This window comes from Jaculus jaculus, chromosome 7, assembly GCF_020740685.1.
Source record: "Jaculus jaculus isolate mJacJac1 chromosome 7, mJacJac1.mat.Y.cur, whole genome shotgun sequence".
Lineage (NCBI taxonomy): Eukaryota > Metazoa > Chordata > Mammalia > Rodentia > Dipodidae > Jaculus > Jaculus jaculus.
In genome coordinates, this window is record NC_059108.1 from 114,844,595 (window position 1) to 114,916,683 (window position 72,089).

A 72,089-nucleotide genomic window follows, 5' to 3' on the forward strand; every position below is an offset into this window, starting at 1 on the left:
TCCAGGAGGATACAGCGACAGGACCCCACCTTGTAGGCAGAGCTCACCCTCCAGAGCCCAACCCTACTGCTGCCTTGACCTTGGACTTCCCAGCCTCCGGAACTGAAACACACTTCGGTTGTTCATAAATGAACTAGTCTTTGGCATCTTGTTTAGAAGCATAGGTAGAATGGATGACATCAGATAGATTTCAATCCTGGGGCTACGTTTCTATTAATCTAGACCTTATGCACGCTTCATTGTTTTTAAATGTTATTTTATCTGATTGTTATTTTATTATTCACATATTCTTACAAGATACAAGGCAGTGTTTTACTTATTATTCATTACACACTGAATAGAAAGTTGTATCAAAAAGTAAAGTCATAACATATCCATGGCTGGTCTTCTGGGCACAGCGTTACTGTAGTGATGCTTTCCATTTCTCTCACCGGTATCAAAAACTCCAAGTGTTCGTTCACTCATGTTTAGTCTTCCACTTACTAAAATACAAATCTGCATCCTGCAAAAGAGTGACAGTAGCATGAACCATCCTCTCCCTATTTACCCTAGTGTTTGACAAGTCACCTAAAAAAAATAACTGCATCATCATTCACTGTGAAGAATCCCCCATACACTTAAGTCTATCTCGCTATAACCCAGGCTGACCTGGAATTCACTGTGTAGTCTCAGGCTGGCCTTGAACTTACAGTTATCCATCTACCTCTGCCTCCCAAGTGCTAGAACTGAAGGCATGTGCCATCACGCTCGGCCACTGTGAAGAAGTCTTATACTTCCTAAGCAAATACTTAAATTCAAACTTAACATCACAGCCAAAATTCTAGAGCTACACACAAGTACTGCCCTTGGGCCTAGTGCCTTTATATACTTTGTGAGGCAGAAATACCACTAATTAATTCATATTTAGTCATTTTTAAATGGTGAATTGTATTGTTGCTCTTCGACATCAGTATTTCATACCTGTATTGGCTGTCCCAAGAATACACGAAGTAAATCAAAATATGGAGACATAAATACTTGAGTGACAGATCTAAAATTATTTATGAACTTTTAGCACACTGTTTAAAGCATAAGACAAAGTCACTTGCTAATGATTTGCAGTAAGAAAGACATTAATAATAATGATTATAGAAGCTGCAGTGTGGCTACTGTTTTGTGTAAATAATGAGGCATTGCCACTTAGAAGTGGTACTGGGATATAAGAGATTGCCCAGCTTATAAAAAAAAAAATCATGAAAGAGTAAGATCATGTCATAAGCAGCAGATTAAAGTTGACCCCCATAAAATGTACATTTTTAATATTTTATTAAGTTATTTGCAAAGCAGAGAGAGAAGAGAGACAGAGAGAATGGGCCCACCAGGGCATCTAGCCACTGCAAACAAACTCCAGATACATGTGCCACTTTGTGCATCTGGCTTTACATGGGTACTGGGGACTCAAACCTGGGGCGTTAGGCTTTGCACACAAGTGCCTTAATCACTGAGCAATCTGTCCAGCCCAAAATGTATGTTTTTTAATAGTGGTTACTATACATAATGTTATGCATAGCACAATCCTATTTTATAATTCCCATTTTATAGATACATCTGCATTGGCTAGGTTCTAAAAGGGGATGATAACAAGCTATACAAAAGGAATGACTCTTTGGAGACAGAGTCTCTCCCCATAGTAAAAGCTGGATTCTGAACCCATATGTTGAGATCACACTAGGGTGCCACGTTGTCCAATTTCTGTTATTAGAACAAAATACCTCATGCCCCAAAGAAACCATCTCAACAGCAAAAACTACCCATACAAATAGCCTTTCTTTTCATGATCAAAGATTTTCAGCTTATTGTATTTGCTGTGGTATGCATACATTACACTCTTTTGAGGATCACAATTTATTTCAGAAATGGCACTAATAGTCCCCATTCATTACTATAGGAATGATGCTCAAAGCATGAGTCACTGGCTTTTTTTCTTACACAAGGTCATGGGCATAGCCCACCTGTGCACAGTGAGGCAGAGAAAAGTGAGGACCACCAGTGTGTGGGCATTTGTCTTAACAGGGCAGCAGGGGCTTTGCCCGGGAAGAGCACCCACCCTAGGAGAAGTGAGCAGAAAGCTTGGTGTCACTTCAGGGAGGTGATACCTTGAGTAGCCTGGCCTCATGGATAGGAGGCGGTAGAAGCAAAGAGTATAGAAGAGGAACGGGCAGCCTTCATGTTGATTTTACCTTGTAAAAACCTTATTCCTCTAGACTAGTAATCATTTACAGTAAATCATCAGCTATGCTGTGAGCACACACAATACCTTTTGCATGTGTGGTATTTATATAATGATACTGGGGATGGTTAATAAAAAAATCACACACTTAGGGCTGGAGAGATGGCTTAGCGGTTAAGCGCTTGCCTGTGAAGCCTAAGGACCCCGGTTCGAGGCTCGGTTCCCCAGGTCCCACATTAGCCAGATGCACAAGGGGGCGCACGCGTCTGGCAGTCGTTTGCAGAGGCTGGAAACCCTGGTGCGCCCATTCTCTCTCTCTCCCTCTATCTGTCATTCTCTCTGTGTCTGTCACTCTCAAATAAATAAATTTTTAAAAAATTATTTAAAAAAAATCACACACTTAGAAACATTTTTGTGCAAGACTCTTACATACTATGAAGAAATTCACAAATTGGTCTTACCATACCACTCTTAAAGTTTTTAATTCTTTTCTTCCCTAACTTGCAGGTTAGCCATAAGGCCCAGGTTGGCATATATTGCCACACATATGCTACCGACAAGAAAGGCTGGTCAGAGATCCAAACGTCTTTCAAATCATTGGCCATGGCGATTAGCATCAACTGGACACAGCGATCAGCTGCCATCTTGTAATGTTGGTCTCCACTGTTGATTAAAGGCTAAAAGAAGCGTAAATGGAAGTGAGTGCTAAATGTCTTACCAACTATTTCATACAAATTGTAGTTGGACAAGACCTAAAGGCCATCTAGTAGTGAGGCTCATTTAGTATGGGGCCTCATATCAATTGGAAGACCTCACGGGTGCTAAGAAGGGTTGATAAATTGTTCCAATATTTTAAATTGCCTTCAAGGAATCACACACTTAACATGATTGTATAGGATCACTAAAAGATAGAAGGTAAAGATCTTTACTTTTAGTTATAATTACATTATAACAGTGATTGTTAATTTAATTATCATATTATTCAGAATTATAATATTACTAAAAATTCCATCTAGGGTCTACAGATGCACTCCAGAATGGTTGTCTAGCATGTCTGAGGTCCTAGGTTCAATCCTAGGGATGAAATGAAGAAGATAAAAGGGGCTTCTTTATAATCATCGTAGACATCAATGCTAAGTGATAACTTAACAACTGATTAGCTTTATTAAAACAGGCCACCATAGCACTGGGAGCTGATGAACAATTTGCATAATGCTGCCACTTAAGTTTTGTGATTAATTCATAACAAGTTCTGAATGAAAACCTGACGTAGAGATATGTTCTCATCACTCATGAAGCTTTGAAATTATTTCCAGCTATAAATGTTTACCTTTGCGATGTCTTCTGTTAGGGCATTCTTCACGATGTCTGACTGTACCGGTCCTGGGTAAATGTTACAAATTGTTATGCCTGGATACTCTGTAAGTTCAGTTTGGAGACTATTAAAAAAACCCTGAGGACCACAAAAGAAAATAAAGGAAGGATAAGAAAGCAAAGTAAATTTAAAAAGAGTATCCAAATAGGTCATGTACTAGGCGTGGTGGCGCATGCCTTTAATCCCAGCACTTGGGAGGCTGAGGCAGGAGGATCACTGTGAGTTCGAGGGCAGCCTGAGACTAACTAAATAGTAAATTCCAGGTCAGCGTGGGTTACAGGGAGACTCTACCTTGAAAAGTTAAAAAGAAAATAATGATAGATAAATAGATAGATAGGTAAAGCTAGAGATATATGATGTAGTGTAAGTCTATTAGACACGTTTTCTTTTTCAGGACCTCGGGTATGCTTGGCCAAAGCTCTACCATATAGCAAGAACTGTATCTCCAGTATTTTTTCATATTTTATTTTGAGACAAGGTCTGAGTTCAGGTTGACCTTTAACTTACTCTGTAGCTCAGACAGACTTTGAACTCTCTATCTTCCTGCCTCAGCCTCCCAAGTAGTTGGGATTATATGCCTGTGCCACAAAACTCAGCTCCATCAGGCACTTTTAACTGCAAGATTGGAGACCATCTATGACAGCCATCTCAGCTCTTGCCAGTTGGTAGCGGTGGCTGCTGCCATCCATGTTCTGACAGGCAAGCACTGGGCAGGAGGCACGCTACCCCTGGCCCTTCTGATACCTGCTCCTCTCACTGACCCTCATGTCCCCACTCCAAAAAGACAGTGTATTCTCCAGAGAATTCCTAAGGGATGCTTTATTCCAATAAGAGGTCAAAGGTGCAGATATTTGGGCGGGGGTAAAGCAGTGTTGGAACATCACAATTAGCATCAGACAGAAATTCAGATTTTGAGTTTATAGTACCATTTTAACCAGGTAAATGAGTTTCAGTAAGAATCAGTTTTGGGGGGTGATGACTAGTATATAGCTAGCTAAAAGTATGATATGAGGGCTGGAGAGATGGCTTAGTGGTTAAGCGCTTGCCTGTTAAGCCTAAGGACCCTGGTTCGAGGCTCGATTCCCCAGGACCCACATTAGCCAGATGCGCAAGGGGGCACACACATCTGAAGTTCGTTTGCAGTGGCTGGGGGCCCTAGTGCACTCATTGTCTCTCTCTCTCTGTCTCTTTCTTTCTCTCTCTGTGTTTGCCACTCTCAAATAAATAAATAAAAATAAAGAAAAAGTACAATATGATTGCTGTTGAATGACCTTTGAAAAGATAAGCTGGGATTTCTGGACTTAGAAGATGCTGGCCACCTCTGAACCATAGAAGCAAACAGAAATTCACTTGCGCTCCTCTTTTTTCCTTACTTAGGAAATGTTCCTATATTCTTTTAATACTGGATGCTAGGTATGGTAGTTCACGTCTATAATCCCAACACTTGGGAGGTGGAATCATGAGCATCAAGGGTTTGAGATCATTCTGGCTATTGAGCAAGTTGGGAGAAGCTGACCTGAACCATAAGACTTTGTCTCATAAATAAATACATATATGTGTGTACATATTTTCATATACATGAAAAACAAGACTAGAATAACTACTGAAAAGTCTAAAAGGCTTCCCATGGTACATCTTCATACAGCCTGACAACATAAAACATTTATCAGGTCCTAAATACTGATTCCTAACAAGCACAGAGGTGATGAGGGTTCCTGCCTCAGAGATGGGCCAAAATGCTTGGTGAAGAAATGAAGAACTGCTTTACCTTTAACCTCTGTTCTTTTGTTGAAAAGGAGAGCTGACACCAAGTAGCCAACAAAAATATTAACCCCTTTCTTGCATGAAATCCCAACCAAGTAAGGTGCATAAACGTTAATGATAAGGCCAGGCACGGTGGCACTCGCCTTTAATCCCAGCACTCACTTGTAAGGCAGAGTTAGGAGGATTACTGTGAGTTTGAGGCCAGCCTGGGGCTACAGAGTGAGCTCCAAGTCAGCATGGGCTAGAATGAAACCCTACCTAGAAAACAACAACAACAACAAAACCCCAAGGATAAATAAGTTCACTCTAAACTTCCAGCAAATATGTTCTTCACAAAGAGTCTTCTGGGACCTGGGGGCATGGCCCTGTGATCCCAGCACTTTGGTGGTAAACACAGGAGGATCTGGAGTTCAAGACCAATCAGGACTAAATGAGATACTAGCTCAAAAAATAAAATAAAGGCTGAGCGTGGTGGTGCACACCTTTAATCCCAGCACTCAGGAGGCAGAGGTAGGAGGATCGTTGTGAGTTCAAGGCCACCCTGAGACTACATAGTGAATTCCAGGTCAGCCTGAGCTACAGTGAGGCCCTACCTCCAAAAACCAAAAAACAAACCCAAATAAATAAAATAAATAAAATAAACAGATAAAACAAAAGCCTTCTGGTCAGGGCAGTCAACTTCTAAACCACTTCTATAATTAACAGTAGCCTCAAATTGGGCACATTTTGTCAGAGGATTAAACTGAATTTTAAAACAAAGTCTTGGAGAGCAGGCCAAACAATTGTCCTGCTTTTATAAAAAGTATCCTACATGTCTTGTGAGATTAAGTGCCAAGAGGCCAAAAATGGCACATGCACAAGGTTGTTCTCTGGTTTCCACATCCACACATATACATGTGCATGCATACACATGCACATTAAAAACAAAAAAAGATATATAATCCAGTCAAGTTTTTTTCCTAGTCTTTGTCTTGGTCAGAATTTCTTCCTCTAAAGAAACCAGAGTGGACTAAGTCAATGCTTTTTTTAAAATTAATTATTTGTCTATTTATTTAGTTGACAGAGAAAGAGGGAGAGAGAGAGAATGGGCACGCCAGGGCCTCCAGCCACTGCAAATAAACTCCAGACGCGTGTGCTCCTTTGTGCATCTGGCTAACATGGGTTGTGGGGAATCAAACCTGGGTCCTTTGGCTTTGCAGACAAATGCCTTAACCATTAAGCCATCCCTCCATCCCTGAGTTAATGCTTTTATCAGTAAAGCCAGGCGTCCCAGGACTCATCATCTGGTTGGCAGTACCTATCTCTGGCATGCATGTGTAAATGGGCCAGGGAGGATAAACATCAAGTAAAGGGGAGGGAAAAGCAGACTTGGAAATGGGATGAAACATATACATCCTGAAACTCACGTAAGTGGATGGCAAGGTGATCCACACATTGACCAGGAGGATGTGGTGGGGATACAGTGAAAGGGTCTCAAGTATCCCAAGCTGGCTCTGAACTCACCGTGTGTAGAGGAGACCTTGGACTTTGGATCCTCTTGTCTCTGTCTCCCAAGAACTTGGATTATAAGCATGTACAACCATGTCCAGTTTATGTGGTTGCTACATATCAAACCCAGGGCTTCATGCAAGCTAGGCAAGTCCTCTATCAACTAAGCTACCCCAGCCCACTTCTTAAGGGGGCAACTTTTAGTTCATCTTTATGTGCTCAGCATTTGAGACAGTGCATATCAATTACAATGCAGGCGCTCCAAACACATCTGTAGAATGTTACAGGAAACTGAGCTTTCGGTTGTATTTTTCTGTTTAAATCATCTATGGGGGGTGTTCTCTATCCAAGTTCTCTTCCATCTCCCACACTAAGGCCCAGTTTCAATCACCTCACCCATGGACGGTCATGTGTCCATCACATACTGAAGCAGAGTTGAGACTGAGCATCCTTACCCGGAGGGCATGTTTGCTGGCACAGTATCCACTGGAAAGGGGTACAGATGCAATTCCCGAAAGGCTGTTGATGACAACGATCTTTCCTTGCTTCCTCTCCATCATGTGAGGCAGAACAGACTTTGTCAAGGACACTGTCCCCAAGTAGTTCAGCTCTATGAGTTCCTTAAACACATCCATGTTGGCATCCTGAGCCAAGGAACGCTGGGATCTTCCACCATTGTTGACTAGAATGTCAATCTATTTAAAAAAAAAAAAAATCAGGGACTTCCGGTTAAGATGGCGGCGTAGGTACCACGCCAAAACAGCGTGGGGGGAAAAAAGACCAAAAAAACTCAGCAAAATACACACTTTTACTAAAAAGTGAGGTGTATAGGAAACTGAAGCGGCAGCGGAGAAGTAGGAGAGATCCAGAGCATCCAGAGCCCGCACAGGCCAGCAAAAGTGGCCCCGGCAGCTCCGCTAACGGCAGCGGGGTGCACCAGAAAGCCGCCAGGCTCGGCTCCAGCCACAGGAAAAGCCAGATGCGGGAGCTTCCCCTCACACCGCGCTCTCTGCAAACTCTAGAAACGTGAAGGGAGAGCGGCAGTGAGCAGCGCAGGAGCAGACCGCGAGGCAGAAGAACACGTGGAACAGCGAGAGAACCAGAGCAGCTGCGGCTCCCTCCCCTCCCCCACCGCCTGGGCCCAGCTCCAGCGCACAGAGCAGTGTCCCGGGACCCGGCCACGCCAACTTGAGCCGACAGCGGGACCCAAGCAGGAGCAGAGTTCGGCAGCAACATCAGCAGCTCCGGAACCAGTACCAGTGGCCCCAGCAGCAGCAGACCCAGGAGTGGCAGCAGTGGCAGACCCAGGAGCGGCAACAACAGCAGACCCAGCAGCAGCAGCTTCAGCAACAGCAGTGGCTCCAGAAGTGGCAGCTACAGCAGCAGCAGCAGCAGCAGAGGCAACAGCAGCAGTGGGCCCAGCAGCAGCAGCTTGAGCTGCTGACAGACCCAGCAGAGGCAGCTTTTGCAGCAGCAGTTCCAGCAGTGGGGGTGCTGAACTGCAGTGCCACAGTTGCCAGGCTTGGTTTGCCCCACAGGAAAAGCCAGTGCCCAGCTCCAGAAATCAGAACAGCAGCCCGACGACCCAGGCAGTAACTTGACTGAGACCAAACTCATCCAAGGTAACTGGGATTGCACCAGGGAAGGGTCTCCCTTGGTCACAAGCTGACTGGGATCCCTCAACAGACCAGAAATCTTAACTTCTATGTTGATAGAGGATCTGGTTGTTATAATAACTACTCTGGCATACATACTTGGGGCTGTTTTTGACTGAATGGGTACAGTGTTTAGTTAACTTTTAGAATCTACCTGTGCTTTATTCCACTCAGCCTACTTGAATACTCCCATAGCAGGGAAATTCAACCCCTAGGAGCACCTTTGTAGATACTCTCAGAGTCTTAAGAGCCACACATAACACCTTAAGCTCCTACCCTGAAAATATATAACATCAAATCAATTGATACAGCTAAGAATACCCAGCTAGCTAGAAAATCCAAGCATTAATTTAATCCAAGATGCAAAAATATATACATTATAACACAAGAAACACTAAAAAGCAAGACGATATAAATCCACCTAAAAGTATTAATGCACCAGAAATGACCTCCAGTGAGAACGAGTTAGAGGAAATGCCTGGAAAAGATTTCAAAAGAATGATTGTCAATATGTTCAAAGAAGTCAGAGAACAAATCAAAGGAGTCAAACAGGAACTTAAAGAGGAAATCAAAGGAATCAAAGAAGATGCAGGACACCAATTTCATGAAATAAAGAAGGCAATACAAAACATAAATGAGGAAATAGAAATAATAAAGAAAAACCAGTCAGAATTACTAGCAATGAAGAACACAGTTAATGAAATAAAAAACTCTGTAGAAAATCTCACCAGTAGAATAGATGAAGGAGAGGACAGAATATCTAAGCTAGAAGACCAGGTGGCAGATCTAATATGGGCCAACAAAGAGAAAGACAAACTTATAGAAAAGTATGAGTGGGAATTTCAAGACATTCGGGACACTATGAAAAGATCAAATATTAGAATTCAGGACATAGTAGAAGGAGAAGAATTTCACTCAAAAGGCATAGTAGGTGTCTTCAACAAAATCATAGAAGAAAATTTCCCCCAAATTGGGAAAGAGGTGCCAATACAGATACAGGAAGCCTTTAGAACCCCAGGCAGACAAAACCTGGAAAGAACCTCTCCTCGCCATATTATAATCAAACTTCCAAACACACACACCAAAGAAAAAATATTGAAAGCAGTTAGAGATTAAAAATCAAGTTACCTACAAAAGTAAACCCCTCAGGATTACAGCAGATTATTCAACACAAACTTTTAAAGCCAGAAGGGCTTGGGGTGATATATTCCAAGTTCTGAAAGATAACAACTGCCAACCAAGGTTACTTTATCCTGCAAAGTTATCCATTCAAATAGACGGAGAAATAAGGACATTCCATGACAAAAGCAGGTTAAAGGAGTATTTGAAGACAAAACCAGCTCTACAGAAAATACTTGATAGAATCCTCCATGCTGAAGAAAAGGAAAAGCACACATATAAGGAACCTAGAAAAAACAAGCAATACTCAGATACTAGTTAACAGAAGAGAGCACAGGTAGAACCAGAACCACAAAAAAAAAAAAAAAAAAAAGGCAAACATAAATACACACCTTTCAATGATATCTCTTAATATCAACGGCCTCAATGCCCCAATGAAAAGACATAGATTTGCAGACTGGGTTAAAAAGCAGGATCCTACAATTTGTTGTCTACAAGAAACTCACCTTTCTACCAAGGATAGACATTATCTTAGGGTGAAAGGTTGGAAGACAGTGTTTCAAGCAAATGGGCCTAGAAAACAAGGAGGGGTGGCTATCCTAATATCGGACAGGGTAGACTTTAGTCCAACTTTAGTCAAGAAAGATAAGGAAGGTCACTTTATATTGATTAAGGGCACACTCCAACAGGAGGACATTACAATCCTAAACATATATGCACCTAACATGGGGGCTCCCATATTCATCAACAAACACTATTAGAACTAAGGTCACAGATAACACCAAACACAGTGGTGGTGGGTGACTTTAACACCCCACTCTCATCAATTGACAGGTCATCCCGGGAAAAAATAAACAGAGAGTCATCTGGACTAAATGAGGTCATAGAAGGAATGGACTTAACAGATATATACAGGACATTTCATCCAAAGGCTGCAGAATATACATTCTTTCCACAGCACATGGAACATTCTCTAAAATAGACCATATATTAGGACACAAAGCAAATCTTAATGAATTCAGGAAAATTGAAATAATTCCTTGCATTCTATCTGACCACAATGGAATTAAACTACAAATCAGTAGCAAGAAAGGCTATAGAGCATATACAAAATCATGGAAACTAAACAATACACTACTAAATGATGAATGGGTCAATGAAGAAATCAAGAAGGAAATCAAAAAATTTATAGAGTCAAATGATAATGAGAACACAACATACCAAAATCTCAGGGACACAATGAAGGCAGTTCTAAGAGGCAAATTTATAGCCTTAAGTGCCTATATTAAGAAATTAGAAAGGTCGCAAGTAAACGACCTAATGCTTTGCCTTAAAGCCTTGGAAAAAGAAGAACAAGGCAAACCAAAAATCAGTAGGCGGGAAGAAATAATAAAGATTAGGGCAGAAATTAATGAAATAGGTACCAAAAAAATCCAAAGAATTAATAAAACAAAGAGTTGGTACTTTGAAAGGATAAACAAGACTGATAAACCCTTTGCAAATCTGACCAAAAGAAAGAGAGAAGAGACACAAATTAATAAAATCAGAGATGAACAAGGTAACATCACAACAGATTCCAGAGAAATTCAAAAAATCATAGGGACATACTATAAAAGCATATACTCCACAAAGTATGAAAATCTGAAAGAAATGGATCATTTCCTTGATCTATATGACCTACCTAAATTAAATCAAAATGAGATTAATCACTTAAATAGACCTATAACAAACATGGAGATCCGAACAGTTATCAATAATCTCCCAACTAAAAAAAGCCCAGGCCCGGATGGATTCACGGCTGAATTTTACCAGACTTTTAAGGAAGAGCTAACACCATTGCTTCTTAAGCTTTTCCAGGAAATAGAAAAAGAAGGAATTCTACCAAACTCCTTCTATGAGGCCAGCGTCACCCTGATACCAAAACCAGGCAAAGATAGAACAAAATAAGAAAATTACAGACCAATCTCCCTCATGAACATAGATGCAAAAATGCTCAACAAAATATTGGCAAACAGAATACAAGAGTATATCAAAAAGATCATTCATCCTGACCAAGTAGGCTTTATCCCAGATATGCAGGGATATGCAACATACGCAAATCTATAAATGTAATACATTACATAAACGAGTTGAAGGACAAAAATCACATGATCATCTCATTAGACGCAGAGAAAGCATTTGACAAAATCCAACATCCCTTCATGATAAAAGTCCTACAGAGACTGGGAATAGAAGGAACATATCTCAATATAATAAAGGCTATTTATGACAAGCCTACAGCCAACATATTACTAAATGGGGAAAAACTGGAAGCTTTCCCACTAAAATCAGGAACAAGACAAGGGTGTCCACTGTCCCCACTTTTATTTAATATAGTTTGGGAAGTCTTAGCCATAGCAATAAGGCAAGAGACACACATAAAAGGGATATAAATTGGAAAGGAAGAGATCAAGTTATCATTATTTGCAGATGACATGATTCTATACATAAAGGACTCTAAAGACTCTACTAGCAAACTGTTAGAGCTGATCAAAACCTACAGCAATGTAGCAGGATACAAAATAAATACACAGAAATCAGTAGCCTTCATATATACTAACAACAAACACACAGAGGATGAAATCAGAGAATCACTCTCGTTCACAATTGCATCAAAAAAAAAATAAAGTACCTTGGAATAAACCTAACCAAGGAAGTAAAGAATCTCTACAATGAGAACTTTAAAACACCCAAGTGAGAAATTGCAGAAGACACTAGAAAGTGGAGAAACATCCCTTGTTCCTGGATTGGAAGAATCAATATTGTGAAAATGGCAATCTTACCTAAAGCAATCTACATATTTAATGCAATCCCTATCAAAATTCCAAAGGCTTTCTTCATGGAAATAGAAAAAACAATCTAAAAATTCATTTGGAATCACAAAAAAACTCGAATATCTAAAATAATACTGAGCAACAAAAAAGAGGCTGGTGGTATCACCATACCTGATTTTAACCTATACTACAGAGCCATAGTAACAAAAACAGCATGGTACTGGCACAAAAACAGACATGTAGATCAGTGGAACAGAATAGAGGACCCAGATGTAAGCCCAAGTAGCTATAGCCACCTGATATTCAATAAAAATGCCAAAAATACTCATTGGAGAAGAGACAGCCTCTTCAGCAAATGGTGTTTTGAAAACTGGATATATATCTGCAAAAGGATGAAAATAGATTCTTCTCTCTCGCCATGCACAAGAATTAAGTCCAAATGGATTAAAGACCTTAACATCAGACCTGAAACTCTGAAACTGCTAGAGGAAAAAGTAGGGGAAACCCTTCAACATATTGGTCTTGGCAAAGACTTTCTGAATACAACCCCAATTGCTCAGGCAATAAAACCACAGATTAACCACTGGGACCTCATGAAATTACAAAGATTTTGTATTGCAAAGGACACAGTGAAAAAAGCAAAGAGGCAACCTACAGAATGGGAAAAAATCTTCGCCAGCTATATATCTGATAGAGGATTAATATCTAGGATATACAAAGAACTCAAAAAGTTAAATAATAAGGAATCAAACAAGCCAATCAAAAAATGGGCCATGGAGCTAAATAGAGAGTTCTCAAAGGAAGAAATACGAATGGCATATAAACATCTAAAAAAATGTTCTAAGTCACTAGTCATCAGGGAAATGCAGATTAAAACTACATTGGGATTCCATCTCACTCCTGTCAGATTGGCCACCATCATGAAAACAAATGATCATAAATGTTGGCAGGGATGTGGAAAAAAAGGAACCCTTCTTCACTGCTGGTGGGAATGCAATCTGGTCCAGCCATTGTGGAAAACAGTGTGGAGGTTCCTAAAACAGCTAAAGATTGATCTACCATATGACCCAGCTATAGCACTCCTAGGCATATATCCAAAGGACTCATCTCATTTCCTTAGAAGTACGTGCTCAACCATGTTTATTGCTGCTCAATTTATAATAGCTGGGAAATGGAACCAGCCTAGATGTCCCTCAACAGATGAGTGGATAATGAAGATGTGGCACATTTATACAATGGAGTTCTACTCAGCGGTAAAGAAAAATGAAGTTATGAAATTTGCAGAAAAATGGATGGACCTGGAAGGTATTATACTAAGTCAGGTAACCCAGGCCCAGAAAGCCAAGCGCCACATGTTCTCTCTCATATGTGGATCCTAGCTACAGATGATTGGGCTTCTGCATGAGAATGAAAATACTTAGTAGCAGAGGCCAGTAAGGTAAAAAGGAGACATAAAGGGTAGAGAAAGGAAGGGAGGAGGATACTTAATAGGTTGATATTGTATATATGTAAGTACAATGATTGTAATGGGGAGGTAATATAATGGAGAATGGAATTTCAAATGGGAAAGTGTGGGCGTGGGGAGGGAGGGAATTACCATGGGATATATTTTATAATCATGGAAAATGTTAATAAAAATTTTTAAAAAAAGGAAAAAAAGTCAGAAAATGGGCACTTAGGGGGTACACCAAAGAAATGGTTGCTTATATTATGAGCTTTAAAAAAAATGCATAGGTAATGGCATAGTTCTAGAAGGCAGAAATTAAAAATGAAATAGCCAGAATTCCCTAATGAGATTTCCCATTTAAAAGAAACTTTTTTGTGGACAGTAACAAATGTCATAAAAATAAAAGTGTAGGACATTTTAGCTTTTTTCATTCTACATGAAGAAATTAGTGCTTATGAAGGTATGAATATGTAAAAATTAACTAAAGCCAAAGCCCCAGAGACCAAGAAGTCCAAGGCATATGGCTGACCTTACCACGTGTAATACATCTTCCTAAATCCCTTTAAATGAGACACCACAGACGGGAATCTCTTTAGCACTTTCCTAAGAGCCAGACAAAAGCAACATAATTCAATCTCTATCAATATAAAATGCTACTTACTTTACCAAACTCCTGGAGAACCGTTTTAGTAGCCACCTCATGGGAACTTCGGTCTGTCAGGTCAAGAGGCAAAACCAATATATCTTTTTCTTTTAAATTGCCATTCTCTAAAAAAAAAAAAAAAAAAAAAAAAAAAGGAAATGAATTTATTTCTAAGTAAAGATTTCTCTCAGAGACCAAAGAAAGGCAGGCCTAATCATGCTATGGTAACATCTCAGACCTTAAAATCTGGCTGTCTGCAGAGGGAATATAATGGCACTCTTCACTTTGAATATATACAGGGGATCTTTAAAATGGATATATATATATATACACACACACATACATACTCAGGAGGTAGAAAAGGGGGAGCATCTCAAGTCCAAGGCCAGCCTGCTCTCCATAGAGAGTTACAAACCAGTAAGAGCTACACAGCAAGAACTTGTCTCAAAACAAACAACAGCAACAAAAAGACTATATAAGAAGATAAAGGGATGTGTGTGTGTGTGTGGGGAGGGGTAATTCAAGCAAGCAGTCCACAACCATCATCCCTGTACCCTGTACCCTGGAAAGGCAGACTGGGAGTTTAAGACTGCCATGAGCTACATATCCAGAGCGTTGCACAGTAAACAAAGAAGCAAACAACACTAACTGAAAAGGGGAAAAATTAAACAATGTTTCTAGCACTAGGGTTATCTATTTTTGCAATAGATTCACAAAGTTCCGCTGTGCTTTTATACACATTTGAAAAACAGCAGCTTACACTTGACATTACTGAGACACCCAGAAGCCCTACAGATCAAAGGCAAGTGGAGACTTCTTTCCACGGGCCAAGGACTCTGGGAAACAAGTATGGAAAAAGACACCATCCTACACAATTTCCACTTGGAAATACATGTTGCGCCATGACTGGCTCTTTCAATTTCTGTTCACCAAAGAAACAACTGGAACTAATTTTCCTGGGCTCTAACCATAACAAGAAATGCCAATGAGAAAAACAAGGGAAGACAGAAAATTTAAGAGGAACAAAAGCTTTTGTGGGCAAAAGAGGAAATGGTAAAACATCTGATGCATTGAAAACGAGGAAAAGCCTTGCACCACTGACCTCAGAGAACAGGAAAGCAAGCCTCTGCCTATTGTGTTTATCTTCTCAGCCAGGGCAGGACTTCAAGCCACAGAAGGAGAGGAACAGTAACCATTTTAAAAAAAAAAAAAACAAAAAACCAAAAAACCAAAAAAAGGGCTGGAGAGATGGCTTAGCGGTTAAGCGCTTGCCTGTGAAGCCTAAGGACCCCGGTTCGAGGCTCGGTTCCCCAGGACCCACGTTAGCCAGATGCACAAGGGGGCGCCTGCGTCTGGAGTTCGTTTGCAGAGGCTGGAAGCCCTGGCGCGCCCATTCTCTCTCTCTCCCTCTGTCTTTCTCTCTGTGTCTGTTGCTCTCAAATAAATAAATAAAAATTAAAAAAAAAAAAAACAGTATAAAGGAGATGAGGAGGTGGTTCAGTGATTAAAGACACACACTTGCAAATCCTACAGCAAAACCTGCCACAGGCTCATGTATGTTTGAATACTTTGATTCCCCAGCACCCATGTAAAGCTGGACACAAAGTGGATCATGCATGGAGAGTTCATGTGCCATAGCAAGAGACCCCGCCCACACACACAACAATAATAATTAATCATAATAATAACAATAAAAGAAGAGGCTTCTGATGGTAACATCATGAGAGACATTCTTGGCCTTATTGAGTGCTAATGGGATAGTGAACGCTCACTACTAGGGATTAAAATGGAGCAAAAGTAAAAGGACTTCTAAAAAGAATGACAGGGAGAGAGAGCAGAAAAAGCAATCTGATACAAAGTATAAAGGTCTGTTTAGGTACTAAATACCTCCTGAACAATAATGATTTTTTTACTTACAGTTGCATTTACAGTATACATCACTACATAAAAATATAAAAGAAATATAGAAATCATAACACTGTCCCCTTTATATAAACATGAAAAGATCAGTTTGCATTTCTCAAGCCTAATTTTATTCCTTTCTTTGTATCCTATATGATAGAAATCACATACAATTGCCCATGATTCTAACATATGACATTAAGCAAAATGATATAAGGATCCTTCCAGATTAATTTCAATGATTACATATATGAACATCATGAGTAAGAACCAAACTGTTCTTCCCTTAGGCCAAAGAGATGTGTCACTTGATACTAAAAATCCACCAGCATTTGAGAGAATTAGTAGTCACTCCCAAGAGCGGGTGTAAAAACAAGAATTTGGAGTTGGCAATAAAAAAGCAAAAGAAAGGAAGATAGAAGGAAGAAAGGAGGAGGAGGAGGGGAAGAGGAGAGAAGGAAAAGGAGGAGGAAGAGCAAGGACAGCTACTTAAGATGACAAAAGAAGAAACCTGGGCCAAAGCACTGAGAGCTCTGCGGCCAGGGTGAGCTGGCCAGTACAATCCACTGTGACGATCTGAATCAAATGTCTCTTGTAGGCTCGTGTATTTTGAATACTCGTCTCCAGCTGGTGACAATTTGGGAAAGTGATGGGGCCTGTGGGAGTTAGATCCTTGCTGGAGGAGAACAGGAATTTGATTTTATAACCCAGCCTAGCTTTCCAGTGCTAGTAACTCACCCTTAGTCCTTCCTCCCAGCTGATATGACACAATGTGACACTCAGCTATCTGTTCTTGCCATGCTTTCCTCACCACAGTGAGATTTCTCCTCAAAACTATAAGTTGAGGGCTGGAGAGATGGCTTAGTGGTTAAGCGCTTGCCTGTGAAGCCTAAGGACCCCGGTTTGAGGCTCGGTTCCCCAGGTCCCACGTTAGCCAGATGCACAAGGGGGCGCACGCACGCGTCTGGAGTTCGTTTGCAGAGGCTGGAAGCCCTGGCGCGCCCATTCTCGTTCCCTCTATCTGTCTTTCTCTCTGTGTCTGTTGCTCTCAAATAAATAAATAAAATAAAATAAAAAAACAAAACTATAAGCTGAAATTCAACTCTTCTCTTCCATAAATTGCTCTGTCCTAGCAACAAGACGGTAACTACTACAGAAAAATAGCAACGAGGAGCTAACTGCTGTATACCCACCTTCCCTTCAATTCCCAAAGCTGCACTTGAGTCTGGAATCTGACTCACTTCTAGGAAGCACAGGTGCTGTTTGGGATTTACTCACCCAGGCACCTTCTCTTCACCCGCTCCAGCTCGGGCACTCTTCTGGCCGAAAGCACCAGAGAAACTCCTAGTTTAGACAATTGGAAAGCCAGCTCCTCGCCAATGCCACTTGATGCTCCAGTCACCCACACCACCATGTCAGTCAGCTCCCATTCTGGATGGAAGGAAGAGGGACACATAGAGAAAGTACATGAAGGACAGGTGACACCCACAACCAGATGGCAGCAAAGTCAATGAACTTTAAACAACACTACTGACTAGAAAGGCCTGATATATGGAGCATAAAACTACAAGTACCTTAAGAAAACATTGCCTTCCCAAGGTTCTTGAAAGAGCATAAATACAAACTATATTACCAACAGTTGCCCAATGTGATGGTGAGAACAAAAAATGTTTCCCATCACCTCAAGAGTTTGTAATTAAGCCTCCTACTTAGTGCGCAGCTGGCAGAGCCTTGCCGGAGGAGGGGGGTTGCTGGGGTTGGTCAGTCCTGCGTAGTGGGTGTTCAGTGCCAGTGTATGCTTGCTGCTCCTGCCCTGCTGCTGATACATGGAGATGTGACACCCCAGCTGCCTGTTCTGCCATGCTTTCTCCACCCTGTGAAGCTTCCACTCAAAACTGTGAACCTGAAATAAAGCCTCTCCTCTCATAGGCATTTCTGGATGAATGTTCTGTCCCACTACATCCACACAGTATTTTGTGGATGTCAGAATCTTGGTGGATTTTTCTACACTTTAGTTCTAAGTAAGCCTAACTTCCCAATTTCTCTGAAAGACTCAATTTACTTGTGTGTTTTTATGAAGAAAAGTAAAGCTAAGTAAGTAGACACTCATTGTCAAGACTAAATTTCCTTATCCATTAAGTAGGAGATTCAGATTAAATGACTGCTAAAGGTCCCACCCACTTTTCAGTTTTAGAATTCCAATTTTCTGCAGCGGAAATATTTCTTGGAACTCTAGCCCACGCTGACCCGGAACTCACTATTTAGTCTCAGGGTGGCCTCAAACTCATGTCAATACTCCTACCTCTGCCTCTCAAGTGCTAGGATTAAAGGTGTGGGCCACCACACCTGCCTTGCAGTAGAAATAGTGATGAGGTATTGGAATATGCCACACTCTACTCAATGGTACAGTGTAATCTGTAATCGCCCTGATTTTTTTTTTTTTTTTTTTTTTTTGGAGTCAGAGTCTTGCTATGTAGCCTAGGTTAGCCTAGAACATGCACAAATCCCTCCTGTCTTGGCCTTCCAAGTCATGGAATTTCAAGAAAAAACAACCACACTCCATTCTTCCTTCTGCAATTTAAAAATTGTGTTTTCTCCATTCCCAGTTGTATCTGATGTCAATCAAATAACACCATCTTGTTAAGGTGCTCCCTATGACAGGTGAGCTCACACCATAGGGAAGCTGGGATTTCCTCTATGATGAAACAGAGAACTGAGTGGAATTTGTCTGTTTTATTGTGTTCCTGAAAGCAATGATAAGTGGCTTATTTCCATTGCAGGAGGTAAGAGCTCTACCCATCTGGATCTGGACAGTCACTGTGGTATAAAGTTCCTACTTGTCATAAGTATGCAAATGAGTGTGACTGACCAAAACAGCAAGCCAGTCAGTCATCACACAGCCACACACTTCTGCATCAGGTAAGTTCAAAAACATCAAGATTCTCACTGTGGTGGTTTCTACTGAATGTCAACTTGACAAAGCCTGTGAGGAATTACCTAGATGGGGTCAGTCTTTGGACACGCATGTGAGGGACTGTCCTGATTAAGTTAACTGAGTGAGAAGACCTTCCTTACTGTGGGGGACCACCATGCCATGGGCTTGGGTCCTGGACTAAAAGGAGAGAGAGCTAGCTGAGCACCAGCCATTGTCAGTCTCTCTTCACCTTCCTGCTGATGTGACAATGTGACCTGGCTTTCTGTTCCGGCCATGTTCTCCCTACTGTGATGAACTCAGTCCTCTGGAACTGTGAGCCAAATTAAACCCTTTTCCCTCCATATGCTGCTTCTGGCAGGGTATTTTGTCCCAGAAATAAGAAAGTAACTAAGGTACTGATGCCCTGGGGTTTTTTGTTTGTTTGCTTGATTTATTTATTTATTTATTGAGGTAGGGTCTTGCTCTAGCCCAGGCTGACATGTAATTTACTGTGTAGTCCCAGGCTGGCCTCGAACTCACAGCAGTCCTCCAACCTCTGCCTACTGAGTGCTGGAATTAAAAGGCACGTGCCATCATGTGCAGCTTATGCACTGTTTTAAACCCTTTTCAAATCCTTTCTCCTTAGCAGATCTAGCCTGGAAGTCATGAGTATTCAAGTTTCAGTTACACCAGGCAACACAACACTGTACAGGCTCGATGCCTTCATTTCCCACAACTGGAAAAGTAAGAAAAGTAAGTAATACTAAAATGCTCTTTACAGGAGTGTTGAGAGAAATGAATTAAAACCAGAGAAGTATTCACAGCCATATCTGGCACATATTCAATACTTAAGTATCAACTATAATTATCACTAAAACTTTTAACAGATGTACTTTACAGCAAATGAATGCAAGTTAATAACTTAGTATCTTGTGGGCTCTAATTTCTCCCAACAAGGGCAGTGGGGCTGCTGGTCCTAATGGCTTTACATTTCTTCATTAGTCCCCATGAGCTTAATACATCACCTTATTTAAAAAAAAAAAAAGGCATGAAAACAGTGTCACCTCACCTCAAGAGAAAGGTCAACTGAGGTCTGTAGGGATTTAGGCACTCCCAATAGTCTGTAAAGTCCAGCAAGCCTAGGTCCCTGCCCATCTTCACTTGCAGCCTAAATGCCTAGTAGTCTAGGACTTAGAAAGGACTCCATAAATAACTGAAAAAACACTTGAGAACCCTGGCAGAAAAAAAAAACAACAACAACAACACTGTCCACATTTGAATATGATAAATTTTCCCCCCAGTGCCAGGGACTGAATCCAGCACGTGGTGCATGTTAGGCAGGCACACTGCCACTGAACTACAGTTGAGGGTCTAAGTGGAGTCAAAATTTAAACACAACCATTTTCTTAGTCATTCAAGAAAATACAACTTGTCCTGGGGGAAAAGGTCTCTTGTAAATAAATATGTGAACTAAGACGGAAACATTGCAAATCCTGTGAAACTTTCCTATCAGGTACTAACTAGACTTTTATGAAAAGCAAAATTGGCCAAGAAGGACTGAACAAAAGATGTGTGTTCAGACAACTGTTACCCATTTATTGAGTACTCACTCGCTGGGAGTTTTACAATATATTACCCTACAGTGAGTACAGTTTGCTTTGACATATTTATTGGCCAGCTTAGAGATAACACAGATTCCATTGTTTTACAAAAATAAGTAGCTATTATGTAAAGCCAAACTTTGATACAATCACAGATATGACACTTCTCTTCCCACCCTGAAACCGAAACCATTTTATATTTAGCATTCACTTTTGTTTGCCAGACATTCCACGGAATGGGGCATTCACAAGGGTCCTCTGTAAAGAGCCTCTGAAAGCAGACTCAGAATTGAAAAGAAATCCAGAGTTCTATGCCAACCCCAGACTCAAAACTCTCCTCAGGCCACTGACTATTTTGACTCTCCACTACATGCCATGGTGGGACATCAAAGCTGGTTAACTCAAACTGAGACAGCTGCCATGCCGTCCCTAACTCCTGTCATCTCCGGCTTCTTGAAGGCTAAACACATCCGGTCTCTGCTCCCGTCCTCACATGACATGGCATCAGGTTTCGTCACTCCTCTCATACTCCTCGGCCCCGCTCCAGTTGGCCATCGCTCCTCCAGAAGAAAACAGGCCAGAGCAGGGCACAGGATGCCAGTGGGATTTGGACTGAGTAGAGCAAGACGAGGTGCCTCACCCACATCCCCTGTCACTCAGACGGTGCCGTTCTTGAGGACCCAAACTGTGCTAAGCCTTGGCTGACTGGGGCATCATTTCTAGATGCTGCTTTCGACACACAACAGCCACAGACCCCCTAGTTACTTTCTGGCAGCCACTTCACACCAGGTTCACACTGAGGTTACAGCCAACTGAATCCTTATTTTCCTTACACTGCACTGCTCTTGTGTTTTTGTTTTTTTTTTAAACATACTCTAGACTTGAACCTTAGATTTTTCTGGACCAAATGCAATGTCTATAATCATTCGCCTTTAAAATTCACTGTATGAGATATATGAGATAATTTCTCTAAAAGGGCACAGAAGTTGAAATAGTGATTGTCTCCAAAGAATGAATGAAAAAAAATATATATATATATTGAATTATGACCCTGACAATCTTTCTTGCCTGAGCTGTTTTGGGATTCTGAATCTATTTCCATGTTCCTTTAATTATTTTTTTATTATCTCCACACCTCAAAACTTTTGGCACTGGGGATACAGCTCAGCTAGTAGGGTATCTGCCTGGCAGGTGCAATGACCTGGGCTCAGCTCCCAGTATCCAAGGGGAAAAAAAAACAAACTTTTTTGGTTGTTGTCGTTTTTGCCTGAAAGTCTCTGCAACTGGGTTGGAGAGATGGCTTAACAGTTAAGATTCTTGTGGGCAAAGCCAATGAATCCAGGTTCGGTTCCCCAGCACCCATGTAAGCCAGATGCACAAGGTGGTGCAGGCATATGGAGTTCGTTTCTAGTGGCTGGAGGCCCTAGCATGTCCATAATTTCTCTTTCTCTGTCTCTCCCTCAAATAAATAAATAAAATATATTTTTAAAATTTCCCTGCAGTTGTTATGTTTAAAACACATGTTAGAATTTGAATGGTGAGGTCCAGTATGCTAGGAACAAGATCTAAGCAGGCCTGCTGCTGGGGTGTGAGAGAGAAGAGGAAGGAAGGACAGGGCTCTGGGGAAAACAGCAAAGCTGGTCTAGGCAGTTTCCAGCTGGACCTCATGAAGCTCCTCCCCCAGGAGCATGTGCAAGGTGCCAGTGCCCTTGTCCCTAGTGAACTTCACAACATTATGGTTAGTTACGTTATTATACATATTCCTGCAGCTAATGGTAACAGACTGAATTCTGGGTTAGCATAGCTTCTAAGAAAACCTCAGCCTAGCTGGGCATGGTGGCCACACCTTTAATCCCAGCAATCAGGAGGCAGAGGTGGGAGGAGGATCGCTGTCAGAGGCCAGTTTGGAGATACAGAGTGAATTGCAGGTCCAAGGAGGGGGACAGAAAGGAAGAGAAATGGCAGACCAAAGCTTATGATACCAGATAGGAGAGGCAACCATTGCCTGTGGCCCCTCCGTCGGGTCCACCCTTCACTCTTGAAGGTGTGCTCACTTTCCACTTCTACTTCCTCACCTGCCAAAACCAATCCTGACCACTGGCTTGCTCTCCCTGTGGCCCAGTGTGAGTTCTACCGGAGCCCAAGAGCCGCAGTTGGGATTGGAGAGAATGTGGGGAGGAGGCATATTCCCCCATCCGCACAACTCAATTAAATATCAACTGCACAGACACACCACACATTTACTTATGTGCTCTCCACATATCTGTGTTTTACACATAAAACGAGTTTTGTAAAGCTTATTCTTCAATGACTGCAACGCTAAGTGACTAATTTTTTTAATTAAAAGTTAAAATTCATTAACATTTGTGTTAGCTTTCTGTCACCTTGCCAAAACACCTGAGAATATCCACTTAAAAGTAGGGAAGATGTGTTCTGAATCAAGGTTTCAGGGCTTTCTGTCGTGGTCTCTTGGCAGATTTTAGCCCTGCTGCGAGAGACTACAGGGCAGGCGTACAAGGCAGAGGAAAGCTGATGGTCTCGGGACTGCGAGAGGCACAGAGCGAGGGAGAAAGGGGCTGGAATCCATATACACACACCTCAAACTACCGCCTTTCTCAAAGTAGGTAGGCCCTTTTGAATTTCCACTACTTCCCACTAATACTACCAAGAGGGAACCAAGCCTTCAATACCAGAGCCTTAGAACATTCCAGATCCAAAACTATAGCACTTTTGTCAGTGTATGTGATAGACAACCTTTCTTCTTTTCTTTTTTTTTTTTGGTTTTTCAAGGTAGGGTCTCACTCTAGCCCAGGCTGACCTGGAATTCACTATGGAGTCTCAGGGTGGCCTCGAACTTATGGCAATCTTCCTACCTCTGCCTCCCAAGTGCTGGGATTAAAGGCGTGCGCCACCACGCCCAGCTTTTTTCTTTTCTTGTTTTGAGAGAGTCCAAGGGCACAGTAGGGTAGGGCCTTTCAACCATGGTGAATGAACTCCAGACACGTGTGCCATCAATCTTGTGTCACTGCACACTTGCATCACTGCATCCGGCTACATCAGACCTGGAGATTTGAACATGAGTTCCTAGGCTTCGCAAGCAAACATCTTACCCACTAAATCATCTCTCCAGCCCACAATTTATTTTTAGAGAGAGACACACAGAGAGAATTGGTGCGCCAGGGCCTCTAGATGTTTACACACCTAGAAGGCATGTGTGATTTTGTCCTTGCCTCACCTTTGTGCATCTGGCTAATGTGGGATCTAGAAAGTTGGGCATGGGTCCTTGAGCTTCACAGGCAAGCACCTTAACCACTAGGCAATCTCTCTAGCCTCAGCCCACAACTTTTAATAGAACTATTAAAATGAGGTAAATGGCAATATAGTATATTATATGTGCAAATTTGCGTATTATCTAACTATATAACAGCAATTTAATTAAATTTTAAAATACTTCAAAACTTATTTTTCCAGGAAAAACTTAAACAACTAAGTGAATTTCTTTAAAATGAGTTTTAGTATCACATGCCTGAACTCTCAATACTCAGGAAGTTCAAGGTCATCCTCCCATAGCAACTTCAAGTCCAGCCTGAGTTACATGAGACCCTGTCTCAACAAACAGGATTATTCTGAGTGGTCTTAACTTTTAAGTTTTGGTCAGTATAAGAAAATAACTTTTACTTGTGGCTAGGCTTTTTAAATTTTTTATTTATTTATTTGAGAGAGATACAGAGAGAATGGGCACGCCAGGGCCTCCAGCCACGGAAGCAAACTACAGACGCATGTGCCACCTTGTGCATCTGGCTTACATGGATCCTGGGGAATCGAACTTGGGTCCTTTGGCTTTGCAGGAAACTGCCTTAACAACTAAGCCATCCCTCCAGCCTGGTAGCTAGATTTTTATTCAGATATTGTCAGCATTTTTCTGTTTCAGACATGATTTGACAGGGTGATAATTTTATACAATTATATACAAACTAATTTCATTTAATTCTCATATTAAATCAAAGCACTAAGGCCGGGAACAGGAACACTCAATGTAGCCATCAACAAAGAGAAAGTTCTACAATTGAGGCACAAGCAATGCACAAGGAAATGCAACCACAGAACAAGAAACTCGAGGGCTTAGATGTTTGTCCAGCAATTTGTAGAGGCACAAAATATTGAATTATCTGTTTTTTTTCCTTTCCAAGGGATCAGTTTTCACTCACCTAACCCCTGCTGACTTCGAAAACTCATTTACCATGACTCCCCCAGCAAACTTCATCACATGCTTCAAATACTTTCACACTCCCACTTACTTCTCTTCAGGATCAAAAGCCTGCCCCAAAGGCAGGCGAGAGGGCTCAGTGGTTAAAGACATTTGCTTTCTAAGCCTGATGTCTGGTTCAATTCCCCAGTACCCACAAAGCCAGATGCACAAAGTGGCACATATGTCTGGAGTTGTTTGCAGTGGCAGGAGGCCCTGGTGAGCCCATATTTACTGTCTCTCTCAAATTAATAAAAAATATTATTTTAAAGACTGTCTTGGTCCTGTCATTTAACTTCTCTGAATGTCAGTCTCCCTGCCAATAAAACAACACTAGCAATGGTCACTTTTTAAGTTCTTAAAGCTCGGAGGGTGTGTGTATGAAGTGATAAACACGGCCTACCTGGTATATCGCACATGTCTGGTAATCAAATATGAAGAAGACCAAAATGAGATAGATAGGCATAAGCCGGATTAATTCCAGGCCTCGGGAGGCAGAAGTAGAGGGATCACTGTGAGTTAGAAGCCAGCCTGAGACAACAGAGTCAGGTCAGCCTGGGTTAGAGGGAGACCCTACTTGGTTGGGGTGGGAGGGGCTGGGAAGGAGGGGGATATCAGAATGGCCCTGAGCACATCAAGGCTCTTCACCCTCTAGGCAAAATGCCAATTCCGGGCTAATTTTACACTTTTATCCAAGTGATTAGATAGGAGGCTGGCTCAGATTTTACTCCAAAACCACAGCAAAGCTCGGTGTCCCCTCCGGACCAGGACAGATGACCTCGGGTCACAAAGGCCTCTTTGGCCCAGGCTTTCCCCGACCACCCCTCCCACCCCCCCCCCCCCCCCCCCCCCCGCCACCAGCCTCTGGGAAGGGGCTCACAGCCTGTCCCAGGCTCGGAGGCTCCTCACTCTCCCGGAGGGACCCAGGGCGCACCGAGGCAGCTCCCAGCCGGGTCTCCCTCGGGGAGCAGGGCCCACGGCAGGTGCTCACCTGGCCGACGCCCCTGCCACTCGGCCCACAGCAGCGTCAGGTCGCCGTCGGCACGCACGAACCGTACCAGCTGCACCACGGGCAGGAGCAGCGCGCACAGCGCCAGCAGCCAGAGCAGCAGCTCCCAGGTCATCGCGGCCCCGGGGGCCCGGGGTCAGCAGCGAGCGGAAGACTGGGACTCTCGGCGGCCCAGCGCCCCACCTCGTCCCTCGGGGCTCCGCCCACACAGCCGGGGGCGTGGCCTCAGCCGGCCCGGGAGCTGGGAGGCTCGCTTTGCACCTCCTTGGCACGGATGGGGGACGCCCGCCCGCGCGCGCTTGCGCCCTGACTGCCAAATGTTGCAAAAGAAAACAAGAGGCGAGAGCGACCTGACTTAGCGACGCTGCTGTTGGCAGAGTAGCCAACAGGATTCGTGATCGCTTGAACGATCCTTTTTTAATAGTTTCTTTTCAGGACAAGTACTTTTCAAGGCTCTTTTTATGTCTTGGAGAGAAGCAAACATTCTACCTTTGGCCTGGGCCCTGGCGCCTTCCACTCCCACCTTCCCACCCGCTGCCTGGGATTGAGTCCAACTGCTTAGAAAACAGGATCCCTGAGGATTAAGTGAGAAAGAGCCTGTGCAGGGTCCACGCCTCTGTGCACGGTCAATGTTCATTCTTTTAGAGGACTGGTATCATTTTTGGTGAATTGTTACTTGTTCTTTCCACTGTACTGATCGTTTGTTGAATTCCAAACTAAAAGGTGGATGATGATCGTCTGTATTTTGTAACTTGTACTGGAAATAAGTGAAGTTTAATGAATCCGAAGCTGCTGTGACCTGGTTCCCGGTGACCCGAGGAGTTAATGAAACTAGCTAAACTTTGACCTCGTGCAATTGCTTACCTCCATGGCTGCTTGGGAAAATGTTCAAGTTTTATCCTCAGCTTGTCACCTTTGCCATGTGAGCTTTATTTTCCTTGAGATACATGACTTTTATAATATGATGTCTTAAAATACCACTGCGAGTCTTGAGTTGAACAAACATTGCTCCTAAGTTTCCTTTGAGGGCTGGAGAGATGGTTCAGTGGTTAAGGCACTATTACTTGCAAAGCCCAAGACCCAGGGTTCAATTTCCCTGGACTCATGTAAAGCCAGATACATGAGATGTTCACAGTGGCTAGAAGCTCCGATGCACACATTCTCTCTATATATCTCCTCTTTCTCTGCCTCTTCCTCTCTCTCATAAATAAATAAATTTCAAAGTTTCCTCTGAACCTGTTTCCCCTTCTATAAAATGAGCGGAATGATTTAGATTCAGTGTTCCAAGTCAAGCCATACCATGGCTGGAGAAATTGTATTCTCCATCACAAACTCCAGCTGTGAGGAAGAAGCATTGGGGGATGGGACACTGGACTTGGAAAATTGGCAGGAAAGGTATGTAAATGGAAAAGGAATTGTAAATGAAGAATGTTACAAAATGGTATATCCTATAACTGTATATCAGGAAGGACTCTTCAACACAAAATAGGATATGAAAAATCGGTACCCCTTGGAGAACATGCCACTTGTAGTGGTTTGAATAGATGGCCCCCAATATATTCAGTTGTTTATTTGTTTGTAGATTGCATCTGCAGTTACCTGGCTGGAGGCAATGTCACTGGGTGGCTCTTAAGGTGTGGTGGTGGGTTTCAGATTTCAATCTAAAGATATGCAAAGTGTGCCTAGCTGGAGTTCCTGAAGTGTGTTGTGGCTTTTGACCTTTAAGCTTGTACTTCTCTCTCTCTGCTTGGAACTGTGAAGGCAGGCCAGTTTCTTCTGCCATTATGAAACTTCCCCTGGGTCTGTAAGCTTCAGTAAATATCCCTTCCTCCATTACTGTGCCTGGTCTGGAAGTTCATCTCAGTGAACCTGAAGCTGTCTGTTACACCACTTTCAAGTGGGCACAGGACTGTTGGATACCTATCACTAGAGATGTCATTAAAAGGATAAGTTTGGGGCTAGAGAGATGGCTTAGTGGTTAAAGTCCTTGTCCAACGAAGCCTGGGGACCAGGTTCGATTCCCCAGTACCCACATAAAGCCAGATGCACAAGGTGGCACGTGCATCTGGAGTTCATTCGCAGTGGCTAGAGACATTGGCACACCCATTCTCTCTGGCAGCACGGTACAGGCCCAGGACTCCATAACCCCTTCAATCCTGCACCTTTCATGCCAATACTACTTATATGAAGCTGCCAAGTTCTACCGCCAGCTTGGGATGGAGTCTGGCCCCTTATACCACAGTTGCATCTGCTTCCGTAGGACTTCCAGGCTGCTTCTGGCATAACACTTTCCTAGATGGTTATTTTTAAGCAAGGGATCCCTTTAAATGTGGCATATTCCACTTAGGCGCTCGTTTTCCTTTTTCTTTTTTTTTTGGTTTTTTGAGGTAGGATCTCACTCTAGCCCTGGCTGACCTGGAATTCACTATGGAGTCTCAGGGTGGCCTTGAACTCACAGTGATCCTCCTACCTCTGCCTCCCGAGTGCTGGGATTAAAGGCGTGTGCCAACACACCTGGCTGGCTCTCTCTTTTAAAATGAATTAATATATTCATGAGATGGAGCCTTTAGTGGGGATTGTCTTACCCTTTGGACATGCTGCCTATTACCCCAGTTCAGATTGCTCCTCAGCTGTTTTTATTTTTATTTTTCTGTAACTTTAAACTTGCTCCCTTTTTTCCTTGTCAAACTGCACATTTTTGTTTTCATATCTTTCTGTTCTATGTGTTTCTTTTTCTCCCTGTGTAGAACTGGATCAGAGTAGTGAGCAATAACCATGACAGGCAGTCTGAGTGCTTTCCTGACTTGAATCTCCTCTACCAAAGAAATTCTAGTTGAATTGTGACTAAATCGCCTTTCTTTAGTCACCAGCACTTTACTGAAGACATGGGGGGAGGGGAACACCCGAGGCAGGCCTGAGGGCGTGAAGGGAGCTGAGGGTAGGAAGGTGGGGAAAGGAGGGGGAGAAGGCACATTAAGCCCCTTGTAAAAAAAAAAAAAAAAAAATTCTGCCAAGTAGCTAATATAAAAACTTACAATAGGGCTGGAGAGATGGCTTAGGGGTTAAGCGCTTGCCTGTGAAGCCTAAGGACCCCGGTGGTTCAAGGTTCGATTCCCCGGGACCCACCTTAGCCAGATGCATAAGGGGGCGCACGCATCTAGAGTTCGTTGGAGGCCTTGGAGCGCCCATTCTCTCTCTCTCTCTCTCTGCATCTTTATCTCTCTGTCTGTCTCTCTCAAATAAATTTTTTAAAAAAAACTTAAAATAGACTGAAGTATATAGTAAAAGTTTTTCAAAAAACTAAAAGTGAAGCCAGGCGTGGTGGTGCATGCCTTTAATCCCAGCACTCGGGAGGCAGAGGTAGGAGGGTTGCCATGAGTTCGAGGCCACCCTGAGACTACATAGTGAATTCCAGGTCAGTCTGGGCTAGAGGGAGACCCTACCTCAAAAAAATCAAAAAAATAAATAAATAAACAAATAAAAACTAAAAGTGAAAATTCAAAAATTTTTTTAAAAATTAAAACAAAAACATGACCAGGTGTGGTGGGTCTGTGCCTCCGGAGGCTGAGACAGGAGGATAGAGTTCAAGGCCAGCCTGGGCGTCACAGTGAGACTGTGAGCTACATAGTGAGAAGTCTGGGATGTTCCAGGACCAAAGCCGATTATCCTGAACTATCTTTAGCACCCATGCTAGTCATTCATTGCCCACCTGCATGTCTGACCTAACAACTTGTGACTGCTATGTAAACTCTGGCAATGTGTTTCATTGTTGCTGGGTTCTGGAGGTAGGATCTCACTCTTCTAGCCCAGGCTGACATGGAATCTACTGTGTAGTCTCAGGGTGGCCTCAAACTCACGGTGATCCTCCTACCCTGCCTCCTGAGTGCTGGGATTAAATGTTTTAACTTGACAGATCTATAGCTTCCACCAACCCCAAGGCTAAGAATACTGTGAGAGATCATCTGAAATCTAAGGTAGAGACTTGAATTTTGCTGTAAATTGCCTAGCTAATGTTTCCATCATTAAAGTTGCCATCACTGCACTTGCCAAGGGCCTTGATTTATGAGTTTCTTTTGTTCTGAAATTATAAAAACTTCATGAAACCATTTCTACATTTTTGGGACAACCTTAATCTATGTTCCCAGGCCACAGTCACTCATATTTGGCTCAAAAAATAAACTCTTACTCCCTTGGAGGGAAGATCTAGGTTCACAACCATATAACAACACCTCTCCTTTTGAGGTTTTCAAAAATAGTTTGGATAAAATCTTTATCACTTGAAACCAGGAGACCTAAATGATGTTGAGATTTCTAATGCTGCTGTATAGTGATCATGGTTGCAGCTCTATTATCACAATCTGTCTTCATTGTAGTAAGAAATTTACTCTCATCTATTTCTTCTCTTTCTCCCATCTTAGATATTTTTAGTATTTTATTTTTATTTATTTATTAGAGAAAGAGAGAATGGGTATGCCAGGGTCTCCTGCCTCTGCAAATGAACGCTATACTCATGTGCCACCTTGTGCATCTGGTTTATGTGGGTTCTGGGGTGTCAAACCTAGGTTGTCAGGCTTTATTGGCAAGCTCCTTAACTGCTAAGCCATCTGTCCAGCCAAGATTTTTTTTTTTTAATCCTATGGTGGCATCAGCACTAAAAATGTGTGTTTTGCTGGGCATAGTGGCACATGGCTTTAATTGCAGCACTCGGGAGGCAGAGGTAGGAGGATCACTGTGAATTGGAGAGCAGCCTGAGACTACATAGTGAATTCCAGGTCAGCCTAGGCTAGAGTGAGACCCTACCTCAAAAGTAAACAAAACAAGGGCTGGGGAGATGGCTTAGTGGTTAAGGTGCTTGCCTGTAAAGCCTAAGGACCCATGTTCAGCACTGCAGGTCCCATGTAAGCCAGACGCACAAGGTGACACAAGCTCACAAGGTGGCACGTGCACCTGGAGTTCGGGTGCCATGGCTGGAGGTCCTGGCATGCCAATTCTCTCTCTCTGTCTCATAATTTTTTTTTTTTTTTGAGGTAGGGTCTCCCTCTAGCCCAGGCTGACCTGAAATTCACTATGTAGTCTCAGGGTGGCCTCGAACTCATGGAGATCCTCCTACCTCTGCCTCCCAAGTGCTGGGATTAAAGGCATGCGCCACCATGCCTGGCTCATAAAAAATTTTTAATGTGTGTCTTATGTTCTACCTTAAAAATGATACAATGCTTCTTTGATCCCAAATTCCCCTCCATATATTGTTCTATTTTCCCTGCTTCCTTTAAAGCAAAATCCAAGGGTTGCCTATACTCATTGTCTCCAATTCACCCTCTTCATTTGCTCTGCAACTTCTGTCAGTCAGGCTTTGTCCCCCACTATTCCACTGAATCCACTCTTGTCATTGTCAGGTGTCTGGCGACTTGGCCTCAAGGACAAAGCATTTCCTGATTTTCCCTCAGTCTCAATTGCTCCTCTTCCTCTTTCTCACCTTTCAATGTTGGCCTGTCCAGGACTGTGCATGGCCCTCATCTCTTGCTTCTCTATCTGTTACATGTCCTGGTGACCTCTTCCAGCTCCCATCTATCCTGATGAGTCCCATGGTACACTTCTGCTACTGGTCTCACCTTTTAGTTTCAAAGTCACACTTTCACTTTCTAACACTCATTTTTAAAATGTCCAAAACAGAGCCCTTTTCCTACCCTGACTTGTACAGGACCCAAACCTTACTGGAAATTTTCTTGTGGCCTCAAAATTGACAACTGGTATCCAGTTATGAGGAAATGCTGCATTGCACAATTCATGTTCTAAAAAAGGCCCGACACCTCCTTAGATTTATTTATAGCCAAAGAACCTGTTTTGTCACTCCCAAATATGATCCCAACAAATCCCGTTCCATTCTCCCAAACTGTCCCTGAAGGAAGTTGTCATTAGAGTCTTGGGAATTCAAGCAGTGAATAACCAAACTCTGTCAAGGGCTGTTTTTTCCCCTCCTGCTTCTCTGAGCAAAATAAAGTGAAAGCTCCTCCCTGGCCAGAGGGAGAAGCATCTAGGTACCAGCCACTTGCAACAAGAGAGATTGATGTTTATTTGCTATCAGCCTGCAGATCTGAGCAGGGAAAAGAGAAAATCAAGTGACATAGCAATGTGGACAGGGGGAACTACTGTTTAGCTTGCCCTTAGGATCAGAACTGGATGTGGCAAGGACTCTGGAATTCCTCCAAGCTAAGGAACCAAGGGAAAGAAACTACTAAAACTTAGAATTAAAAAGGAACTCCAGCAGTAAGACCCAGAGGATGGAGCTAAGAGATTATGAGAGATCAGATTGAATTAAAGTGGCTAGGACAGGAAACTAGGCAGGGAGAAGGTTCTTAATGCCTCCTAAGAAGAGGCAGTGGGGACTTGGAGTGAGCATATGTGTGTAAGAGTGGAACAGAGCTGAACACGAAATTGAAACTAAAGTGAGGTTTTGAGTTGGAATAACCTAAATTGGGTACTATCATGCCTTCACATGGTCAGAAAGCTGCCACATGTCAGAAAAAGAAGAAGAAGAAGGAGGAGGAGGAAGAGGATAGTTAATTGCAACTGGGATAAAACAAAACTGTTTAAAATGTATGCTCCATGGGGCTGAAAGTGTCCAGTAAGCCATTCAGTGGATCTATCTTAAGTTTGGCCTCTGCCTCAGTCAATCATATCCCAAACTAACTATTTTTCACCCCATCGTTCTGACCACCCTGGTCTCGGTTGACCCTGTCCCTCCATGAAGCAGCACTCAGCCTCGTCACTGAACTCACCACTTCTACTTCTGCCTCCTCTTCATACATGTCTATTCTCTAGTCAATATACTGGGCTAACCGTTTTCATTATTCATTTTAGCCATTGGGTTGTTATAAATTAGTGGTCTATTATTACATCCAAAAAATGATCTACCTAATAATCACAAATATAGTAGTAGGTCAAACACAGAGATGGGAAATGAGTAGCTATTAAGGAGGATAAAGGTAGCCCCAAATAATTTGGCTTCAGACCGTCAACATTCCTACTCTCAACAACCGCAGTTCAAGTCAGTCCATCACCCTTGCAGAGGCTTTAAAACCAAAGTGGCTTTTCTCTCTGAGTTTCAGCTTCTGTTATCTAAGCACCATATTATGTACATGTAAAGACAAAATATTTTATATTCCATGAGGCTAGGAAGGCCCCTTCTTAGAATCTGATAAAGATTGTAGATGAGTGGCTAGGAAAGAAGTCTTCAACAGAGAGAAAGAGTTGGTAGAGTCATTTAGGAATGAATTCCTGGGTTATACAAAATTTTATCACCATTGTTTATTCTCTCTCTCTTTCTCTCTCTCCCTCTCCTTCCTCTCTCTCTCTCTCTCTCTCTCTCTCTCTGTCCTCTATATCTGACATAATATTTATGTTGTGGTTACCTTCTCATTGCTGGGACAAAACACCAACCCAAAAGCAGGTGATGGAATGAAAGGATTTATTTTAGATTATAGTCTCAAGGAGAAGCTCCATGATGGCAGGGGAAACCATGGCATGAGCAGAAACTGGGCACAGTAGATGGAAAACTGCAGCAGAAGAGTGAGCCAAGCTCTGTCAAGGGGGAGCTGGGCTATAGCACCTCTAAGTCCAACCCAGCAACACACCTCCTCCAGCAAGGCTCCATCTCCAAAACTGCCACCAGCTGGGGACCAAGCATTCAGAACACAAGAGTTTATGGGGGAAATGTGATTCAAACTACCACAATTCACATAAGAAATATAAAGACTTGTATTATACCTAACATTAAAATAATCAAGGTCACAGTATGACCTAAAGAAGTGAAAGTAGGGCTGAAGAGATGGTTTAGTGGTTAAGGCACTTGCTTGTGAAGCCTAAGAACTCAGGTTCAAGTCTCCAGGTCCCCACATAAGCCAGACACACAGTTACAAATGCGCACAAGGGGGCACACATGTCTGGAGTTCATTTGCAGCAGCTGAGGCCCTGGCACACCCATTTTCTCTCTCTATCTCTCTCTTTCTCTCTCAAAAGAAAAAGAGGAAAAAAAAAAAAAAAGCCAAGTAGCAGTACAGAGACACAAGGCAACCAAAAGTCTTAACTTTTGAACTAGATTCACTATATGTTTTCCACATATATTGGTTGCTTTTCTCATTGCTATGACAAATATCTGGCACAAGCAATGCTATGGGCTGGAGAAATGCTCATTGGATAAAACCCTCACCATTCAAGCCTGAGGACCTTTGTTCAATCCTTCCCAGAGTCTATGCAAAAAGCCAGAAGCAATGGCAGCCTTTTGCAACCCTAGCACACTGACAGTGAGGTAGGAAATGGAGACAAGAGAATTTCCCAGAATCTTGTGGCAAGAATCTCAGCAAAGAACAGTAGCAGAAGCCAGGCGTGGTGGCGCACGCCTTTAACCCCAGCCCTCAGGAGGCAGAGGTAGGAGGATCACCGTGAGTTCTAGGCCACTCTGAGACTACATAGTTAATTCCAGGTCATTCTGGGCTAGAGTGAAACCCTACCTTGGCCAAAAATAAGAACGCTAGCAGAGCAAAATCTCCACAGCAGAGTGAGATCTAAAGAGAAAGAAACCCCACTTCAACTGATGTCAAATGGCAAAGACTTACCCAGGAGTTGTCCTCTGACCTCCTTCGGTGCACTGTAGCACACCTTCACCCATACATGCACACAACACACGCACGCATGCACACAAACACACCAAAAAAAAACCAAAAAACAAAAAAAAAAAAAACCAAGCAACTTCAAGAAGAGTTTAGCTTATAATTTGAAGGGAAACAGTCCATCTTGATGGGGAAGGTATGACAGAAAGGAGGTGGTCACATTGCATCCAAGTCAGGGAGCAGTGAATGGTGAATGATGGTGCTCAATTCACTGTCTCCTTTTTGTATGGTCCAGGATCCCAGCCCATGGAATGAAATGCAGTATAGGTAAGGTGGGTCTTCTCACCACAATTAAACTAATCTAGAAACTCTCTCACAGACAAGCCCAGGGCTTGTTTCCATTGTGATCTAAAGCCCATCAAATTGACAAGATTAACAATCATAACTCCACCCTTTGTCAACTTCACACACACACATCACTTTTAAGCCATAACCTTCCACCCTTTGACCCCATAGGCTCATGGCTATCTCATAAGACCAAATGGATTCTGCCCAATTTCAAAAGTTCCCATAAACTTTAGCAGTCCCAACACTCTTCAAACATGTAAGTGCAGTCTTTTCCGAGACTCAGGCAACAAACAATAAACCCTTAAACATCAACAAAAAAGAAGAAGAAGTAGTAGTTCTAGGCCTGGAGATATGGCTTAACAGTTAAGGCACTTGCCTGCAAAGCCTAAGGACCCAGATTCAATTCCCCAGATCCCACATAAGCCAGATACACATGGTGACACATGCATCTGGAGTTTGTTTGTGTCGGGACCCATAGAGCAAAAGCCTCTCCATTTTGTTTGGGCCTGTTCTTAAACTGACTCATTTATTAGAAAGCTGGTCCATCCAGCTTGCGATTACAAATGTTGGTCAGCAGACTACTTGCAGAATCTTATCTTTTGCAAAAGGCCAGTTTACAGTCAGGCTGTCAAGCCTGACACAGTCAGGCTGTTAAGCCATTGAGGCAAAGTTAGATAAACACTTGGTTACATCTCCTCTAGGCTCCCTAAGATTAGATAAACACCCGTTACATCTCCTCTAGGTTCCCTAACAATCCCTCGGCCCTAAATCACGTCAGCCAACTTAACTGCCCACTTTCTTCCCCTATATAACCATTGTGTAAAAAATAAAAATCTGAAGACCTTGATCAGAACATAGACTTGGTCTCCTTCTTTGTGTCTCTTGTCTCTCATCCAGGTTAATTTCCCCTGGGGTCCTTGTTTGACTCCTCGCTGGCTGGGGCAGTTTGCAGTGGCTATAGGCCCTGGTGTGCCCATTTCTCTCTCTCTTTCTCTAATAAATAAATATAAAATAATTTTTAAAAGGTATATACTTCCAACATTGAATGACATGGATGAAAGGTTCCCAACCCCAAAGAGAGAAATGGGAGCATTACAGGGATGATCAGACCAAAGCAGGATGGAGACCCAGCAGGGCAAATCTTGCAGAGCTCTGTTCAGCACCTGACACTTGTGATGGAATCAGCTATCTCCAAAGGGCTCAGGTCGCCCTACCCCTCCAGCTCCGCTGCCTGCAGCACAAATAGCTTCTTTCTCAGGGGTAGCTTCACTTCACGCCAGCAGCTTTCCTTGGCAGACATCCCATGGTTCTGGCATCTCTAATATCTTAGAGTCTCCATTACAATTTAGCATCCACCTCCATAGCTTCACCCAGCTTGCCTCTCCAGGCCTTGCAAGCACCCTGACCCTGCCGCACATTGCTTGGACTCAGTGACTTCTGGAACTGTAGTCTAAGGCTCCATGGCCATCTCAATCCTGCATCTTTCAGACCTCCAAAACCAGGACCATGTGGTCAGTTCTGCCAAGTTCTGCTAGCTTGGGATATTGCCTGGTCTCCTTGGACCACAGCTATAGTGAGTGGCCTCTGTATGCCTTGCCAAGGTGACTTTGGTAAAATGCTTCCTTAGATGGTCATGTTAGAGCAAGGATCCACTTCAGATTAGCCTCTCTTCCTTCAAATGAGTTTGAATTTTCATAAAATGGAGCCTCTGATAGGTGGGATTTCGCCCTCAAGACATCTTTCCTATTGTCACAATACATACAGGAGGTTTATCTTCAGTGGTGCAGAGCTCTAACAATTATAGCTATTTCCTCATCACCAGCCTGAATATTATCCTGTCTTGAGAATTCTGCCAAACCAATTACTTTTTTTATGAGAGAGAGAGAGAGAATTGGCATGCCAGGACCTCCAGCCACTGCAATCGAACTCCAGATTTGCATGTGCCACCTTGTGCATATGTCACCTAGTGCGTCTGGCTTGCGTGGGATCTGGGGAGTTGAACATGGTCCTTAGACTTCTCAGGCAAGCACCTTAACTGCTAAGCCACCTCTCCAGTCCTCAATTACTTTTTAATTCAGTCTCATGTGAGTTGTCTGGATGCACACAGAATGCATTCAGTTTCTTTGGAAGCATATAATGGGAACTACTTCTAGCTGAGCTTCCAATAGTCCTTTTCCACTCTGAAAACATACGAGGTAGGCCTCTACTATTTCTATTGCTTCCAGTATTCTAGCCACAAAACTCCTACCAGAACGGCCCATTAAGTTCTGCTTACAGCATTCCAAGACTTTTCTAGTCCAAAGTTTCAGAGCCGGGCGTGGTGGCACACATCTTTAATCCCAGCACTCGGGAAGCAGAGATAGGAGGATGGCCATGAGTTCGAGGCCATCCTGAGACTACGTAGTTAATTTCAGGTCAGCCTGAGCCAGAGCAACACCCTACCTCAAAAAAACCAAACAAACAGAAAAAAGTTTTAAACTCTTCTACATTCCTCCTGCAAAGCAGGTGGAAATGCCCATGAATCCCACGATCAAGTTTATCACAGCAGCAGCTCCACACTCAGTACCACATTTCTGTACGAGTTACTTGTTTTCATGTTGCTGTGTTACTGATACCTGACAAAAGCGAATTCAGGAAGGATAGGTTTATTTTACCTCACAGCTCAAAGGGACACAGTCCTTCATGGTGAAGAAAACATGTTGGCACGAGTCTGAAGCAGCTGGTCACATCGCACCTGCGGTCAAGAAGCAGACAGTGACAGACCCTGGGGCTCAGCTCACTTTCTCCTTTGTATACAGCCCAGGTCCTCCAGCCCATGACAGGCATGCCCACAGCCAAGCTTAGTTTTCTCACTTCAATTAATCTAACCTAGAAAATCTCTCACAGGCAAGTCCAGATATTTGTCTCCTAAGTAATTCTGAATCCCATTGGATTGACAAGAGTACCCATCATACCCTAATACCTATAGTTATTTATACTCCAGAAAATATTTCATTTAACATTTAAAGTATTTAAAATAATTTATCATCTTTTTAGTTGTATTCTTTTGATGCTTTGATTTCATAGCTATAACCTCATGTGGAGTGGCTATTCTTAATTTTAGGAAAGAATGACCTTTTTTTCTGGAAATTTCATCTCATGAACCTCCAAATGCTGCAAAGAGGAAAGATGAGGGGCTGGCTGGCTGGACCTAGGAATAGCTAGGCCCAAGGCCACAGACAGGAACTGGGGGGACATGCTGTTTGGGCTACTGGGGAGTTCCGCCACCACTCCACAGCCTGACACTGGGGCGAGGGTTGAACGGTGGAGGGAGACAGGCTGCAGTGCGGATGGGGAGAGGGGCTGTGCTGTCCTGCTGTCCTTCCCAGTGACCAGGGGTCAATTGGGAACAGTTGAGCTCTTGGGCCAGTCACAGGCAGATGCTAGAAACCTGGGAGACTTTGTCTGTCATGCTCTTACATGCTGTTGCCTGGGTGGTTCTCTGGAGCAAGGATCTGTGTCTCTGTGGGGACACAAGAGCAGGCATCTGCAATGTGTCACTTGGTAGGCCCCCGAATGGCTTGGCCTACACTATGGCCCCTCAGCGTTGGGAGTCATAGAGGAGTCTGACACACAAGTGTCATTGTTGGGCACAGAAGCCAAGGCACAGAGCTCTGTGCACAAGGGAGGAGCATGGGGTGGGCAGGGCCTGGTTTACAAGTCATATCAAATCCCAGCAAAGGAAAGGTGACTCCTTCCTGGTCTGACATGCCTGCCGTTTAAATATAAATTTGTGTTGTCTTCTCTCTGTAACTTTTGGTCTATTCTAAGTCCTCATGGCCAGAGCATGGTGCACAGTCCCCAGAACCAGTCCAAGGGCAGAATACTAACTTCAGAAGCGACCACAACCGATAGACAGATAGGCCCGCTATGCAAAAACAGTCACAGTAGCTTTAAATCCAACAACTTTGAGGACATGAAGGAACAAGGATCTGGAGAACATTACAATCTTATTACTAAGGGAATGGAAGGAAAATAAGTTGCGACTGTAACCAGGGCTTGGAAGTCCTATCTATCATTTCTACCAACTCAAATGAAAACACAGAGAGATTGGCTGAGAGGTAGTCTGGATTTAGGAAAGTGGGATAGAGACTATGGACTTCACAGGGAAAATATTCCCAGGTTTTGAAGGGAACATAATTTAAGAGGTTTTATTTTATTTCTTAAATTTATTTGTAAGGGGAGGGAGGGAGGGAGAGAACTGGCACACCAGGGCATCTAGCCACTGCAAACAAACGCCAAATGTATTTGAAGTTGTACATCTGGCTTTACATGGGTACTGGGGGATTGAACCCAGGCCATCAGGCTTTGTGAACAAGTGCCTTAACTGCTGAGCCATCTTCCCATCCCCATCTCAGAGGCTTTTAATGGGGCAATGAGTGTTGGAAGACACATGCTTAAAGTTCTTTGATCTGTGGTGCATTCTTTGAAGAGCAGAGACTTACTGTATGATTTTCCTCTACATTCATTTTTAGAACCAACATCCTGCATTCCTGTTAACATACAAATTTTATAAGTTAAGAATAGTGATAGGCAACTGGCCAGCCAGGCAACATGTTTCCACTAATGCAATAGTGGCATATCTTTTATGGAGAGAATTGGATTTGAGGTCAGCCTCACAGGTGTAAATTTTCATGTCTGGTCAAAACCTAGTCAAAAACCTGTGGCTAGGAAGGTCATAGGCTTTACTGGGAAGTGACTACTGTTGTTTGGCTGAATGGATATATTGTGCCCATGAAATTATCCTGTAAGTATTTATGTTTATCAGCACAGATTAGAACTGTTCTCACTTTTGGTCAGAGAAAGTTCTTTTTCCAAATGGTGGTGACTACTGGGGAGACTCAAAACTCATCAAAGGGCTGAGATAAAGTGCCAGCTTGTTCACAGTGCTAAATGAGACATGTCAATCATGCCATCCAGGGCTCAGGGAACATTGAAGAAGGGAGGGTAGAAAGAATATAAGAGCCAAAGAATGGGAGGAAGTGCTTTGGAGCACTGGAGAGATGGCTTAGTGGTTAAGGCACTCGCCTGAGAAGCTTAAGGACCCAGATTCGACTCCCCAGTAACCATGTAAGCCAGATGCACAAGGTGGCACATGCATTTGGAGTTCATTTGTAGCGGCTAGAGGCCCTGGCATACCCATTCTTTCTCTTCCTCATAAATAAATATTATTAAAATATAAATTTTCATTCCTCTTATTGGTTTGAATGTAAACTCTCCTCCATTGCTTCAAGTGTTTGTGATTAAATCCCCCAGCTGGTGGAGCCTCTGAGAGGTGGCGCTGTGCTGAAGGAGTCGTGTCTCTAGGAGCAGGCCTTTAGTCCAGCCCATGCTTGTTCAGAGCTGCCTTGCTCTAGCTTGCTCTTTCTGCTGTGGATATTTCATGAGGGGAGCCAGCTTCCTCCACCATGATGAAGCTTCCCCTCGAGGAAAGTATGTAGATAAGCATGGCAGACAGAGAATAGCAAGAGCGGGCTAGTTCCGAACATTGAGGCTAGTGAACTCACCAGCCTCAAATGTGGTTGTCTGAATGAAATGTCCCCTTAAGCTCATGTATTCTGGGTCCTTGGTTCTCAGATGGTGGCAGTTGGAGAATGTGGTGCAGCTTTTGAGAAGCCTTGCTGTAGGAAGTGTATAACTGGAGGTGGGCCTTGTTTTATTTTAGTCCAGCCTCTCTTGCCATTGCTAACTAGCTTGCTCTCGTGCTTCCTCCCAGCTGATACCACAGGATGGAATGCCCCTGCCATCTGCTTGTACCAGGCTTTGTCTGCCACGATGAAACTTTTCCCGAAGACTACACGCCAAAATAAACCCTTCATTTCCATAAGTTGCTTCTGGCTAGGTGTTTTGTCCCAGCAGCAAGAAGGTAACGGCTATACCAACTTATGAAAAAGAGTTGGATCTGAATTGCATTTCTAGCACTATGTAGATTAAGATTATCTGTCCATATATTAAACTATAAAGTCCTTATCTGTTGTAAGTCTTAGAACTGGTTTCTACTTGGGTTGTAAACAGAATCTTTTATCCACTTTTTCCTGTCTCACAAAAGTCCGAGAATTACATTCTAGCAAGAGCATTTAAGATAAGAGTCTTACCAAAGATCTTGGACAATAAGATAATTGTAAACAATTGCAGGCAAGAAAAGAAAAACCCACACCAAAACTTTTCATATGTTAACCCTTTTGACCACAGGGGTTTAAAATTTTACTTATTTATTTATAAAGGGGGGTCTTTATGGGTGCATCAGGGCTTCCTGCCACTGCTAACAAACTCCAGACACATGCACCATTTTGTGCATCTGGCTTTCCATGGGTACTGGAGAATAGAACCCCAACCTTCAGGCTTTGCAAGCAAGAGCCTTTAACCATCGATCAATCTCTCTAGCCCAGGATTTTCTTTTTCTTTTTTATTTATTATTTTTTTTTTTTTCGAGGTAGGGTTTCATTCTGGCCCAGGCTAACCTGGAATTAACTATGTAGTCTCAGGGTGGCCTCGAACTCACGGTTATCCTCCTACCTCTGCCTATTGAGGGCTAGGATTAAAGGCATGCGCACCATGCCCAGTTTAGCCCAGGATTTTTGCATAACAGGATAAAAATAGTGATTTCTGTCCTTAGAGAGTCCTGGGGAATGATTTATCTTTTAGTTGGTTTTAAGGGTGTGATGGTCTAAATCCTTGAGCTGTGTGTTGTTCTCATTTCCCTTGCTACAGAGCCAGGAAGTCAGCCTCTCACAGGACAAGAGCCTTGGAGGACAGGAGAGATCACCCTGCTCTGATCTGAGACAGAGATGCGTGCCTGTTCTCAGAGACATCTCTCAACAAGTGTCAAGAGCACATGGCAATTTATTAGTGTGGTGCACATTACAGTGAGCAAGAGAAGACACATCTACAGCCCAAAACATCATTATGTTAACCGTGTGGCTGCAGTCTTGAACACAAAGGGCATTTTTCTCCCCAAGCACTGGGAGAGATGGCAAGTAGTTCCTTTTTCCTAGCTAAAGTAGTTATTTATAAGTTCCCAAGGACACTCCCTAGATAAGTGGGATTTGGCTCGTCCGTGCTTCTCTCCTGTGTCTGCATGAGATGGTCAGGCCTGCATGGCTTTGGGTGGTCTTTCCAATAGAGAGGGCTGAAAGAAGTATGACTTCCTGTGTGAAAAGGGCAAGGTTATGTCTGATGACAGGTCACCCAAGAACATGATTCAGAGAGAAAGATTTGATGCAGAAGAAAAGATGCCTGGAAAGGATTGGGAGTAAAACAAAGAAAAAAAGGTCTTGATCAGTGGGCAGCATGGAGCCAGGCCATTTAAACCAGCAGAACTGGGCCACATCTTAAAAGTCAAGTCCCAGAGACACAACCATGGTGGAGGCTTGAGAAAACGCTCAACAAATTGAGGTTCCTCAAACATCAGAAATCAAACCCTGTGGGCAAGTTGGGGGATGAACTGGACTACAGTTGGGCATTCCCTAAAACCAGTGTTTGAGTTAGCTTCAGGGTGAATTTTAAAGTGAGGTGTGCCAGTTGTGGTGGTGCATGGCTTTAATCCCAGCACTCAGGAGGCAGAGGTAGGAGGATCACTGTGAGTTCGAGGCCAGCCTGAGACTATATAGTAAACTCCAGGTCAGCCTGGGCTAGAACAAGACCCTACCTTGAAAAAGGAATTTAAAAAAAAAAAGTGAGGTGTTATCAACCAACAGCAGATGGAACATGAAATATGGGGACACAAAGAAAAATGTCGTTCTACCCTAGAGAATACAGGAGCACAGAAAGCAAAATGAATGTCTTCATATTCTAGAGAATACATACAGGACGTGGAAACTTTTTTGTCAAGGCTGGGAAGTAAAAGCAAGTGCCTGGCAGAGAAGCTGAGAACAGTGCAGCAAGAGCAGGAAAGAAGCATGGTGGGGGTCTTGATTAGGTGGGGTGATGACCATCCTCAGAACTGTAGAGTCTATTTGACACATATGTGGCTTACCTCTCAAGGCAGAGAAAGCCTGAACATATGGCACCTCATACTAATTTACGCTTCTGTCAACAAAAGAAATCTAATTGTAAGACGGTGTTAGAATTCATACTTCTCTCTAGAACAAATTTCTCCCCATCTCTCAAGGGAGAATCAAACCAAGTTCAAGTGCAGAAGAACATCATGTGGCTTTTCTCTGAAGTCTGGAGGTCAAAGGGCTCTCCCAGACTAAGAATTCATCCTAAGGGAGATGCAGCCCTGCTGGTGTGGAAGCCTGTTACCCATCTGCATGACAGCAAGGAAAGCAAGGAACCCCTTAGCTTTCCCTGGTCTCCTCTTAAGACTGGGGCATCCGCTGCCTTTATTCCTCCATGTTTTTTGTAGTTGATATTGTTTTGAGGCTAGCCCAACAACTGGCCCTTTTGTATGACAGAAAATGCGAGCAAAAGAGTGAGAAAATTGGTATGCTAGGGCATCGGCCACTGGAATTGAACTCCAGATGCACGCACCACCTAGTGGTCATGTGTGATCTTGCTCTTGCATCACCTGTGTGTCTGGCTTATGTGGGACCTGGAGAGTCAAACATGGGTCCTCAGCCTTTGCAGGCAAGTGCCTTAACTGCTAAGCCATATCTCCAGCCCTATTCCTCCATGTTTTAACAGAAGAATCCTCTCTGGGTCTACGGTGATGCTGAGCACCACCCCCCTCCGCCGTCAGATCTGAACCTGCTGACACAGTCATGCTTTGATACTGGTGAGTCATCTGGAGTGGGAAAACATGGGCCTAATAGGAAGCTTTCTAATTCTTACTGGATGCATACGTCTCTAAGGTCATCCGTACTATGAAACAGTCTCTGCGGGAGTCATCTCAGACTTACTGTCACCAGAGATAGGCATTGGGCACAAGAGGTGGAGAGAAGATCCTATTGGTCCAGCAAAAAACAAGCAATAGTCCAGGAAATTCTCCAGAGAAAACTTAAAAAGCCAGTTGCAATATCCTCCCTGAGAATAACTAAGGAATCAAGCCCATCCTGTATTATATTCTTGAGTGGGGGGAACTCAGTTCTCTGCATATTTCTCCAGCCTCAGGTGACACAGAGTGAAGATCCAAAAGCAGCCCCATGTTCCCAAGGGAGAATGCCTCTGGTCAGCGACCTTGGTCCTTGGAGGAGGGGGTGGCCTGGCCAATGGGGCCTGAACACTGAGGAGCCACAGCTGCTATGCTAGCTGCTCGCAAATGGCCCTCACTTTGTTTCTCCATCACCCCATGACACCACATAGCCTTGCACAATTTGCCTGTTAGTAGCAGAACTGCTGTTGCCCTGCTTCCTTCCTGTGGTGGTTTGAATGTATGTCCCTCATAGATTCAGGTGTCTTGTTAAAATTGAGTTTGCTGCCAAGCATGGTAGTGCACACCTTTAATGCCAGCACTTGGGAGGCAGAGGTAGGACGATCGCTGTGAGTTGGAGGCCAGCCTGGGACCACAGAGTTCTAGGTCAGCTTGGGATAGACTCTACCTCAGAAAGAAAGAAAGAAAGAAAGAAAGAAAGAAAGAAAGAAAGAAAGAAAGAAAGAAAGAAAGAAAGAAAGAAAGAAAGGGAATTCAGTTTGCAACTTCAGCCCCTAGCAGATAGATTCCTGCTATAGGAGACATGTCTTTGGGAGGCATATCTAAATTCTAGCCCAAAGGTGTGCACAGAAGTTTGAGCTGTGGCAGGATCCCTGCTTGCTGCTTTTTGGTGTTTTCTGGATGTTTAGTTGTTTCTCTCTGCTTGGATGTATGAAAGGGAGCCAGATTCTTCTGCCATTCATAGAACTTGAAATAAGCTTGAAATAAATAAATGCCTTTCTCCCATAAACTCTGTCTGGTTGGACGTCCATCCCAGCACTGTGGAGCTGCTATGCTACCACAGATTCCCGCCTGCTTTACCTAGCACCACAGTCCAAGTGGTGGCCACTAGTAAAGTAAATATGCCATAGTGTGTGTGTCTTTGTCCCCAGCAGTATGGTAGAAGAGAGGGTTCAGGTGCAGAACCTATATTGTCCTATTCCATGATTTGGTTATCCTGTTATCGACAAGGGCAATCAAGTGGCAGACTTGCCCCAGTAGCTCTTAATTGTATGATTCAGGCCACGTGGAACAGCGGACAAGGAAGGCGAGAGGAGATGCAATCAGAGTGGCAGGGTACAATCTCCCATGGCCAGACTTGGCCTCGTGCAGGGCAGTCAGTCAAGAGGAACAGGCTCCTTTGCTACCCCCTCAAGTTCCGTGAACATTTGCAGACTCAGAGTGCAATAGGACCAGAAATTGTAGCTATCTTTTTTTCTTCTTGAGAAAACGTTGAGAATTTACTTTGCATAACAATTCTTACCCCAACAATGGAACTAGACTTTTGATCATGTAAAGAAAACGATATATATATATATTTTTTTTTTGGCTTTTTGAGACAGGGTTTCACTCTAGCCCAGACTGACCTGGAATTCAGTCTGTAGTCTCCAGGTGGCCTTGAACTCACAGCCATCCACCTACCTCTGCCTCACGAGTGCTGGGATTAAAAGCACGCGCCACCACACCCGGCTGAAAACTGTTTCAATCTTGTTTCCTAGTTGACACTCCATAGGTAGGAGGAAAGGTCTCTTTGTATCTCTGCTGTCATTCCTGTAACAGGCACAGCCTTCTCACTGCCTTGAGTTAGTTATTAATAACTAAACAGCTGGCACCACTATCAATCAGGAACTCTATCACTTGACTGCTCTGTCATTTGTACCAGATGCTCCTGTGGGAAAATTACAGCTAGCTTTGAAAGATCAAAGTGAACCTTTTCATTCATTATTTGAAACGTAGTCCCTTCCACCATGCTAGCCCGTCTTTCTGTTCCTCTCCCTCCTGTGCCTTTTCTCCAATTTTGGGCATGTAACTTTCCAGCAATAGGCTCATTGGTTTCTCCCCGGGGGCTCTTTGTCCACATTTGTCTGACCCACTTCTATTTCCTCTCATGCTCTGTTCTTTGCTGGCTAGAAGAGCCATAGCTTATCCTATCCATTCAATTTCTCTCACATGATAGACTTTAAAGGCAATACCCACCCACTGAGATGGGCTCATTCCTATAACCTCTCCCAACTTTGGGAAGTTCCTACAAATATCAGGGGCACTTTGTCCTATAAACATCAGGTTAACCATCCTCTTGTTCTTTGAGGTCTCTGGGTCTGTATGTTCTATACTTGATAGATTCTTTCTAGACGTTTCTGAGGGGTCTTCATTTGGCTTTTGTTGGACTTACATACAGTATTTTTGTTTGTTTGTTTGTTTGTTTGTTTTTTTGAGGTAGGGTCTCACTCTGGTCTAGGCTGACCTGGAATTAACTCTGTAGTCTCAGGGTGGCCTTGAACTCACGGCGATCCTCCTACCTCTGCCTCCTGAGTGCTGGGATTAAAGGCGTGCGCCACCACGCCCGGCACATACAGTATTTTATTCAAACTCCATTGCTTGGAAACTCCTTTCCCTAGTGTTGCTCAGGATGCACTGTCCATACTGATCCAAGTTAGCCATTTCTCCTCTGTTCAGAGTTCTGTTAGGGTCTACAGATCAAGCAGCATCTGCAGGCTGGGGGAGCCACGCAGTCTTCTTGGTGACGGTGCTGTGCTTCCTCAGAAACATGAGCTACCATGACTCTCTCCTCTTCTGCCGTCAGGACAATATGTAAAAGGGCTTGAACATCTGCTCACGTGGGTTGGTGAGTGGTAAAAGTAGAGACAAGGAAATCATTTCCTGTGGGTCCTCCCTATAGGTTAGATTAAAGGAGCCATAAGCCCAGTAATATCCTGTTAGATGTCCATTTCCATCCAACCATGGAGTTGGACACTATATTCAAGGGTATTGTCCTCCCCTAAAATAGGATGGCCCCTGGCCAAATTGGGTGACCTAGAGGGTCTTCAAGGGGTGAACATCCCTGCCCCTTTTTCAGAGTGGAAGAAGCACAGCTCTGAGAATACTCTGTCCTCTGAGGAAGCTGGTGGTACAGTTGTGGCTGTTAGACTTCCACATTTTCTCTTTCTTCCTGAATTTTGCTGTCTGGGGGCAGGGGGTAGAGCCTTTCTGCTCTGAACCATCAGTTTAGTATTCTCTGAGTCCTCATCATGCAATAGCTTAATTATATATACGAAAGCAATGTATTTCATGCCATTCTGCCTGACTTGTTTTCCTTGTTAAGGCTTTATCATTATTTTTCACTATTTATTGGTTTTAATGTATTTTTAATTTGTTTAAATTAATTAATTAATTTGTAAACAGGGGGGATGGACATGCCAGGGACTTTTGCCACCACAAATGAACTCCAGATGCATGTGCCACTTTGTGCATCTGGATCTACATAGGTATTGGAGAATTGAAACTGAGCTGTCAAGACTTTGCAAGCAAACACTTTGCAAAGTACTGGGGAAGTGAATTTAACTAATGAGCCATCTCTTCAGCCCCTTATTTTATTTTTTTTACATTAGCATACATGTTAGAAATATATTTTGAGGGGGCTAGAGAGATGAGTTACTGGTTAAGTGCTTGCCTGTGAAGCCTAAGGACCCCAGTTCAAGGCTTGATTCTCCAGGACCCACATAAGCCAGATGCACAAGGTAGTGCATGCATCTGGAGTTTGTTTCCAGTGGCTGGAAGCCCTGATACACCCATTCTCTCTTCTTTCTCTCTCTCTCTCTCTCTCTTTCTCTCTGTATGTCACTCTCAAATAAATAAATAAAAATAAGCCAAAAAAATATTTAAAGAAATATATTTTGATTATATTCTCCCTGTGAGAGAGCCATAAATGGCTTCTGGGAGCAGCCTAATCCACTCATATAGTGCACTTTCATTCAATCTCTTAGTTTTTGAATTAAATTTTTGCTTAGCTTACATAATAGTAGATTTCTATATGACTTTTTCATATTTCCTTAGGGTTGGTTAACACTTCTCCCACTCCCCCATCTCCCTATCTTCCTATCACCTCATCTTTATCCTGATTAATTCCCCCTCCCTTTATTTCCCCTTTTACTTTTTTTTTCGAGGTAGGGTTTCACTGTAGTCTAGGTGGGCCTGGAATACACTCTGAATTCTCAGGGTGGCCTCAAACTCACCGCGATCCTCCTACCTCTGCCTCCCAAGTGATGGGAGTAAAGGCATGTGCCACCACACCCAGCAAAGCCCCTTTTACTTTTATGCCACATATATACCACATATGTTCCTGCCATGGTCCCCTTCTAGCTTCCTGTCCTATACAGACATACACTCCAAATTAAACAATCAAATCTAACAATTCAGAGCTAGTTTCCATGTGAGAGAGAACTGTGGCACTTGTCTTCTAGGCCTGGATTACCTGGTCATAATATTTTCTAGTTTCATCTGTTTTCCTGACAAGTTTATAATTTATTTCTTTACAGCTGAACAAGAGCTCCACTGTGTATGTGTGTCACATCATATTCCTTAGTGGGTGGACATCTAGGCTGGTCCTGTTTCCTAGCTGTTGTGAACACAGCTGCAATAAACATGGATGAGCAAGCAGAGTGTAGAGTCCTTCGGGAGTATGCTCAAGATTGGCAGAGCTAGGTCATCCAGTCATAAGATATTTCTATTTCATTGATGACAATGAATGAGGATTTCTCCTTCCCCACACTCTTGCCCACATTTGTTTCCTCTTAAAATTTTTTTTTCTTTTATTTGAAAGCAGAAAAAGATAGAAGAGAGACAGAATGGGAACACCAAGGCCTCCAACTGCTGCAACCAAACTCCAGATCCATGTGCCACTGTGCATCTGGCTTTATATGGGTACTGGGGAAGCGAACCCAGGTCATTAGGCTTTGTACCTTAACCATTTTACCATCTCTTCAGCCCTTAGTTGTTTTCTTTGATGACAGCCATTCTGACTGGAATCAGATGAAATCTTAAAGTTATTTTAATTTGCATTGCCCTGATGGATGTTGGACATTTTTTAAATGTATGTATTAGTCACTTGTTTTTTCTTCTTTTGAGAACTCTCTGTTTAGTTCCCTAGTCCATTTTATTGATTAGGTAATGTGGGTTGTTTTACAGACATTGAATGGCCTAAACTTTGTAATTTCCCAATGTCTTCCTCATGTAACCTGTATGTCTTCCAAGACTGTTTTTGCTTCTGGAGATTTTCTTTTTCTCTTTTGTTTGCAGGTCCAGAGCAGGGTGAGGGGTTCCCCTTCCTTACTGCTTTGTTTGGGTACCCGGAGTGTCCCTCATAAATAAAACTTTGTTTTCCCATTGTAAATCTAACATTCAGTACTTCCAGTGTTGCACAGCCTACTGATTGCTGAAGTAACCCTTCACTGCCTTGCTGTTAGTGGGGGACACAGGGTCACTTCTGTGGGTTCTTAGTCTCATAGTTTAAGACACTTTAAAAACAGACTCAGATAGAAACCTGATGGGGTAGGGGTGGAGATGGGGTGTCTTCTGAGAAAGTGAGAATGCCCAGAGTGACGAGCAGAATTAGGATTTTGTCCAGTATCTGAAAAGTAAGATAGAAAGAGGGAAAAGAAACAGTTACACTTTCTGTGCCAGGCAGGCTTTAACGATAAGGGACTGTGCCAATGGAGGGGCTTCTGGGGTCTACCCGTACATATCTCATTAAGGGGATGGTTATTCCATCCATCTTATTTTTTCTTCTTAAGTTTTAGTTAACCATTTTCATACATGTCCACAATGTATTTTGGAGGGGGAGTTGTTTGTTTGTGTTGTTTTTCGAGGTAGGGTTTCACTCTAGCTCAGGCTATCCTGGAATTCCCTATGTAGACTCAAGGTAGCCTCGACCTCTTGGAGATCCTCCTACCTCTGGGATTAAAGGCATGCGCCACCACTCCTGGCATGAATTTTTAAAATATTTTATGTATGCATGTATGTATTTATTAGAGAGAGGGAGAGAGGGAGGGAGGGAGAGAGAGGAAGAGGGAGAGAAAATGGATGTGCCAGGGCCTCTAGCCACTGCAAATAAACTCCAGATGCATGTGCCACCTTGTGCATCTGGCTTATGTGGGTCTTGGGGCATCAAACCTGGGTCCTTAGGCTTCTCAGGCAAGTGCCTTAACTGCTAAGCCATACCTCCAGCCCCATGCTGTATTTTGATCATAATCCTTTCCCATTTTCACTTTTTGTCCCCCTTCCCTTGTCCCTCTTCCACTGAGCCTCTTCTTCTGACCAACTTGTCCCTCTTGTACTTTTTTTTTTTTAACCTCTCTATTAACCATGACAAAATGTTGATGGGCCCAATATTGTTCAGGTCACAACAGCTGCTGTCAAATCATGAATGGAATGGCCACTTCATGTCCAGAAGAGCGTCCCAAAGCACTCCTCCCCAATTTCACATTCTTTCTGTCCCCTCTTCTGCAATGTTCCCTGGGCCTTGGAGGGCATGACAGCAATGTCTCATTTAGTACTGTGTACTCATAAGTCACCTATTCTCAGACTTCGCTAAACCTGGCGTCCTCACAGCAGTCACTGCTATCTATTAAAATAAGCTTCTCTGGCCAAAGGTGAGAGCAACACTAGTCTATGGGCATAACCATAAACATTTAGAGGGCAATTTCATGGCCACAACATATCCACTTAGCCAAACAAAAGTAGCAGCTTCTCTCTAGGGCCTATGACCTTCCCAGACTTTTTTTTTTTTTTTTTTTTTTTTTGGTTTTTCGAGGTAGGGTCTCACTCTGGTCCAGGCTGACCTGGAATTAACTCTGTCATCTCAGGGTGGCCTTGAACTCATGGCAATCCTCCTACCTCTGCCTCCCGAGTGCTGGGATTAAAGGCGTGCGCCACCACGCCCGGCATTTTTTTTTTTTTTTTTTGGTTTTCCCAGTCATAGACTTTTGACTAGGTTTTCAGTACCAACATAAATTCTCTGCTGTGAAGTGGACCTCAAGTCCAATCAGAGAGGAGTTGATTGCCCCCGTAACAGTCATGCCATGATTGCTCCAGTGGGTGCATCTTGCCTGGCTCTCTGGTTGTGTAGCTCACAAGGTCCACTGCTGGTTAAAATTGTTGATGACTTTTCTCCCCCAGAAACCTGCCTAGCATTTCTTTTTTTGTTTTGTTTTTTGTTTTTTATTTTTCGAGGCAGGGTCTCACTCTGGCTCAGGCTGACCTGGAATTCACTATGTAGTCTCAGGGTGGCCTCGAACTCACGGTGATCCTCCTACCTCTGCCTCCCGAGTGCTGGGATTAAAGGCGTGCGCCACCACGCCCGGCTTGCCTAGCATTTCTAGCACGGTTACAGCTGGTCAACAGGGATGAGGCTTTCAGCTAAGTTCCAGCTTGATTTCTCAGTGACCTGAAACCAAAGCATGTGATGTCTTCAACAATAGGATCTTACCATCTAGTTCAGGTTGGCAATCAAGAGCCTTGGCATAGGCTGTAATGTTTCAAGGGCATCAGGGGCCTCCCTGACTGACATCTTGCTGGAAAGTATCCCACTCCCAGCACTGTGTCCCATTGTTTTAATATGTCTTTAGGCATATCATGCTCTCTTGAAGTCATAGGTTTTTGTTTGTTTGTTTGTTTGTTTTTTCATTTTTGAAGGAGAGAGAGAATGAGCCCACCAGGACCTTCAGCCTGCTGTGAACGAACTCCAGATACATGCAGCCCTTTTGCGCATGTGTGACATTGCCACTTGCATCACTGAGCATCTGGTAAATGGGACCTGGACATTAGAATATGAGTCCCTAGGCTTCGAAGGTGAGTGCCTTAACTGCTAAGCCATCTCTCTAGCCCAAGTCATAGCTTTCTCAGAGGTGCTTTTTCTGTCCAGGTGACTGACAGTCCCATTTGGATAAACTGTTAAGGAAGAAGCAATAGTATATCTTTTTGTAATCGAACAAATTTGGGGGTAGTTCACAATGTCTTACCCAGAGGTAAAACTGAGATCATATACTTCTGATCAAAAAGCTATATAACCAAACAGATTAAACAGAACTAGAGAAAAAAAGTTTAAAAATCTATAAAATAGCCATGCTTTACCAGGAAATAATCTTTCCTTAACAAACCTCAACAAATCCCTGCTACCTCCACCCTTTCACAGGGTACTTTAAATCTTAAGGATGAGTTATTGTTAATACTTCCTTCCTCCTTTCTCATGGTATTTCAAATTCTAAAGAGAAGCAGTTGTGGTGAATTTTCCTTCTTCAAAATTAATGTAGTACCAGGAAAATAGAAGGTGGGGTCCAAAACTAATGGGGAGAGGGAGGGAGAGAGTGTCTTGCATGACCTCCAAGCCTCCTAAATCACAGATCTGATGTTTTTTTTTTCAGTTGCGGGGATGTGGAACAGCGCTGCTTGACCCTGCTCTGCCCTTTTCCATGGTTTGCATTTCTGCCTGAATGATGCCCTTTGGCATTTCTCTTCTGTGCTGTTTGTTTCTGTGGTGCTAGAGATCGAACCCAAGTCATGCACGCTAGGAAAGCGCTCTACCCTGAGCCACAGTTTCCAGCCCTGTTTCCTTTGGCTTGAGACAGAGTCTTGTTATGTATGTCAGGCTAGCCTGGAACTCATGTGCCTCTTGCCTTTGCCTCCCAGGCACTAGGATGGCAGGCACTGGCCACTGCACTCAAATCCTTTTGGCATTTATTGTAAAACAGCTCTACTCACAAGTTCCTTCATATCTTGTTCATGTAGCAATATTTTAATTTCTTCTTGTAGCCAGATTTCTTGGCTTGTCATACCTTTCAGCATTGAAAAAACAATTACACACATCTCTCCTTTTCTATAGGAATTAAGCTTAAATATTTGAATCTATGTTTTCACTTTTAAAATCAAATTCGGTAGGTTTAAGACCATAAATTGCTTCAGTATTCACAATATTCATTCTGTCCTGCTTTGTCCTCTCCTGCCCTTGGATTCTCATTGTATGTGTGTTGGTGAGCTTAGTGGTATTCTATACATCTCTGAGACACTGCTTCCATCTTCTATTTTATTTTATTTTATTTTATTTTATTTTATTTTATTTTATTTTATTTTATTTTATTTTTTTGCTTGCTTATCAGACTGATTGGTTTCAATTGACCTAGCATCATGTTTGCTAATTCTTTGTTTCACCAGCTTAAGTCTGCTAATGAAACTGTAGCAGGTTGGCAGACATTATCAGGCTTTGAGGTCATCAAAGAGAGTCCCACCTCCCATCTCCCTAAAACCATCAATCAGGAAAGCATCATAATTGTTCCTTCCTCAGGATTTAAAATACCATATAAGGGCAAGAGAGATGGCTCAGTGGTTAAAGGTGCTTGTTTGCAAAGCTTGATGGCTGGGTTCAATTCCCCAGTACCCACATAAAGCCAGATGCACAAAGAGAGACATGCATCTGGAAGTTCATTCTCATTATTTCTTTTCTTTCCTTCCTCCCTCTCTCCTTCCCCTCTTCCTCTCTCCTTGCAAATACATAAATAATTTTTTTTAACAAGAAATGGGGAGGTACCAGGCATGAATTCCCTCCCTTGCAGTGGGCCTCAAATCCAATCAGAGAGCAGTTGGTCATCCCCATTACAGACACACCACCCCTGGACAAGTAAGCCCATCTTTCCTGGCTACCTAATGTGTAGCTTGCAGGATCCACTGCTAGTTAAGACTGTTGATGGATTTTCTCCCCCGGGAGGCTACACAGCACTTTCTAGCACCATAACAGCCTCCCTGCCTCTTTCTCTCCTTGCAAATAAATAAATTAATTTAAAAAAAATATTGGATGCATGGTTTACAAATATTTTGTGCTATTGTGGGTTGCCTTTCCACTGCCTTAATAGTGTAACTTTTTAGTCCCCTCCTTTCTTTCTTTTTCTGAGGCAAGCCCAACAGACTGGGCTTTGCAGGAGAGAGAGAAAGAGATGGTGTGCCAGGGCCTCCAGCCACTGTAATCAAACTCCAGAGCTGTGTACCACTTTGTGCACATGTGCAACTTTGCACACTTGTATCACCTTGTGCATCTGGTTTACATGGGACCCGGAGAGTTGAACATGGTTCCTTAGACTTTGTAGGCTAGTGACTTAACCACTAAGACATCTCTCCAGCCCACCTTATTTCTTCTTTGAGTATTGACTTTTTTTCTATAAACTTTTTTGTGACTTGAAGAATTCTAACCATTGATTATGATTGTTTTTACTCAATATTTATTATTTATCATTTATTATTTTTATGTCTCTATTGAAAGTCATGCTCTTGGAGCTATTTACTATATACTTTTGTTGACATCATTCCATCTGATGTTACAATCCCATATATAAAGTTTTCTTGGAACACATTCCTGTCTGCTCAATAACATATCACCTGTGGCCGTGTGATAGACGTCTTATGGCATGGGTCCTGGTGTTCACATCCTTATGCCATCCTCCCTAGATATGGGCTGGATCTGATGAGTTGCTTCCAACATACACAGCAATGGAAAGGTGATCAGAGGATATTTCTGCTTGAGTTTCAAAGCATGTGACTCTCTTGTGAGTACTCTTGTCCTGGTATCCTCTTAGCCTATATGCTTTCATGTGTAAGGCCCATGTGACCAGCAACTGAAGATGGTCTCTGGCCAACACCAAGCAAGGAATTGTAACTTAATCAAATAATCTATGAGGATTTGAATTCTACCAACAACCTTGTAAATAAGCATGGAAGCTAATCCTTTCCCAGTTGAGCCTTCCAATGAAATCATACTTCTGCCCAGCCTTGTGAATGACCATGACCCAGAGAAGAACCCACAACCTGAACCCTGGTGATGTCTACCACACTGGAAAGCGAACTTCATGGACACCTGAAGTTCTGGTGAACACCAAGCATATTTTAAGCCACAATCAATGAATAACTTCTTAAGTGGATAAAGATTGAGAGCCCAAGAAGGCCCTGACAGGGATTCGCAGTGACTGCCTCAATGATTATGATAATCAGTGAGGCTTGGGAATTGCCACCTTAAAAAGAGGTTTCTGTAGGCAATCTCTTTTACAGAATTTATTTAACAGTCTTTCATAAAATAAATGTTCCTTAAAGCAAAAGGGTAGTTAGCTTTCATCTGCACCAAATGTGCCATTTTCTAGATGAGGAAAAAATGAGACTCAGAGTGCTTAAAAAAAATTTCTGTCTGGGCGTGGTAGCACACACCTTTAATCCCAGCACTCGGGAGGCAGAGGTAGGAAGATCACTGTGAGTTCGAGGACATCCTGAAACTACATAGTGAATTCCAGGTCAGCCTGAGCTAGAGAAAGACCCTACCTCAGAAAACTAACTAACTAACTAACTAACTAAATAAATAAATAAATAAGTAAAAAAATCTGATGGCCACATGCTTAATGGTGGGGAGAAATATGAGAACAGATTTCCTAATTTTCGATCCAGGGTTTAAAACAAAATAAATAAACCATTATTTAATTTAGTCCCTGGGAAAATTATGACAAAATCTGGTTCAATTAAATTTGAGGTAATATGATTTTACTGCAACAAGAATCATCTGATCTGCTTGCCTGTTGAACAATTTCTATCAAGAAAAGCCTCATTACTGAATTTGCATTTTCTAGTGGCATTAATGAATAAGTCAGCACTGCCCTCTACTGGAGGACTTGTGCTTAATCCTTGGTAGGTGTGTCCAAGATGACAAATTATTTTGTTTTTTTCTTAATTTCAGTGGCAGATGCATGGAAAATAGGACAGTGAGCAGTCTGGATGGTCCCATGTGCCTATGAATCTGCTCAGATCAAATGTTTCACCTTCAAAAGAAGTCTTGACTCTCTCCTTTGGAGAATTACAATTTTTCAAAGTGAATTCTCATGTACAGAAGAGAGACAGAGACTGAGACCTGGGAAAGAAAAAGGCATTAGAAGACAGTCACAGTAAGTGGGAACAGTTTTTTTAAATTTAATTAATATATTTTATTTGTTAGAGAGAATGGGTGTGCCAGGGACTCTAGCCACTGCAGACCTCCAGATGCATGCACCCTTGTGCATCTGGCTTACATGGGTCCTGGAGAGTCGAATCGGGATCCTTTGGCTTTGCAGGCAAATGCCTTAACCATTAAGCAATCTCTCCAGCCTAACAGTTTTTTTTTTAAATTTTATTTTGGCAACCTCAAAAAATAAACTCAAGTAATCCTATCTTTGTGACATCACCAGCTGTAGTGCTTACAATGTGTGTGTTAATTCTAGCTCATGGGATAAACTTTTTATCTTCTGGAGACAGAACTTAAGCTATGAGTGCTATTGACTGCAATGACTGCTTCTCCCGCTGTGCAAATGTTCTGCTTCCATGGAGAGGATTAAATCATGGCTGGGTGGGAGTCATTTGACCACCTGTTGTACCCGACATAGTAACAGCATTAAAATTGACTGAAATACAGCTCAAGGTTTGGCTTATAGGCAAAGAAAAATGGATGGTAGCAAAAAGTCCTACGGCATGGAGAAGGGGACAGTGCAGGGGAGAGATAATGTCCATCAATTCCTGTGCCAGGGACATCTACATACAGCTTTATAAGACTAATGGAGGCCCGGCTGAGCCATCCTTCCGGGGCTCAATACTCTCAAAGCAGGTTCTCTGGCCACACTCTACCTTCTCCCCTTGATCTTGGACAGAACATGGGTTTTGGCATGAATCCACTTTCTATTTCTCCCATTGTGGAGCCTTGAGGAAAGCTTTGTCTTCTCACCTGAGAGCTGTAATACTCATATGCTTTGAGGAAAAACAAGCTGAATAGACCATATAAATTCTTTATCACAGTTTCTATCTAGTATCGAGTATCTTAGTGTACACTAAGTTTTCAACAACAACAAAAAAATAGTTTTCTTTCCCCTTGGCTCTAAACTCCTATATTCACCAGGGTGCCAGGCAGTTATCGGTGATTCACACAGACCATCATTTCTTTTCTTTTTCTTTTTTTTTTTTTTTTTGGTTTTTCGAGGTAGGGTCTCACTCTGGTCCAGGCTGACCTGGAATTAACTCTGTCATCTCAGGGTGGCCTCGAACTCATGGCGATCCTCCTACCTCTGCCTCCCGAGTGCTGGGATTAAAGGCGTGCGCCACCACGCCCGGCTCCAGACCATCATTTCTAAACAACATGCTCAAAGTTCTCTCCCTCTTCCTAATTTCTGCTGCCATGATCCACCTAGTTGTCCACACCAGAAACTGGAACACCAGCCTAGACGCTATCCTCCTGCATACCTCCTGAATGCCTGCTTCAAGCCCCATGACACGTACCGCCTCATCTGTGCACAGCCTGGACGTCTCTGCTCCTCTCAGACCAAGCTCTTGTTCTCAGATCAGCGTGTGTAAACATCTGTTAGACATGTAGCTTATTTCTCAAAAATCCCAGGCTGTGCATGCTTTTTAAATATTTTTTGTTCATTTTTTATTTATTTATTTGAGAGCGACAGACACAGGGAGAAAGACAGATAGAGGGAGAGAGAGAGAATGGGCGCGCCAGGGCTTCCAGCCTCTGCAAACGAACTCCAGATGCGTGCGCCCCCTTGTGCATCTGGCTAACGTGGGACCTGGGGAACCGAGCCTTGAACCGGGGTCCTTAGCTTCACAGGCAAGCGCTTAACCGCTAAGCCATCTCTCCAGCCCTGTGCATGCTTTTTAGAGTGGGTTGTATGTTAATTTAAACTTCACCCCCAAGTTCTAGCATTGTACTTGCCACATTAAGTGCCAAAGAGCATAGACGGAAGAAATGAGTAAGTGAATGGATGGATACCTAGATGGGTGGATATGTGTTGGTTTCTGAAACACTAATCTCACTACTTTTCCTCCAGGAATCCCTACCCTTCTGAGCAGTGTACTAAGGAGTCAGAGAAGGCGCATTGATCTGCAACCAGGATTGGCCTTCGCCTTTCTTCCCTTCGGTTTAGAGTCCTAGACTCTGGAAATTAGGGCAGACTTCCTGAGCCATCGCTTTCACAGTGACAAATGGCTACCTGCTTCATACCTATAGAAGCACAGAGTAGATACAAACCTGCTTCAGAAACGCATCTGTAGGGTGAAGAAGACTGTACGCTCTTTATAGACTAAAAGTGATTGTGCTTAGTTAGGTGTGACGGTTTGAATGTCCCTCTCCCTGCCCCCACTCTTGCCTCAAATGTCTGTGATTAAGCATCCTCCTTAGTTCCCAGCTGGTGGAGCCTTTGAGAAGTGGAGCCTCGCTGAAGGCAGGCCTTGAGGTTTATAGTCTATTCTGCTGGATGTCCAGCACTAGCTCACTCAGACTCATGTATGAAGGTGTGAGCTGATTTTCTATCTTGGCATGCTTTTCTCCATCATGATGAAAATATCCCTTAAAACTGTAAGCCTGAGGGACTGGAGAGATGGCTTAGCGGTTAAGTGCTTGCCTGTGAAGCCTAAGGACCTGGGTTAGAGGCTTGATTCCCCAGAACCCATGCAAACCAGATGCATGGGGGTGGGGGGGGGGATGCATCTGGAGTTCGTTTGCAGTGGCTAGAGGCCCTGGAGGCCCATTCTCTATCTGCCTCTTTCTTTCTCTGTCTGTCGCTCTTAAATAAATAAATTTTTTAAAAAACATGTAAGCCTGAAATAAACCCTTTCCTCCCATAAACTACTTCTGGTTGGTTGTTTTGTCCCAGAGATGAGTAACTGCTACATTAGGGTGGTTCCCTGCACAGGGTGCTGGGTGGGGCCAGTGGGGACTCTTGCCCACACCCTCTTAGCAAAGCCATATCTTCTGGTTGGAATCCCCATCTGCGTATCAAGTGTGATCTGAATGCTATTTCCACCAGAAGGGGATCTTTGTCTCATGTTCTACAAGAACACAAATGTGAAAAGGAGGAGGGGCGCAAATGTGAACTCAAATGACTGTACTAAACTAAAGAAGTATGTTCCAAAAATTTATTCAAAGATTGGTGTTCAGCAATTGGCTTTTCCTAAGTTATAAATGAAGATTAAGTTTTTGGGTTAGCTCAAAAAATTATTTTTACTTTTTTTATGGTTTGGAAAGGTTTCATTAGGTTAAGGGAAGGAAAGAGTGGAGCCCCCGCACATGAGAAGGTAGGAGGGGGTTAAACCACACAAGCTTGTTTTAAATGTGACTTAGTCCCTCTGGCACTGAAATAGACTGTCTTTGATCTCTGGACATCATGTTCTACTGGACACTTCTTTGTGCCTGTAAGCTCCAAAGTGGACTAGTTGTATATAAAAGAGCTTATACGATAGACAACATACAATAAGAGTGTATGTAAAATGTCCTACAAAGAAAGTTTTGAAAATCTCTGTTTTTTGAAATATTTTTATTTATTTATTTGACAGAGAAAGTAGGAGAAGAAGAAGGAGGAGGAGGAGAAGGAGAAGGGGGAGAGAATAGGCTTATCAGAGCCTCCAGCCACAGCTAACAAACTCCAGATGGGTGCTCCCCCTTGTGCATCTGGCTAATGTGGGTGCTGGGGAATTGAACCTGGGTCCTTTGGCTTTGCAGGCAAATTCCTTAACTGCTCAGCCATTCCTCCAGCCTGCTTTTTAATCTCAGCACTATTATGAGGGGCCAGATAATTCTTTGTTGTTGAGGTCCATCCAACATATTATATTTGGTAACATTTCTGGCCCCAACCTACTAGATGCCAATAACAGAGCCCCACCATCATCAGTACTGATATCCATGAGTAAATGTTCCCTGGGAGCCAAAATTGCTCGTGAGATCTTGGAGTGTAATGGTATCTGAACAATGCCTCATTGTCAATTATGTCTTTGCCTGTGTGCTGTGGTATGTGTGGCAGGTGGTGTACATGTGTGTACAAATGTGGTGTGTGCTTTGTGCGCATGCATGCAGACACCAGAGGGTACAATCAAGTGTCCTCTTATCACTTGTTCATGAGTTTCCTTGCATCTCTCCCTCAACCCAGAACTACTGCCCATCACAAGCCCCACAGATTCGCTGGTCTCTGCCTACCCCCTATGGACTGCGGTAACAGATCTATGTGGCCACACCCATCTTTTTACATGGGTTCTGGGGAGTCAGAATTGGTGGTTTGTGGCCCATGAGGCTCTCATACTTAAGCAGAATCCTTCAGCCCACCATTTATTTTTTTCTACAGCTCTCAGAGACTCAAAATCCAGGTTTCTATGAATAATTCTACACATATGCAAAAGCACAACATATTTAAAAGTGGCACACAAGACTGGATGGCTCTGCAGGGCTATTTTTCATATGTTTTTGTGTGAGGTGGGAGATTGACCCCAGGGCCTGCGCATGCTAAGCAATTCTCTAATACTAAGCTACATTCCCAGCCCTACTTATCATACTTTTAAAGGTCTGGTAGCTTTCTAGGTATTACCTTAAAAGATTTAACACCTTTGCTTATATAAGGAATGTCTAAAAATTGCTTTCCAACCTTAACTAAAATATATTGTTTCCCAGAAGAGTCTAAGATATTTTGGATGAATTATGATACTTTTTTTTTTTTTTTCAAGTGGTGATTCAGTCTCAATGCTGGGACTTTTCTATGGCCATTTACAGAAAACTATGGGTCTGGACACAATGGAGCAGTTGTACAGTAGAAATGGTGAATAATTCACACCCCTCACAGAGAGAGTCATGCTACCTTCACAACCAAGGCCAATAAAATTCTTATGATTCTAAGCCACAAAGAAGAGTTTCAGATTCCACAAAATGCTTTGAGTCTCTTTCTTTCTTCTCCCATCCCACTGTTCTCTGTTTCCAAATGGCCAAAAAGTGAAGTGTCCTTCAGAGGCTATCATGTCCATCTGCCCCCACCCCAGGGAAATTGAACCTTCCACCTCTGAAAACTTAAATTTTTATCTGATCAATATCAAAATCTCCCACTCAAAGAGGAATACAGATGCCCTTAGTTTCTGTGTCTCTTTAAATGGTATACAACATGGATAGAGGGACAAAATTCCAGGACTCTTGTCATCCAAGTTCTCTGTGCATATTATAAACCCTCCGACTGAATGCTGAGTTCCCACAGCTAGCTGTTTTCATTCAACTATTCTCTCCTCAGTCATACTACCTAATACGAAGGTTTGCAAAGGCTGGACACTTCTTATGTAGAGCAGAGTAGAGTGCCTAAGAGTTGGGATTTCAGGGCCTGAGAGACTGCTTAGTGGTTAGGGAATTTACCTGCCAAGCCAAAGGACCTAGGTTCAATTTCCTAGTACACACATAAACCTGGATGCACAGGATGATGCATGCATCTAGGGTTTGTTTGCAGTGGCTACAGGCCCTGGCATGCCCATTCTCCCTCTCTCTCTCTCTCTCTGTCTCTCCTAATCTCTCAAATAAACAACTAAAATATATGGGTTTTTTTGTTTGTTTAGTTGTTTTGTTATTGTTTTTGTTTTTTGGTTTTTGAGGTAGGGTCTCACTCTAGCTCAGGCTGACCTGGAATTCACTATGGAGTCTCAGGGTGGCCTCGAATTCACAGCAATCCTCCTACCTCTGCCTCCCAAGTGCTGGGATTAAAGGCATGCGCCACCATGCCCAGCTCTAAAATATATTTTTTTTAAAAAAGAGTTTTGGGGGCTGGAGAGATGGCTTAGCAGTTAAGGTGTTTGCCTGCAAAGCTAAAGGATCCCGGTTCGATTCTCGAGGACCCACGTAAGCCAGATGCACAGGAGGTGCATGTGCCTGGAGTTCGTTTGCTCCATGCCCGGACATGCCCATTCTCTCTCTCTCCCTTTTTCTCTCTCTCAAATAAATAAATAAAAAATATTTTTTTAAAAAAAGAGTTTGGATTCTGGTGTTAATGACCTTGATCCAGAATGCAAACTCTACTGTTCGTTGGTTTGTGACCTCAGGGACATTTCACCTCAACCTATGTGTCTCTATTTTCTTATATAACTGCTAAGGAACATGGAAGTGCCTACTTCTTAAGGTTGTTGTGGGGAACAAATGAGTTATTATTTGTAATTCTTAATAATTAATTAATACTTATAGAATGGTTTCTGACATGTAGCAAGCACTATCCAAGTATTTGTGAAATAAATCATAAAATAAATAAGGCGGTATTTGTCCTTTGCCCCATTTTTACAATCATGCAGTGCCCTAGGGGAAAAGGAAAAAAATGAGCTTTTTTATCTTTCCTGCTTCCACATTCTTCTTTCAGTCCCCCCATCTTTTGTGTGTTCCGTTGTGAGTCCTCTTTCCAGAGTTCAACAGAGTGAAGATAACAGCTGGTGATGTGTTAGGCTGCCAGGCTAACCTCCTTTCCCTAAAGACCAAAAGGCCAGAAAGTCATAAGGATTCAAGAAAATGATTCCAGCTCTCTCCTCTGGTGAGAGCCTCCCATGCCTGGTCTACACATTCCTGAAACTGACCTGGAGAGCACAATGACAATGCCTCAGAACATAAAGATTAAATATAAGAACTGAACAGCCTCAAGCGTCTTCCCTCTAACATATGGTCTTTGTAGCACTGTCTTGCAATGACTCATCTTGAGCCCAAGTTAGAAACAGGCATAATTTCCAGATGTCAAAAGAAGATATTTTTCCCTAAACAGAAAAACAAACAAGATGGAGTGAGATTCTTAATACTGCTTATCTTACTAGCTGTTAATGTTTACTCACTTTTGATGTTCCTAAGATTATCCCCTTGTAAACTGTGGCCCAAATGCATTTAAATTGCCTTTGAGTATCCCAAGCAATCCTTACTACCATGGAAACAGAACCAAGGATATGCAAGATGACTCCTCTGGGGCATAATTTGGTGCTCTGGATACCTTTGATTGGCTACACCCTGGTCTGCCACCCCCTCTGAGATGTAATCGTGTTGGTTGTATTTATTTTTATTATCCACAGGAGCTCACAATTCAGGCAGCAGAAAGCGCCATTCATCCGTCAAAGTCCTTCTGAGACATGGGCATCATCAACAAGGGCAAATTCATCAGCGTCAGAGAGCAAGAGCAAAATGCTCCAGAAGGATTTAAGCCTTTACTCAATGGTTAATGAGGTAATCAGCACCTTTAAAAATGTTTATTAGTAAATTAAAAAAAAAAAAGAGAAGAATATGGCCTGGTTCACCCCGCCCCCAGAATGCTGCCTAACGACTGGTTTAGTGGGTGGTTGTACAATGCCATAGAAAGTACATGCGAAATAGTAATACCAAACCACCAAAATGTAAAAATGTCCAATTTCTGAATTTGGTGTCAAAGTATTCATAACCTTAATGAAATTACCTATCTGGGTCTTAACAAAAAACCACATAAGTGGCCATTTATAGTGTGGAGAATTAGCATGGGTTCACTCTGAGGTCAGTGTCTGTAGACTAATGAATCCTTTAGATGAAAGATTAGACAGAGAGAACAAATATCACTTCCCTTGCCTGTTCCATCAATCCACCAGAAAAAGGAAAGGGAAATGTCAAGGTCAAGTCTCTCTTTCTTGTTTAAAAAATGCCACCTGAGACACGAGCATCCATCTCAGCCACGTAGAGCATAATGTTCCTCCGCTTACTAGGATAACTAGATTCACGAAATGTTCTCAGGCACAAAACAAATATTTGTGACTTTTGGATTTATTGTTCTTCTCTTTTTGAAGTTACTTGAAATTGTCTGAGCATATTCGACACATGGGCACAGAGATCAGCTGCTGCCTAGGATATGTAATATCAAAACAGTAGACAGACATGAGGGTCAGCGTTGGACAAGCTGAGCTCAACCTGACCTTCACTGTGCGCAGGAATGATCATTGCTTTTAGATGGTGAAATCACAGCAACCAAGATAAATCTTGATGGTATAGAAAAGCTCCTATGTAAACAAATATATTAGTAAGTATATTCACAGATAGTTCTGATGGAAAAAAAATGGCAAGGAAGGTAGACTGATAGTTTTTGTCGGTGGAAATAAAACTATACCTCAAAACATGAAAAGCAATTGATGATTGGATAAATGAAAAGCTTTTTTATTAACAAATGCAATTTGATTGATTAATTTTAGCAGAGCAATAGACAATGAAGCAGACAAACATCATGTTTATGGCTACCTGTACCTTTAGCAATATTCTCGTATTTGGGTAAGTTCTCAAATTCTGAGTCCAGCTTTTTAAGGAAAAATACAGTATTCACCTCCCCTCCTCCATGGTAAAAGATTACATGCAGCCGTGTAACTGGGTCTCCACTGATCAAAAACAGCCAGCTGAGATCTTGTTGCAGATGAGGGAAACAAGAAGAAGCGGGTGATGCACAGAATGCACTTTCTCATGGAAATGCCGGCAGAGGTGTCCAATCCTGAGAATGGCAGAAGAGAGTGCCTGGCTCCAGTCAGGACCAGATTCAACTGGAAAGTCGCCATGGCTCCTCCTGATGACAACGCAGTCTTCCCTAGAGCAGTGGCACAGTGTGATGTGACATGGGCATCCTCGTGCCTCACAGTCTCCCAAGACTAGGTTGTAATGTAGCCAGAGCATGTATGTCTTGGTAGGAGCAGGTGTGTATTAGTCAGGGTTCTCTAGAGGAACAGAATTGCTAGAATGAATTATTTTAAAAAGGGAATTTATTGGATTAGCTTACAGTAGTCCAATAGCAGTTGCGGGCCCGAGAATCACCGAACCTGGTAGCTGCTCAGTCCACGTGGCCAGATGCCTCAGCAGTCCCGACCCGGCACTGCAGATGGTGCCGGAAAGCCTGGAGGCCTCCTGAGGAGCCGGAAAGCCTGGAGGCTTCCTGAGGAGCCGCTGGGTTTCGATCCACGCGGGTCTTCAGTAGTTGTTGGTCTTTAGTCCGCACTGGTCTTCAATCCACGCTAGAAGGTAGGGAGCAGCTCCGGCAGCCAACTGGAAGGAAGGAAGGAAAAGGGAACTCTTCTACCCAGAGCTTCCTTATATCAAGTCCCCCTCTGAGCGGAGCTGCCCACTCTGGGGGCAGGGCTCACCCTGGGAGAAAGACCTCCACCTTTAGTTGATCCTTCCTAGAAACAGCCTGTGGATTACTAAAGAGATCAAGTTGACAACACCTTAACTATCACAAGTCCACCCCTTAGCAACTTGGAATCAAATCATGTCTCCTTAAATCATACTTACTTTCCAAATGAAAACAGTAACAAGCTCATAATTCTGCCTAACATCGCAGGACTATCTCACGTACAACTGGAACCGCAAAATCTTCCCCCCAACACAAGCTTAGTCTCTAATACAATGGGTCTAATATAAATTCAACAGCTAGCTAATGATATAATCTTAATATTGGTGTAGATACAAACACTCTGCTATCAAGGCAGGACAGAAACATTGCAATCACAGTCCTCGTTTCTGTAACTGATCATGTGGCCTTAGCTGATATTTGTAATTGCCTTCTTCTACTACCCATTCTGTATTTCCTCCACCTTCAGCAAGCACCTCGGCAGGTCTTGGTTCTTTACCTGGAGGGGTAACCTATACCTTCATTCCTGAAGGATCTGGGCCATTTATCACACTACTTCTATTGGGTCGTTGCAGTCATCCATTGACTTTGACAACAGGACATGGTAACACTAACAGACGCCCTAAAGGATCTCCTGCACTCCAGGCATACTCTTCCTTACCGCCATTGTGGAGGAGCAGCCCAATTTCCCCCTGGTAATCTGGATCAATCACCCCTGCAATCACTGTAACTCCTTTCTCAGCCTGTTCACTCAAGGGCATTAGGAGCCCAAAGTGACCAGGGGGAAGTCTTAGCTTCCAGTTCAATAGAATGTTCTTTGTGTCTCCTGGCAAAAGCACTCCCCCCTCTGGGACCAAGACTTATAGTCCAGCAGAGCGTAAGGTTGTGGGAACAGGAAGCAAACATCTAGCTAACGGGTCACTTGGGGTGATGGTAAGTGGGACCATTCCCATTTCCACTCCTTGATTCCTGGACCCGTGAATCCGGGCTATAGGAGAAACAGTACCATATATAGGACGCTGATTCAGAGCATATACAGCCTGCTGGAGGACACTCCCCGAGCCCTCCAAGCTGTTGCCACCTAGTTGGTGCTGTAGCTGTTTCTTCAAAAGGCCGTTCCACTGTTCTATCAAGCCAGCTGTTTCAGGATGGTGGGGCACATGGTAAGACCAGTGAATTCCATGATCATGAGCCCACTGCCGTACTTCCTTGGTGGTGAAGTGAGTTCCTTGGTCAGAAGCAATGCTGTGTGGACTGCCATGATGGTGGATAAGGCATTCTGTAAGCCCACGGATGGTAGTTTTGGCAGAAGCACTACGTGCAGGAAAGGCAAATGCATACCCAGAATAAGTGTCTATTCCAGTAAGGACAAAACTCTGCCCTTTCCATGATGGAAGAGGTCCAATGTAGTCAACCTGCCACCAGGTTGCTGGCTGGTCACCCCGAGGAATACTACCATATCGGGGGCTCAGAGTTGGTCTCTGTTGTTGGCAAATTTGGCACTCAGCAGTAGCCGTAGCCAGGTCAGCCTTAGTTAGTGGAAGTCCATGTTGTTGGGCCCATGCATAGCCTGCATCTTTGCCACCATGGCCACTTTGTCCGTGGGCCCATTGGGCAATGACAGGGGTGGCTGAGGAAAAGGGTTGACCACTATCCACAGAACGGGTCAGTTTATCTACTTGATTATTAAAGTCATCCTCCAATGAGGTCACCTTTCTGATGAGCACTGACATGAGACACAAGTATCGTTATATCCTTTGCCCATTCAGAGAGGTCTATCCACATATACCTTTCCCAAATGTCCTTTTCACCAATTTTACAATTGTGCTTCTTCCAAGTCCCAGACCATCCAGCCAAACCATTGGCAACAGCCCATGAGTCAGTGTATAACCACACATCTGGTCATTTTTTCTTCCAAGCAAAATGCACAACCATATGCACTGCCCAGAGTTCTGCCCATTGTGAAGACTTCCCTTCACCACAGTCCTTCAGAGTTGTCCCAGAAAGGGGCTGTAATGCTGCAGCTGTCCACTTCTGGGCAGTGCCAACATAACGTGCTGAACCATCTGTAAACCATGCCCTAGATCTCTCCTCCTCAGTCAGTTGATCATAGGGCACACCCCATGATGCCATAGGTGCATGCTTGGGGACAGAAGGTATTGTAACAGGAGTAGCAACCATAGGCATTTGGGCAACTTCCTCATGTAACTTACTCATACCTTCAGGGCCTGCTCGAGCCCGGTCACGGATATACCACTTCCACTTAATGATGGACTGCTGCTGTGCACGTCCATCTTTATGGCCTGGTGGGTCAGACAACACCCAGCTCATAATGGGCAGCTCGGGTCGCATAGTAACTTGATGGCCCATCGTCAAACGTTCAGTTTCCACTAAGGCCCAATAGCAGGCCAAGAGCTGTCTCTCAAAGGGAGAATAATTGTCTGCAGATGATGGCAGGGCCTTGCTCCAAAATCCCAAGGGCCCCCGCTGTGATTCATTTATGGGGGCCTGCCAAAGGCTCCAAACAGCATCCCTGTCTGCCACTGAAACCTTAAGTACCATCGGATCTGCTGGATCATACAGCTCAAGGGGTAGAGCAGCCTGCCCAGCAGCCTGGACCTGTCGAAGAGCCTTCTCTTGTTCTGGGCCCCAATGAAAACTAGAAGCTTTCAGAGTCACTTGGTATATGGGACGGAGTAAGACACCCAAGTGAGGAATGTGCTGTCTCCAAAATCCAAATAGGCCCACTAGACGTTGTGCTTCTTTCTTAGTGGTAGGAGGGGCCACAATGGTAAGAATATACCTGCTCATATGGAGAATAGGAAAGCCTCTGGCATACTCTAATAAAGCTAGAAATGCCCATATCCTGTGATCTATAAACTCCACTCTTGGATACTTACTCTGAAGAAACTACTTACACATGTGTACCAATAAATGTGTATGAGAATTTTTATAATAGCATCAAAAATGAAAAACAATTTCAATATTCATCCGCAGTAGAACAGGTTTAAAAACAGCTGAGAGATGGCTTAGTGGTTAAGGTGCTTGGTGACAAAGCCTAAGGACTCATGTTCCACTTCTCAGAACCCACATAAGCCACATGCACATGGTAGCACATGTGTCTGGAGTTCATATGCAGTAGCTAAAGGCCCTGGCATGCCCATTCTCTCTCTCCCTCCCTCCCTCCCTCTCTCTCTCTCTCTCTCTCTCTCTCACACACACACACATAAATAAATAAAAATTAAAATGATAAAAAGAAAACAGCTGACGCAATGCTTGTTGTGTTAAGTGTAAGGACCTGAGTTCAGATCCCCAGCACCATGTAAAAGGCTGTGTATGGTGGCATATGCCTACAATCCCAACACTGGGGAGGAAGATACGTGGACTCCATGGAGGTCACTGGCTATGTAACCTGGCCAAACTGATGAGCTCTATATTCAGCGAAGACCCCCATCTCAAAGAATAAAGTAGAGAACAACAAAGGAAGACATCAATATTAACCTCTGACCTCCACATGCACATGTACAAATGTGCACACACATCCACACACACATGCACACACCAGAAATAGGTAAATATATGGTGTCATTATGTAATGCTACATAACCATGAACATTCTAGCTGTATTTAGACATTGGAGCTGGAAAGATGGATTAGTGGTTAAGGTGCTTGCTTGCAAAGCCTAAGGACCCATGTTCAGTCTCTCTCCAGATCCCACATAGGCCAGAGGTACAAAGGTGATGCAAGCACACGGCTGCCCATGTTCACTAGGTGGTGCAAGCATCTGCAGTTCGATTTCAATGGTGGTGGCCCTTGCACACCAGTTCTCTCTCTCTCTCTAAAAATATAATAAAAATAAACATTGAATGAATCTCATAAATGTAATGATGAGTGGAAGTAGTAAATTACATTATTCCACTCATAAAATACTTAAGAATAGGCAAAAGCTCTGCTATAAATGGATGCATACAAAATGGGTAATACTGTAAAATAAGAAGATAGTTATTATAAATGTCAAAATAGTGGCTACCACTGGGAGGGAAGGGGAATAGGGGCTGAGTTTGGAAAAGAACACCCTGGGACTTCTGGCCCAGGAAATATTCTTTCATAATTAAATGGTGATTTTGCAAATGTTTGGCTCATCCTTTTGCATTAAAAAGTAGGATAGGGGGGCTGGAGAGATGGCGTAGCGGTTAAGCGCTTGCCTGTGAAGCCTAAGGACCCCGGTTCGAGGCTCGGTTCCCCAGGTCCCACGTTAGCCAGATACACAAGGGGGCGCACGCGTCTGGAGTTCGTTTGCAGAGGCTGGAAGCCCTGGCGCGCCCATTCTCTCTCTCTCCCTCTACCTGTCTTTCTCTCTGTGTCTGTCACTCTCAAATAAATAAATATTTAAAAAAATTAAGAAAAAAAAAACTAGGATAGGGGACTGGAGAGATGGCTTAGCGGTTAAGCGCTTGCCTGTGAAGCCTAAGGACCTGGTTCGAGGCTCAATTCCCCAGGACCCACGTTAGCCAGATGCACAAGGGGCACACGTGTCTGGAGTTCGTTTGCAGTGGCTGGAGGCCCTGGTGCACCCATTCTCTCTCTCTCTCTATCTGCCTCTTTCTCTCTCTGTCTGTCACTCTCAAATAAATAAATAAGAATAAACAAAAAAAAAATTTTTTTAAGTAGGATAGAGCCTGGAGAGATGGCTTAGCAGTTAAGGTGCTTAGCTGGAAAGGTTAAGAACCCAGGCTTACTCCCCAGATCCTACGTAAGCCAGATGCACAAGGTGTTGCATGGGCAAGGTCATGCATGTGCACAAGGTGGTGCATGTGTCTGGTGTTCAATTATAGTAGCTAGAGGCCCTGGTGCACCAATTCTTTCTCTCTTTTTTTGAGGTGGGGTCTCACTCTGGCAAGGCTGACCTGGATGGAATTCACTATGTAGTCTCAAGGTGGCCTCAAACTCATGGCAATCCTCCTACCTCTGCCTCCTGAGTGCTGAGATTGAAGGCGTGTGCCACCACGCCTGGCTTTATTTATGGTTTACTCTCTATATGTAGGTTAAGATAGATGATAGATAGATAGATAGATAGATAGATAGATAGATAGATAGATAGATAGATAGATAGATAGATATAGGAGACTTACAATTGACTCCAGGGTCTTCCATGCTTAACAATCTCTCTACCACTGAACCATATCCCCAGCCCTATAGGAAGATATTAACTCTTGGAGTGGTGACACAGAGCCACCTTAGGAATTTGATTACCAGTGATGTGATGAGCAGGATTCAGAGCACTACTTAATGATATGGGTGATCCTTTGAATTCCTCCATGAGAAGTATAGGCCACTGGGAATATTCCTTGGAAAGGTGCTGGGGCAGTGGGGATGAGCAGGTCATGCAGGCTATCTGTGGGGTGAATGTGTCCCTTCATTTCATGTCTGTACCTTCTCCTGCTTCTGTCTCTTCACTCTAGGTTCTAAGAAACCCAGAAAGGAGCCATGCACCTACAAACAAAGAAGTCAAGGTCAAAATTTCTAGATCTAAATTGGATTTCGCCAACACTCTCATAAAAGTGTCATAGACACAGACATGTTTATTAACTGGCCAGGTTCCATAAGTTTGGTGGCCCCTGAAAGAGCTCTAGGTGGAGAGGAAAAGCATTTCAGAAACAGCCTGCAGGCAGGCCTCCGAGTATTTTTAATAGAACCTAGGGTAGCTGAGGAGTGGAGGTTCTCACTCCATTCTAACCCAGCCAGTGAGGCTGATTGACTCATCCCCCCATCTGTAAACTGCCCAGGAGGATCTGAAGTTAAGCCTCATGAAGCCCACCTCAAATCACCACAAAAAGCAAACTTTTAGCAATTGTTCAGTTGATTGGTCAACACGGATGGTCTACTCCTTGCTAATGGAGTATTTATATTCCGTATACTTACAGCGGAGTTTAAGTACTCCATTAGCATGGAGTAGTAATAAGAACTAACAGATTATCATGATTACCTGTGCATTTGAAATATATCTTTGAAAGATCAAGGCTGAGGATTCTCACTGGCATGGCTTTAAGTGCTGTCTTCCTGACCCAGTACTACTTTGAAAGAAGAAACTGAAATTACACACTGTAGGGTTAAGCTTAACCTTCTGTCAACTGGCTTGCTTTACTGCTTTGGAGAGATGGAGGTGAACTTAACAGATTCTTGTCTGACATAGACAAAAATAATTTCTGTCTGGTGGTTTTGGTATGGCCCCATTGACATTAGCCAGTCTTATGACCCCGCAATTTCATACTATCACACTCAAAAAAATACTTAGTGTCTCCTATCAGTAGAGTGAACAGAAAGCCTATAGAATGGGAGCACTTCAAGCATAGTGTTAATGTCCAGAATATATAAAGAGCTGCAAAATTTAGACTCCAAAAAAAAAAAAAACCTACTACCAATCAATAAATGAGGTAATGGAATAGACAGTTGTCAAAAGAAGAAATACAGTAAGTATTTTTAAAAATGTTCTCAGCATCCTTAGTCATCAGAGACTCAAATTAAAAATACTTTGAGATTTCATCTCACTTTAGTCAGAATGGCTATCATGAAAAAGAAAGAAAGAAAGAAAGAAAGAAAGAAAGAAAGAAAGAAAGAAAGAAAGAAAGAAAGAAAGAAAGAAAAAGAAAAAAGAAAACAGATTCTGGCAAGATTATGGAGAAAGAGGAGCCCTTCCTTATTCACTGCTGGTAGGGATGTAAATAGTATAGCCATTATTGAAAATCCATAAGGGAAATTTCTCAAACTGAAAATAGAGCTACCAGATAACCAAGCTATGTCACTTCCAGGCACATGCCCTGAAGACTGCATATTCATTACCACAGAGCTCCTTACACATCTATGTTCATGGTGGCACTATTCACGATAGCAAGGAAATGGAACCAGCCTACATGCTCATTAACTAATGGATGGGTAATGAAAATGTGGCATATATACAGGATGGACTCTTATTCAGCTATAAAGAGAAATAAAGGAAATGCAGGAAAGTGGGTGAACCTGGAAACTATTATATAAAATGAGGCAATCAAGACCCAGAAAGACAGATATTGCATGTTCTTTCTCATATGTGGAGCCTGGCTTTTAATGTTTATGTGTTTATG

The 72,089-nt window shown here is 43.1% G+C and overlaps 1 protein-coding gene across 1 annotated transcript; it reads right to left on the bottom strand.

Annotated features, from left to right (window-relative positions):
* Positions 1–239: 239 nt before the first annotated feature.
* On the bottom strand, positions 240–26,325 carry LOC101611810 (dehydrogenase/reductase SDR family member 7-like). The gene is made up of 7 exons (XM_004649236.2): positions 26,168–26,325; positions 17,694–17,846; positions 14,532–14,638; positions 7,292–7,531; positions 3,540–3,662; positions 2,671–2,886; positions 240–502 (listed from the first exon to the last, which is right to left on the bottom strand). Exons 1-7 carry the CDS (start codon positions 26,298–26,300, stop codon positions 458–460), a joined length of 1,017 nt encoding a protein of 338 aa, XP_004649293.1. The 5' UTR covers positions 26,301–26,325; the 3' UTR covers positions 240–457.
* Positions 26,326–72,089: the final 45,764 nt, after the last annotated feature.

What these genes read in the sequence shown, in the direction of transcription:
- LOC101611810 (XM_004649236.2), bottom strand. Translation starts at nt 26,300, where the DNA reads ATGACCTGGGAGCTGCTGCTCTGGCTGCTGGCGCTGTGCGCGCTGCTC. An exon ending in GTGGCAGGGGCGTCGGCCAG is followed by an intron (nt 17,847 to 26,167) that starts GTGAGCACCTGC and finishes CCTTCCATCCAG; the next exon opens with AATGGGAGCTGACTGACATG. An exon ending in TAACAGAAGACATCGCAAAG is followed by an intron (nt 2,887 to 3,539) that starts GTAAACATTTAT and finishes CGCTTCTTTTAG; the next exon opens with CCTTTAATCAACAGTGGAGA.